Source organism: Phoenix dactylifera, chromosome 5 (assembly GCF_051530095.1).
Source record: "Phoenix dactylifera cultivar Ajwa chromosome 5, Ajwa_hap1_PhDact_Kaust_v1.1, whole genome shotgun sequence".
Taxonomy (NCBI): domain Eukaryota; kingdom Viridiplantae; phylum Streptophyta; class Magnoliopsida; order Arecales; family Arecaceae; genus Phoenix; species Phoenix dactylifera.
The window spans coordinates 29076282-29137229 of NC_143194.1; the positions used below are offsets into that span (position 1 = coordinate 29076282).

The following is a 60948-nucleotide window of genomic DNA, read 5'->3' on the forward strand; positions in this document are numbered from 1 at the left end:
ACACTTTCATATTGTTTTCCCAGAAAATTCTAAAGTATAGCATGCACAAACAAGTTACAGTTTATACAAGTTAATAGACAGAAGAGATACTTATTACTCAACAACCAGACCTGAAAATATAGCTCGATGTTCAAACGTGTCTTAAAGAGATGCCTGATAAATTTTTGTCATGCACAGTTGCAAGTTTTGAACAGAAGATGATGTCTAAAACAGTCAAAACACATCCTAGTGCCAAAAAAATGAAATGTTAAAACCAACAAAACATAACTCTAACATAACATCCAAAAATTTCCTTTACTAAGTTCCTGGAATTAGTCCTTTAGGCATCCTAAATCCTATAGTTCAATCAGTCAAGGGTTTCCCATGCTATCCAGCATTAGCTAAGCAGGAAAAATGTAAGACCATCTCCAAGAGTCTATCTGGTTTCTCCTGAATGAAATGTGTGACTATGACCTTTTACAAAGTGGCATATCAATAAATAAAAAAAAGGATTCAAAACCTTTTCTGTGTTCTGTGAGTGGTTACATTACTAGTAGCATCAGAAAAATAAGCTGAAAACAAACAATAGCAGCAACAATCTCAAAATGTAAATTTAACATTTCATCAAATCCAACCATCCAAATCTAAGATAAATCAGTTTTTCTTAACCTTGTCTTATACATAAAGCAAGCTATAGAGAAGCTGGCAGAAAGTTAATAGCCTCGTACATATATTCACACGAGCACACAAGCATATACATACATAGTATATGTGAATACATGTGTCCAATCATAGCATATTCAGTGACAAAAAGATAAAGTTTTATATCAGCCATGCTTCACAGCAATGGGGCATATAGGTTGACACCTTATTCTTCAATCAAGGAACAATGAGCAACAACATCAACATCAATAGTTTTATTTCTATTTATAACCAAAACAGTCACACTAATACTAAGGATCACGTCAGCAATATTAGCTCATGTTATCGCTGAGTCAAAAGCCTGGACACTAAAAAAATGGCACAATTCTCATGATAAACAATGTATCTCATCCACAAAAGAAAATTATATCAAAACACCAAATCGTTTGGTCCTCAATTAACATATATATAATCATCTATGATCGGTTCAGCAAAGCTTGGCAATCTTACAGAAGCAAGGGGAAAAAATGACACTCCAAGCAGCCTCTAACTCAGAAGACAATCCATAACCCAATTTATATATTTTTTTAAGAGCGGTTATCAAGTACAACAGCACCTTTTAAGCATGCAGGCATCCTTTACAGCTTCCCAACTACACAATGGTCATACAACATGAAATAGGGCATCTTTTGTCTAGTAACAGAAGGCACCATGACAAATACAAAACAGAGAGATGAAATAAGCTTAACATCACATTGGTTAAGTGGATTCCTTATCCTCGGCAAAAATAATAACAGCAGAAACAAATAGGAGAGTTGCCTATCATATTGCTAATATGATTAGTATTATTTCTTAAAAGATGGTTTATTGCCCCGAGGATAGATGCTTAAGAGCAAATGTTAAATGCATATACAAATATAGAGCAAAACTTTATACTGCTCCAACATGTACTTATAAAAACTGTAATAGTAAAACAGTTTTCAACTTTTCATCGTATGAAAAGTAATCTACAGAAAGACCAGATTTTCATAATGCAAAAATAAACTTTCTTATAAATCTGAATATTACACAAAGAGAAATGTATATACAAATTCAAAGCAAAGCTTTATATTGCTCCAATATGTAGTTATAAAATATATAATAGTAAAAAAGTTTTCATTGCGGGGAAGTAAGTAATCAATACAAAGACCAGATTTTTAATATGAAAATATACATTCTTATAATGCTGAATATTGTGCAAACTTCAAATATTACCTGTATATTAACATGGAAATCTATACACCAATCACAAATAGGTGGAGATTGGGTACATGACTCTTTGGCTGAAGAGTCACTCACAAAGAGCCAAAGACATTCCCAATTTTGAAATACCACACAGACCAATAGGAGAAAACAGACAATATAAAGAGAATAAATGAGATTGGTGAAGCAGATCCACTGGAATACAAAATTACCAAAAATGAAATGAAATACTGCATGAAGCAACAGGGAAACTGGAGCAACATGAAAAAAGAACCATGTCACACGTAATTTACCTCAAACAAAGACCGCAATTCTGAATCTTCAACATTACTATTAATGTTCCGCACAAATAAAGTTCTAGAAGGATGCTCTCCATATGGATGTTCCCCAGCAATAGTTCCAACACCATTTGGAAGGCTGTACTGATTAACCCCATTACCAGTATAGCCATCAGCAATACTTGCCTTTGCCATCCCAATTGTGAGACTCTCTGTAGGATCAGAATCCAATTCTATACCCCCTCCACTGCCGAAAAGATCGTACTCTTCTAACTCATCCATATGACTAGGCAACCCCCTAAGGTCAAAATCATCCATAATTCCAGCTAAAAGCTCCTCTTCATCATCAGGTAACAGACTCCCAATCCCTTGGAGGTCAATATCATCGACAGAATCCTTACCATCAATCTTTTTACTCAGATTATTTATTTCAGAAGGAACCTCATCTATCACTGAATAGCAACACAAAGCATGCAAAAAATTAATCAATATAAAGTGGTCGGTACTCAACAATGTCACAAATAAACAGCTGCATACATTTCTCGTGTGGAAGAACAGGTAAGGAGCTTGAGAAAAGGCTTGCATCACTTGATCCATGATATGCATTAGATCCAGATGGAATTCCCCAGGCACTGCTTCTGACCTTCTGCATAGTCTTCACTGGAGGGATATTTGAAGGTCCTGTGGGATGTAATCGAACATAAAATTTCAATTTAGATTAAATGAATTTCTCTTTCCATGACTGAGAAACACGATAACTTTTGTACTAATCTACCTGATGGTTTTAAACCACCCCACGACTGATCCATGGCATCTACTCTGTATGTTGGCAAAAGAAGATAGATAGTTGAGGTAGAGCTGGAGAGAGATGTAAGTTTCAAGTTGCTACTATTTTACCAATATTACCATATCACAACAACTATGTAATCATTCAAGGTACTTTTTTTAAATTCTATTGTAAGTTTATTGGATCCTTTCTTAAGAATAAAAACAGCACATAAAAAATATACATCTACACAGTATATATTGGAGTAAAAATCGAATAATCTGATTGGAAAACAACTTATCGATTCAAACATGCCAGATTCCGCACGTTAAACGCACAGAATAGCTTTCCCCCGATTCCAAAGATCAGATGACCCAAATTGAACTCTAATATTACGAAAGCAGACAGCCAGAAATAACAGCAAGAGCACTAACTCTGTTACTAATAATATCCATCAGGTATGAGAGTGCTGGCTGACAATACCTTCAATCCGTCCAAGAAGCCACTAATTTATCATACAACAAAGAGAAAAACAACGGAATTTTATCAAAACCTCCGATTTTTCTCCGATTAAATATAAAAAATCTCAGAAAGAGCAATGTAAGTCACAACAGCTCTCCCAAAACCGCGAATTTATCAAATACAAGTCCACACAAAACCACTAAAGACCAAGTAATTTTGAGCATCTAACAACAAAAACTGCTCCTTGGTATGACTGATCAGAAAAATATAAGCACCAACGAAGGAATTTAAAGCAAAATCAAATCACACACTCCAAGTCCAAAACTTTTTAACAAATCACATCAAACACATACGATCAAGTCCAAAAAAAACCTCCTTTCCTACAAACGTATCGCATGTCAAATCCCAAATAAACACCAAAAAAAATCAAAACCAAGAAGCAATAGTCCCTTACCGAGCACAACAACTCAGAACTGAGCCAAAGAACCCCGAACTCACCGAAACCAAAACCCTAGAGTGCGACTCTTCAATTCAAACCCTAGATTTCCCGAAAATCAAACTCCGAGACTACGCCCCCGCCTCAAAGCCGCCGCACGAACTCCAATTCCCAAAGACGATCCCTATTCCCCCAATTCGCGAGAGAAATCAGAGACAGAGAGCCCTCTTTCTCCAATCTTTCCTCTATTATTCGACTCGACTCCCTCCCCCCAATGCCCCAGAAAAAGAGAGCAAAAAGAGGGCGATGATTGGAGGCGAGCGAGGTAAATAGAAGAAAGCGACGGGCAGAGAGAAAGAAAAAAGAGAGCGAGCGGGTTGGGAGAGAGAAGGGAGAGATGGGCATTGCATGCGCCGGGATTTTGCTGTATTTGAATCGCTTTTGGCGTCCGTTGACACAGCGTTGTTTCGGTGCTCCGTTCTCCGCTCGCTGCAGGCTATTCCCTGTTCGGCCGCGGACGGGATTAAATAGGGAATATCCTCGGGGATAATTTGGAAAGTTGTTAGAATAACACGACAGTGACGCGGTTGAACAGGGAATCTCCGGATTACCACGCTGACTATTCCCATGACGAAGGGGACCGAATAATCTTTCCTTTTGTTTTCTAGTCCTGTTAATTGATTGACTGTTGATTGCGGTGATTAGCATTCTTTGCAACTATAGTACTATTCCCAATTATAAAATAGGCGAAGGTGGCTGGGGATAAGATAACTACGTAAGCACTGAATTATCTTTTATTATTATTGTTAGATGATGAGGATGATGTGGCTCCTTGGGGGTAGTTGGGCATTGGATGCCGGTGGGTAAAGATGGCCTAGGTAGATAAATCAATAGGGCCTATTACATGAAATTGGCTCGGTTGGCTTGATTCTCTAACGTGTCGGGTCAAATTTTTTTGAGCTGAAAGCTAAAGTTGTATGTTGATCATATTACACTTCGTCGTGTCGTGTTAAAAAAAATATTTATGTATTATTATAGATAATACAATATGGATAGATTTTATATATGTGATGTTTGAGTCAAGGTGCTTACGACGTGACTTGTATTCAGATTTTCAATTCAAATACAGTCGGTGTTTATTAGGCAGAGAGGCATAATTCATTTGCATCTGCTACGTCATGATAATTACTTGACTTGAGGTTGAATACATCAATTTTTTTAATAAAGATGGTTAGCTTATCACATGTCACACATAAAAGTGAGATGCATGACATACATAGATTTGGGTTCTCACTTGTGTTTATTGAAAGCTTAATTAAGGTTCTTTGCCCTTGAGGATAGCTAAATGTTTTATTTTGGTATGTGCAATTAATATGGGAGTTTTTTTTATTCTCTTCGGAAATATGCTGAATATATTTTGATGCAAGCTTTGCGCCCTAGTATGAATGTCCAACTTAGATGGATTTGATAGCATGGATTTGGCCACGTATCAAATTTTTCCTTAGCATTTTTGTGATGATGAGCGGCAATATTTTTCAGTTGAAATAGCTTATGATAATAATAGCTGAGTGATATAAATTTTCTCCTAACTTTTGCCATAAAGAGATCAAATATGATCGAGTTTGAACTCTAAATCCAAACTTCTATCTTCTTTCCATGTGACAATTGGTTTTACCTTGTTAAGTAAACTTTAATATGTTGAATCTACATGCTATGAAAATTTAACCATGATAAAGATTACATCAATGTTAGTTTGCTATATGGTAAAAAAACAAAAATGAATTTTAAACCGGTGTTTTTTCACTTGCTCTCACATTTGCATGGCGAGTTAGCCCACACATGCTTTTGCAAAATGTTGTTTGGATGTCTATGTCTCTTAAACGCCATTTATTAATATCCCTATTTAAGTGCAAAAAATGTATTCAGGAGGCAAGAAGAGACCAATCACCATTTAATAGTCTTCCTCATTTAAGTGGAAACTATGGAAACAAACTTATATCACCTTAATTCCAAAAAACACAAAACCCTATATTGGTAGCCGATTTTAGACCAATCTGTTCATGTAATACTATTTGTAAAATAGTATGTAAGATTCTAATAAATAGACTTAAGACCTATGATATCTTTAATACACTCTACACATAAGGCATTTGTACAAGGGCATAAAATTTCTGAAAATATACTTATAGCATAAGGAATAATGCATTCTTAAGGCAAGCCCCTAGAACAAAAAGCTTAATGGCACTTAAAATAGACATTAAAAAGGCTTTTGATAGAGTACATTGGGCATTCTTGTTCTCAGTTCTAAACCGTTTTAGTTTTCATCCAAAATTTATAAAATGGTAAAATTATACATTATCAAACCTACCTTTGCTCTACTGGTTAATGGAACACAAACATCCTGGTTGCAACCATCAATGGGCCTACGACAATGATGCCCATTATCACCTAATTTTTTTATTATATGCTCTGACATATCGCCTAATCTGTTACAGTTAGTAGTCAATAATCAAGTATTACGAGCATTTAGATGTGGAAGAAATGGACCACCCATTACTCATTTTCTTCATTGATAACTGCTTATGAGTAGCTAGAGCAACAGTCCAAATTATTTTAGAAATATACTGTGCAGTAAATGAAGCTAAATCGAACATTAGTTTCAACCCTTTAATAGACATTGCATTCAAAACAAATCAGAAGAATTATGCGGACTCCACTCAAAGAAGATACTTGGCATTATCTAGACGTTCCTCTATCAGATGCCGGATTGAAATAAGCAAACTTTGCTTATATGGTGGATAAAATAGAAACAAAAAATGAGGGTTGGCAATGGAAGGCTCTCTCCTTTGCGGAGAGAGCAATCTTGCTACAATTAGTCTTGGCATCTATATCAATATATACAATGTCATGAAAAAGATTTTCTAGCACTTTTATGGGGACGCTCAGTAGATCAAAAAGGGATACGCTTAATATCCTGAAACATTATATGTTCCCCGAAATCTAATGGTGGATTGAGTAGTCAATCTTTGCAGGAGAGACAATAGATTGTAATGTGTAAACTTGCAGCACAATTGGCTTTACGACCTCAGTCTTTATGGGCCAAAATAATAACTTCCAATTACAAATTTGAAGGTAGATGGAACAAGTATCAAGTTCCACCTAAATGTTCGTATATATGGCGCAAAATCTCTTCTTATGCATCCAAAATGCAATACCAGTTCAAATGGGCATTATCAGATGGAACTTGGGTGAATTGAATGCATGAATCATGGTTCTCTACCATTCCTCTAAATGCTTGGTCTACTTATTTAAATATGGAAGTGGATCTGCAAGCTTTGCAGGCAGCTGATTTCATCCAGTCTAATAGGACATGGAACAATAATTGCCTAGCCACAGTGTTCCCAAGTGAGATGATGACCATTATTGCTAATACCCATATAGCACAGGGTTCTTGTACTGTTCAGTTATTCTGGAGCACCACAGAGTCTGTTCATATATCTTCAAATGATATTCATCATAATTTACTTCATCCTAATCCACCAGGTGTGACATCTTCATTTAAATGGATATGGAAATTTAAAAGTTCCCATGAAAGTTAACATATTCTGTTGGAAATGGTTATGATTGAAACTGCCATGTAAGCAATATTTGTTTAGAAATGGGTGTTATCAATCATCAAGATATAAATTGCGACTAATGTTCTGATGAGGAGGAAGATGTTGAGCATATATCTGCATGGTGTCAGTTTGCAAAGATATGTTAGCAGAAATGATGCAATATAGACCAGATTTTCACTCTTTGCCAGCATTAATCAGTACATTAGATAGTGCCATGGTAGAGAGGAGGATCAAGGCTATAATGGCATACACACTATGGCTACTTTGAAGAGCCAAAAATGCTAGAACTTTTGAAGGTATTGTTACCACACCACAACAGATTATGCACCAGTTATTATGTTTCCTTGATGATAGTTTTTATATTAAAGATCAGCAAGCCTCTGCAACTCAACCAAGGTAATAGGGTAGTTCTGAAACTTTATCCTTACTACCAAATAATGTAACTCTTGTCAGGTGGCTACCCCCTCCCTTTGGAGTTGCTATAGTGAATTTTGATGGATCTATCAAAGAAGGAAAAGCTGCAACAAACTATATTATCAGAGATGCTAAGAGCAAACTGTTAAACGCAAACTACTAAAAGCAGCTGTGGTTCGCCTTAACCCCTGTTCTGTGCCATCTGCTGAATTGATAGGAGCTTGGGAAGGGATAAAATCAGCACTGATTCATTTTAAAAAGGAATAGACTTGGCTTGAAGGAGATTCAAATACCATTATGTACTGTTCCGTGCCATTTGCTGAATTGATAGGAGCTTGTGCGGGGATAAAATCAGCAGTGATTCACCTTAAAAAGGAATAGGCTTTGCTCGAAGGAGATTCAAATACCATTAGATACTGGTTTAACTCTCCTTCTTTATGGAAATATGCAGGACATCTGATGCAGGACGGGTTCCTTCCACGGAACAGGGCCGTGGAACAGGGGAACAGGGAGAAGAAATTGCAGCCGTGAAGATTTGAAGCCTCTTCTCCATGGGGTGTTTGGATCAATCCCAGTCCCACGTTCAAGGAGAGTCGAATCATATTAGTTTGCTTCTGGATTTGGGTTTAATCAAGCCGGTTTAGAGTCCTTGTTTATTGCTGAAGTTATATGTTTGGTTTCGAATTAAGTTGGGATTAGGGAGCCGTGCTCTTCTTCTTGGTTAATGTTCGTTTGCAGCCGCCATTCTTAATGAAAAACTACGTTGAAGTTCAGCGTGATTCCCCTGTTTGGTGCCCTGTTTCTGGTTCCAAAGCAGAGTGTTGCTTGTGATTCTTGCAGCGCTCACTTGGTTCTGAGTTTTCCTCAGTTCCTGTAGCGTTGGGAACCCCTTTTTCCACGCTCCCCTGCAGCAACATCCTATCTTAAATGATTTAATATAATGGGAGCTGGTTCTAATATTTTTCAAAGCAACTTATATTCCGAAAAGCTAATAAAGTTGCAGATTGGATTGCCGAGAGTGCATGGGATAAAGACTTAGATATCAATCAAATGGATCCAGCTGAGCTCCAGATTATATTAGATGCGGATTCTGCAGGTTTGTGTTACTTGAGAAGTTCATAATGGCTGGTGACGGGGGTAGCTGTAAAAACAGAGTTCTGATATTTTGTTTTCCTTGTAGGTTAGTATGACCCTCCGAATGTACCCAAAAAACAAGAGGAGGAGGAGGAGGAGGAGGAGGAGGAGGAGGTGATGGCAATTAGAGAGTGTTTCTATATGATACATATCAGCACATTTAATGATTGTGTGATGCAGTATAATAGCAGGTCATGATTTGACCATCCCTTCGTGAATCATGTCATTGTGAATTGCACCAATTCCTTCATGGCATACCACATGACGTACCAACATATGGATGGCTGAATGGAGCTCGTAGAATTCATCTAAAAGCTCTTAGCATGTTGTGATCTCCTCATATTCTTCTTGTTTAAATTCGCGAGCCTACCAAATAGGCATGAGAGCTAAGTATCATACACATAACGCTGCGTCAAATTCTGGGAAAAAGCCATACATTAATATCCGAATTTCTATTTTACAATTTTTTTATTTTATTTACCTATATAGTTAGGGAATATTATAAATGATAAGCGATTTAAATCTGTATCTAGGCCCCGCAAGAGTATTGCAGTTTTCAAAGAAAAATAAAAGCTTCACTGCATCACTTCATTCCTTGTTCGATGCACTGATCAAATATATAAGTTGATGATGGGTCACATAATATGTAGGCCTCGACCTATCATGTGCCTTTTGTACACCATATCAGTATTGAGTCATCATAGAGGATTGGTATTTGAGAAGGAAATGGAGTAGCTAAAAGTAGGGATACTCCTTTTTGTATGTAGAAAAGTAATTAGATGTGTTGGCAAAATATCAAATTTATAATTTATATTTTTTTAAAAACCAAAATGTCCAATTTTAATAACTAAGTCAAAATTTTCATCTTTGTTAAGATCTTAGCAGCAATTTTGATTTGTATCAATATAGGCCACCCCGCAATAAAATATTTAGAAAAAGGAGTCAATCATATGTGATCTCGAAAGCATTACAGATATTTTTTCTTTTTTTTCCCATGCTACCGTCAATGAAGCATATGTTACCTCTAAATATTGACCGCTAAAATTTATAAAATTATTTAATAGTTTGTAACCTATAATTTGGACGATACGTGTCAGTCATCCAAGCCATCTTATTATCTCGGCCAATATAAACTTAAAATTGCCTGATCTGATCATTCGACTTGAAATCGCTTAGGGCAGCAAGCACCAAGGATAGTTGGGTGAGGCAACGCCATGGCCTTCCTCCAATCTGATTCAGAGGAGAGCCAAACTCACTTTGCATTTTCTTCTTTATAATGCTTTCAATTATTTTGTCCCTATCTCGATGCTTTTTTTTCTTCTTGCCGAGATGGGCGTTTCACACTACTCTAGTGTGAATACATCTAAAAATATCAGACAACTTGTCCCTAAAGGCCTTTAGCATTTGTGCCTCAATGGTCAACCATAAAGGAGGCCATCCAATCCACGGCCTTGTTCGCCTTCCGATATACATACCTCGTCCCATAGGAGTCGCATCCTCTCGCCAAACTCCAGATGTCCTGAATTAGAGAATTCACGCCCACCTCCCTAGCTCACCCATGGATCTAGCCAATCACCGTGCTTGAGTCAATCTTAATGCTATTAAAAGACTTCTTATATGAAGACACTGGACGGAAAAGTTACTTCGAGTATGATTTGATATCAACCAAAGGAGGCCATAGAGGAAAAAGGCGTTAGAACTAGTGGAAGAAAATAGTATATGCTTACCAAAATGTCCTTTATTTTGACTAGTCCAAATAAAGGTCCATATATCATCACACCATCTCAACTACTCCACATCGTACATGGCATGCACCATGTGAACGTGCATGTTGCTAATCACAACTGCTCGTTTCTATAACAGTCCATCGAGATGAGCGCTTGATGAATAAGGACCATATGAATGAGCAATTATGCATGTGGTGCAGTGTGGAATATAACTTCTCCTTTCTATCTCATAAATAACAAGAAATTATAGCTTGCACCATGCGCACCATTTCAACAGTGCACCATGCTAATCGTGTTTAGATTTATGTGAATTTCTATGCTAGATTGTTACCCCTGCACATCTATGGTACACCACTTACGTGGTGCCCATGGTGCAGGATATAATTTCTCATAAAAAGACAGCAGCTAGCAACACCCAAATTGGAAATGAGGAAGGCAAAACCTTCCCAACCTATTAGTTAGGGCACATGGCAGTCCTTCAGCCATGTACAGATTATTTTCATGCGTAGCAATTATCTATTGTGAAATAAATACTACCATTGAAGACCATCAATATCTTGTAATCTCGTATCTCTATTGAAAACTTGCAATATATCGGTCATTTCCCACCTTTTTCATTTTTCCATACCGGGCAAGATCAACCAATATCTCTCCTCTCGATATCATTCGTTACCTTAAATAGCCGATTTCTTGACATAAAAATCTCGATCCAAGTCGTTAACAAATCTGCCAACCTAATCCCGATGCTCTCACAGATCCAACCTAATGTCTCTCTTGAAGCGCCGGGCGGGATATCATGGATCCGGATCCTCATACGACATCTGCATGTAATGATGGCCTAATCGCAAATTCTTTATCAAATTCCACATCGTCGTGATTGTAATTTGAGTCTTAGTTAATCTAAACCTAGGGGCAATTACATCTCCCTCTTATTTATTTATTATTTTTCCTTATTTAACGACGGATGAATATAGTTTTATGATGCATAAGATATAGGGTGCATATTGTACCAATAAAATATTTTATGGAAAATGCTTTGAAGTACTGAAAGAGGCCCGCAGGGGTGCTTTGAATTCGCATGAATGCCACAAATGGAGCAATTTGATTCGTGCAAGGCTCCAACTGTTTTTTTATTTTTCCCAGTTAACCTAGCTTTGCTCTTGTTTTTTTTTTTTTTTCAGGTTGAGACAGTGGTAGGAATACAGAGACAAGCGAACCGTATGACAGGATACAGTCTCTCATGTTGCCTAGTTAAAAAAAGAACCTGTTGGGTTTGCGTTTTTTTTCGGTAGACACTTCTCGGGTTTGTACATGCATATCTTTTTTCTTGGCCGGTCTAAACGGAGCCCGACAGAGCGATCCGATCCAACGTCTTGGTTTGCTTGGGTAGCACCAGGAGATTCTCGGTCGGTTTTAGACTCGGATTCTGGATTCACCAAAACGACATGGGCACCGACACCATGAGAAAGTAAGGTCCTTCGGCTCATTAAATTTCAGGCCCTTAAACTAGGCAAGTATTGGGAATGAACCATCGAGGAACCTAAATTGACATTTGAAGTGCTGGATATTTGTCTACCTGATCTTGGGATAGGCTGAAGTCATCTTGACCTCGGAAATGTCCCAAGAAAACTTTATCTCGGTATTCATTGAGGTGCTAGATGGATCCAACCAAGTAACAAAGAAGAGCCGAGTATTTCCCTTTAAAAAGCAGTTAATGCCCCGCTAAAAACATGGCCACGATCTCAGTGGTGGTTGCGCGGGCTCGATCGATCAGAATTAGGTGCACAACATGGAATTAATTACTCATAAATTAATGCACATCCCGTTATTTTCAGTGATGGAGACCTACCCTATTCTATATAGAAATGGACTGAAGGATCTCCATATAGGTTTTTTTATATCACTCTCTTTTGAAACTCTGTCCCTCTCCCTGTCAAACCCTCTCTGGCTAACTTAAACGTCTGAGAATCTCCAATCGGACAAATTCCGATAGAAGAGCTTCCTTTTTTGTCAACCAAGTATTGCTGTACCGGAAGCTCAAGTTCACTCGTCATCAACTTCTTCCAGCCAACTTTCCACCTAACTTTCAAATCCCGAGCTTCGCAAATCGCAACCAACCTCAATTCCTCACCTCAGTCGTCTACCCATCCCGGCTCTTTTGTTTAGATTCTGGCGACAGCGATATTGATCATGGTTGGATCTTCTGGTTGTGCTCATTTTCAGATATGCCATGTCCAATCCCAAACCATCTCTCACTAAAGCTAAAATTTAAAACCCTGAAGGGTGGGGCGGACAGAGACAAGATGCTAGGATTGAATGTAGACCAGCCCGACCCATGAAGAAATCAGACTCAAGTTGGGTCTGCACCTCGAAGGTCGTTTTGGGGTTTCCCACTGATTTCTTTTCTTTTTTTTTTTATCCAAAGTTAAACCAGATACGAGCCTCGTTGATATGTCCCCATATCCACTAAAATTGCCGACTCATTGATAAGCTCGCCTGATTGCTTGCTACCATAATTTTTACTCATAATTTTCTCGATCCGTGGCAGAGCTCCACCAGCATGGCAGCTCATCCACGTGTGAGTACATTACACCAGCACCACCTAAGCATTCGGCAGACCAGATAGCAACTCCATCAAGCAAACCATACGGAGGCATTCGGTCCCCACATTTAATCGACGCCCGCACGTTTCGAATCTGTGCCACTCTGGTAGAATCAAAGCCCAGTTCCCATCGTGCTTCCGCCTCGGTAGTTATCTCAATAATATCCAAAAATAGAACGGACACAAACAAATAGATGTTGCTTAAATCGTCGATGAAATATGTTATTTGTAATACTGTTGCTTTACCACCCGTTCATTCCCGGCCAGCATCAAATATGTTACCATAAAAATACCTGTCTTTCCTCGCGAGCCTAGTGTGCTGCCTCCCTTCATCCTAAGGCGCATGTCAACTCTGGCGGAAGCTATTCTTCCTAAAAACTCCAGAACAATTTATTTTTTAAAAATATCTATATAATTGATGATATTGTAAAATTAGCAAATCTTAAAATAATCTATACGAATATAAAATATTTATTTAGCAAATTCAAATGATTATATAATGTTAGAAATAATGCTTAATCAAATTATTATATAACCAAAATTCACTTATACACAAAATCATGAAGTTATTTGCTTCTTCAATGAGTCTAAACAAGCTTCATATCATGCGTAAGTTATTTTTATTCAAGTTATTATTTCTTTGACAAAAAAAAATCAATAAGTCAATTTTAACTTTTTTAAATAAATGAATAACTTTTGAACAATCTTGCACTTTTGGACAAAGACGAGAAATTGATTTTATTAATTCGGCTTTATGATATATTGCATCCTGTACTACAAAATTTTAACACAAACTTCAGTGGATTCAAAAATTAGCAGAACCAAACAGACCCAAATGTTTTTAATCAAATAAAATAATTTTTATTTCCAATGATCTCATTTGATTGAAAACATTTTATTCTACTAGCTCATGCCAATTTTTAAATCCACTAAAAGTTATTATAAAATTTTATGGTATGGACATGATATATTGTAAAACCGGATCAAGAAAATCAATTTCTCGTATATATTCCAAAGAACGAGATGGTTTAAACGTTCTTCAATGTTCATTTAAAAAATAAAATTTACTTATTAATATCGAACAACATAAATAAAATTAACTTACACATAATATAAACCTCACTTCATCTTATTGGCAAACAAAAAAATAAAACTTAATAATTTTGTGTACAAGTAAATCTTGATAATATAATAATTTGATTAAACATTATGCCTAACATTCTCCAATCATTTGAATTTATACTTAAAAAATTATTAAGAATATCAATAATTTAAAAGTTTAATATAATCCTAAAAATATTTAGAAATAAATACTTGATAACAATTATTCCAAAATTTGCTAACTTCGCAACACCATTAACCACATAGATATTTTCAACATCCAAAGATCCATGAGAATATTTTTTTTCATTGAGTGCAGCAATCCTATTAACTATTTCCCTGCAAAATGGAACAATGTGTTAAAATAGGAATATACAAACATATTTTACGCAAGACTCTTCATTGCCTAGAATAGTATAAGAAAACAAAGGTACAATCAAGGATACCTTATAATTTGTTTTTTGGAATCGTTGAGTAAAACAATAACAAACTTATGGCATTCGTTGAAGCATTAAAGTGACATTCCAAACTACCATTTTCGATCAAAAAAACTTCCAACATGCAATCAAATGAATGTGCCGCTAAAATCATCTCATTTCCCTTATATATATATATATATATATACATGCATGTGTTTCCACCATATTTCGTGCTGTGAAGGCTTTAGAAATAGTATAGTAATTATTCCCAAAACCCATTGCCATGGAGGCAAATTTGTCTATCATATATTAATTTATCTTGTTGTCGATGGCAAAATCTTTTAATCTTATTTAGTAAGTCGCACACCTTGAAAGAATACTTTATGATTATTGTTATTATCTGAAATGGATGTAATATATACATGCTAGATGAAAGAAATATAAGACCAATCAAGTCAAACAGTACGTGTACGGAAAACAAGATAACATATACATCTCATCTGACTTTTTAAAAAGAACAAGAAATTTCATATACTAAAATGGAATGCATGCATCATAATTCTTCACTCTAAAACATTAATCATGATATTCCATCAGAAACACATTGCTAAATTGAAACATAAAGAATGAAGTATTTGTTATGCAACTTGCAAGATAAAAGACCCCTAGAGCCCTACGTAATCATTGGCAGCAGAAGAAGGTACGACTACTACCTCCTCTGAAATGCTAACACACCTCCCATATGACATAGTTGTAAATACCAATACCAATGAGACTGCTGTAGTTAATAACAAAAACTAGATGAAACAGCCCAAAGCTAGCAATAAAGAGCTTAAAACATAAACAAGAAACCAAAAAGAAAGAAAAAAAAAGGCAAAGATCTAGACTGATTTGAAAAATTCCTTATAGAATTATCAGATCAAGAAGCATCAAGAAACCATCAACATCATGAATTGGTTCCATGAACCCACAGAATCACATCACAAGTAGCTAGAAGAAAACCTTAGAATTTGGAGCAGCAGTATGGACGAAAATACAAAATTGTTTATTCCCAATCATAACTAGATCTTCATTTTTTTTTTTTAAGAAAAAAAAGGGAGAGTTGGGGTTCAAATCCCTACCAGGAGAAATGAGAAATGATGTCAAAGAGAGGGTTATAAATTGTAATGAAATCCAATATGATTCAAATATTTCATATCCCTCCTTGTCCAAACAAAATGGGGCAATCAATTTGAGTGGAAGGTCCTTAGAAGTTAGAATTAGTCTCTTTTGTGTTACAAGAACTTTATATCAGAGTAGAAGCCACAAAAGGAGAATTATGAATTTATCTGATTGGATGTAAACTATATATATTATCATATAAATTCATTATCATATAAATAGTATGATCATACTGTTTATATGATTAATATCACCTTTAAAGACCCAAAAGGAGAATTAGGAATTTATTTACTATGTTTACAGCAGCAGCTTTTAAGCATGTAGGAATCCTTTACAGCTTCCCAACTACACAATGGTCATGCAACATGAACTAAGGCATCTTTTGCCTAGTAATAGAAGGCCCCATGACAAATACAAAACAGAGAGAAGAAGAAAGCTTAACATCATATTGGTTAAGTGGACACCTTATAATAAACAAGAATAATAATAGCAGAAACAACTTAGAAGCTGCTCATCATATTGCTGATATGATTAGCATTATTCCTTTAAAGATGGTTTTATTTTCCTGAGGCCGGATGCTGTAGAGCAAATGTTAAATGCGTATACAAATATGGATCAAAACTTTATACTGCTCCAACATGGACTTATAAAAACTATAATAGTAAAACAGTTCCCATTGCAGGAAAAGTAAGTAATCAATAGAAAGACCAGATTTTGATAATGAAAAGCATACTTTCTAATAAATGCTAAATATTATGCAAAGTGAAATGTATATATAAATTCAGGGCAAAGCTTTATATTGCTCCAACATGTACTTATAAAACTATAATAGAAAAACAGTTTTCATCGTGGGGAAAGTAAGTAATCAATACAAAGACCAGATTTCTAATATGAAAATAAACTTTTTTATAAATGCTGAATATTGTGCAAACTTCAAAAATTACACTGTATATTAACACGGAGATATATACATCAATCACAAATAGAGGGACACTGAGGATATGACTAATATCTTCTTTGGCTAAGAGTGACTCCCAAAGAGCCAAAAACATTCCTAGTTTTGAAACACCAGACCAAGATTTGCCGTCTCGGTACTAGACCCGTACCGGTGCCACACTAGCACAGTGTACGGAACAGAATTTTTTTGGCATGTCGAATGTTGATACACCGGCCATACTGAATACCGACACCAAGTCGGTACGGTATGCTACATACCGCCCGGTTCAGGCTGGCACGGCATAACACGCACTAGAAAGACCAATAGAACTAAACTTAACAACAGACAACATAAAGAGAATAAATGAGATTGGTGAGGCAGTACTACTGGAATACAAAATTACCAAAAATTAAATGAAATACTGCATAGGCAACAGTGAAACTGGAGCAATGCGAAACAAGGACCATGTCAGAAATAATTTACCTCGAACAGAGACCGCAATTCCGAATAATCCGCATGACGATTAATGTTCCGCACAAATAAAGTTCTTGAGGGATGCTCCCGATGTTCCCCAGCAGTAGTTCCAACATCATTTGAAGGCTGTACTGATTAATCCCATTACCAGTATAGCCATCAACAATACTTGCCTTTGACATCCCAATTTGTGAGGCTCTCTGTAGGATCAGAAACCAATACTACACCCCCTCCACTGCCAAAGAGATCAAACGTTTCCAATTCCTCCACATGACAAGGAAACCCACCAAGGTCAAAATCATCTATTATTCCAGCTAAATGCTCCTCTTCATCGTCAGGTAACAGGCTCCCAGTCCCTTGGAGGTCAAGATCCTCGACAGAATCCTTACCCTCAATCTTTTTACGCAACTTATTCACTTCAGAAGAAACCTCATCCATCGCTAAATAGCAACGCAAAGCACACAAAAAAACTATCAATCTAAGGTTGTTGGTCCTTAAAAATGGTAGAAATAAACAGCTGCATACATTGCTTGTGTGGAAGAACCGGTGAGGAGCTTCTTGACACCGACGGTGGTCATCGCCAAGAAAAGCAAGATTTAGGGAAGCGGATTTCCAAGGAAATCTAAAGACAAAAAAAAAAAAAAAAGATCGATTGCGTAGAGGCGATGATACCTTTGTAGTGAGCATCCGGCGGGGGCTTGCCGCCGGTGGACTTGCGAGCGGTCTGCTGCGTACGAGCCATCGGACGAGGACGAGAGTGCTAAGTCCATGGTTTCGGAAAGGGGAAATGCAACGATCTGGGGACGAGAGAAATGGGGAAGGGAGCGCGGGAAGACGTCGGAAGGGCTGATAAAAGGGGATTCTCGATCGATTGGAGAGGATCCGGTGGATGATATGTTTGAAGAATATCTGATCGTGATTGATTTAGTCTACTTTCGAGCTCCTTAAAAGCAATTGAACCTGGTGAGCCTTTAATAACTCGGGACATCAATAACTCTTGCCCATACAGCCCCCAACCCTCCAAGCTTCTTCAAAATCAACTTGGTGGCTGTGTTTGAATGGTGGCAAGAGGAGTAGCGTGAGCTTCGTAATTAGAGGCCCGAACTCTAAAATGGTGGCAGCCGAAAAATCTGATTTTTGACATCTCGGTCCCTGATGCGGGATAGAACTAAGAGCAATTTAGGGTGGTCTATGTCATGCTCAGCGTATGCTAAGACCGATGTTATCATGAAGGTAACTCAACCGCTGTGATCGGCTGAATTCAAAATTGTCCTGGCATAGCTGGAAAACAGCACCTCCTGTTTTGGAACATCTAGGGCATAGCTAGTGGTAACATTATCTTTAGCACGAAGTATGTTTTTAAGAAGGTCAACGGAACTAAGGACTGAGTGGCCTTCTTTGTAGCAAATCACTTTATGAGAGTTTTTTGGACCGGCGAGGAAGAGCTACCTCGGGCGCTTCGTGACTTATTATATGTTGACTTTTTTTTTTTAATGTATTCATATTGGATTAGCATGAGTCGTCTAGTGTAGCAAAAAAAAAAAAGCAATAGAACCATTTGGCAAATATCTCCAGAGTATATATGAATTTATCATATTCACCAAAAATTCCATGCGGTGAAGTCAAGTTAACAATATTATTAAGTAGTAGATTATATCAGCACACAACATCAATTGGAACATTATATGCAACAAATATGAAGCAGTGTTTACATACGAATTAAGCTATGTTTATATACGCAACCAAAAGGGTCCAAATGTAAATTAAAAGATGTCTGTTATATATAACTCGTGACCAAGTGACGCGCACCATCCATTGTAGCGGACAATAGGTAGGCATTGCTCAATTATAGACCATCCTATAGTACATAGATAATCCGTGATCTAGAAACGGTCCCTTTTAGTTCAACCTTGAATTTAAGAGGACTACCACTCAATGTGGTTATCTTATTATCTATAAGATTATATTTGGAAATTGCTATCTTATTATATATTATTATAATGACATGATGAAGAAATACAGCTGTTGTCCTACTCAGATACTATGTTAAATATCATAAATATGTTTAAAAGTAAAAAAAATATATATTATATTATACCTATATATAACCTACACAAATTTAATGATAAAAAATATATACATGTGTAATGCATGTGCCAGAAAGATCGTTTTAAGTCACTCCTTCGGGAGTTATGGGTAGCTGCCTCGCCGAGGACTAAAATCTCTCATTATATTATTCTCCTATCGTTGTGATTTTATGAGAAGCAGCTTCCTCTGATAAATGTCTTGGTATTGATCTCAGTCCAAACTCAATCTTACATTGAGCAAATCACACTGACTTGACAAACACCAATAGCCTTGGAGGGAGAATCAAGTAACCCGTTCAATCTTAATTCTAACATTCAAATCAAAATATCATTCTGTTATCATTGTCAGATCCGAATCACAGAATTATGACCCAAAAATAATAATTGCTGAACCAATACCAATCGGCGTATTTGTTTGATTCGTACTGATTTCTAGCCGGATCGAATTGAACGGTTCCATCCGGTATGCCTTTTGTACTAGCCGGTTCCGGCGCGATAATATTATAGTTTTTTTTTTTTTGGTCAAAACGGCATTTCATATCCAAAAAATCAAAATTGAGTACATCCTGCCAGATCAAAAGACAAAAGGCAGTGCAGCAAATGGGGAACGACTGCTAGACTGGTCCAGATGACCTCCCCGGAATGACGAGCCACATATGAGGCGACCCAGTCTGCAGCTCGGTTCACCTCACGATATACATGACCAATCTGGACAGCTGATAACTCCTGAACTAGTCTGCGTGTATCCCGAATCAAGGGGTGACCATCACCATATCTATCCACTCCCCGTATCCAGTCAATCACCGTGGCAGAGTCTCCCTCAATGCACAGTCTGTCGGCCCCCAACACACATCTCGCATATCGGATGCCCTCCCAGGCAGCTCGTAGCTCTGCCCCAACAACCGTCAAACCTGGCGTGCTCCGACCACCGGCTGCAATCAACCTACCATGCTGGTCCCTGATAACAAAGCCCACTCCTCCAGAAGCTCTATCCATGGCCATACCACCATCAAAATTCATCTTAAGATAACCAGGGGGTGGGGGTACCCAAGAAAGAGAAACATACCCAGTCGCTGCAGCAGCAAGAGAGGTACCCCAGATATCCCTAGCCAATAAAAATGAATTCGATGAGGTAATCGAAAAGACCTCCGCCGCCTGTGTCATAGCTCTGTCCACCACAAACCTCGGGGCCGACCCTCGCCCCTCAAACAAGCGTCCATTCCTATCCAGCCATATATGAAATGCCAAGTAAGCTGCCATAATCCCCTGTCGTACTGTACTAGGCCTCCTGGTGGAATCCCGCAAGAACTGTAACAAATCCTCCACTAACTCCCACCTCGGAAGTGAGAGCCCAGATAAGCTACTCCAAATCTGTACAGCCCTAGGGCACAGAAGTAAGACATGATGAATAGTCTCCTCGGTCTCCAGGCAAACCTCACAAAACTGTGTCATCCTCAAACCGCGCCTAACCAGAACACTCCTGGTCGGAAGGCAGCCCCAAGCCACCTTCCATAGGAAGAGCGCTACTCGAGGATGCAGCCTCAACCTCCATATCCAACCCACATCCCTCTGCCTATGAGGCGTCATACCAATCCGAGCATGAAGATCCCTGGCTCGGACTCCCGATCTGCCCGTCGGCTCCCAAATCAGTCTGTCCGGCTCCTCCCGCGATGGTACAGGTAATGCCATGACTCTCGCCGCTAACTGCTCTCCAAAGACCTCCCGTATCAGACCCTCGTGCCATCGTCCCTCTCCGGGATCAATCAGATCACATACCCTAAACCCCTGCAACCTCTCTACGTCCACCATCGTCGGCATCTGACTGATGGGGAGCTCCGTCACCCAGCTGTCCTCGAGTACATCAATGGATCGACCATCACCCACCGCCCATCTGATCGCCGACAGCACCATCGGACCTCTGGCACAGATCTCCCTCCAGATGGGGGACGAGTGGCGCCCAGCACGGGTGCCAATAAATAGTCTCCCATATTTGGCCCTCATCAAGGAGGACCACATACTGTCAGGCTCCAATAGAAATCTGGCTGCATGTCGCATCGCCAATGCCTCCTGTCTCAAAATCAAAGAAGTCACGCCCAAGCCCCCCTGCCTGATCGGCTGGCACACCACCTCCCACGCCATCAGATGAATGCCACCTCTGTCGCACCGCCTGCCCCATATAAAGTCTCTGATAAGCCTCTCAAGTGATCTCAATAACGCCACTGGGAGTATGGAGCTAGACATGAGGTAAATCGGAATGGAGCTCAAAACTGTCCGTGCCAAGGTAACCCTACCCATCATAGATAGAGTATGTGTCTGCCAACCCTCCAACCTGTGTCTGAAGCTAGTCTCTAGTGAAAGACAATCACCTCTGCGTAGTCGTCGACCCGTGATCGGAACTCCCAAGTATCTCAGGCCACTGTCCTGCTGCCTAACCCCCAAGATCACCAAAATAGCTGCCTTCACTTGTGGTTTGATCTTCGGGCTAAAATGTATCGTTGTCTTAGCAAAGTTGACTCGTTGTCCAGAAGCAGCACAATAATCAGAAACAATCGATCTAATCACCTGAGCAGCCTGCCTGGTCGCCTGGGCCAGGAGTAAACTATCATCTGCAAATAATAGATGGGATATCGGCCTGGTCCCCCGTGCCGGCCTATATGCCTCCAGCCGCTGAGAGTCCGAGGCACCCCGCAAGGCCCTAGAGAGAGAGTCGGCACACATAATGAAAAGTAAGGGAGATAGAGAACATCCCTGGCGAAGACCAACTGAGGACTCGAAGAAATCGGAAGGAGTCCCATTTACCAATATAGCAAAGGAAGGGCCCCTCACACATCCCATAACCCATCTAATCCATGTCTCATGAAAACCAAAGCTCTGTAGGGAATGCTAAACAAAGTCCCAACTCAATCTGTCATATGCCCGCTCCATGTCAAGTTTGATCCCCATTAAACTTCCCCGTCTAGGAGCCCTGCCAAGATCATACATAAACTCCTGGGCAATGAGCACATTATCAGTAATGCTCCGCCCGGCGACAAAAGCACCATGCTCTGGGCTGATGAGCCTGGGTAGTATATCTCTCAATCTCACAGCTAAAATCTTTGCCGTTGCCTTATACAATGTGGAGCACAAACTGATGGGGCGAAAGTGGCCCGGCTCAGTAGGGTCCTGTCTCTTGGGGATCAAAGCAACAAAGGTTCTCTGCCAATCAGATGACATCGCCGCCGTACGGAAGAACTGCTGGATAGCCTCAATCACATCCTGCCCGACTAGCATCCAATATCTACGAAAAAATACCGGAGGAAAACCATCCGGGCCGGGTGCCTTATCCCCCGCAAGGGACCATACTGCCTCCTGAATCTCTCTCCCGGAAACCGGCCTAATCAGCACCGAAGACTCCTCTGCCGAGACCCCCACCGAAGGCAAGGGTAGGTCTGTAGAAATCCCACTCCCTGTCTGCTCAGTCCACCTAGCTCTGAAGAACTGCTCCACCACCCGTATAATCCTGTCCGGCTCCTCTGTCAACTGACCATCCTCTCCCCTGATAACCCTGATCCTGTTCCTCTGCCTCCTGACTAGTGTAGATCGATGAAAGAATTTAGTATTTCGATCCCCTTCTAAAATCCATTGAACTCTTGATTTCTGCCTCCAAAATATCTCTTGTTGACGAAGAAGAGAATCATGCAAAGATAGAAGAGATCTAAGTTCTGTCATCTCCCCTGCCAATAACCCTCCCCTCAGAACCTCCTGAGACTGTAGTCTAGTGATAGCCTCCTCGATTTCCTCTATCCTTCTAAAAATGTTCCCAACCTCCTCCCTATTCCACCTCATCAATCGTCTCCTTGTCAGCTCCAACCTCCGAGAAACTCGATACATCGCATCACCCCTAACCGGCATACCCCATGCCTCACTCACTACATCCCAAGACCGGGGATAACAACACCAAAACTTCTCAAATCTGAAAGGATAACGGTGTGGAATAGGGATCTCCGTACTCACCAATATAGGGCTGTGATCCGAAGCAATCCTCGACAGATGCTTTACCCGATACTCTGGAAATTCCTGAATCCATTCAGCTGTAGCAAAAGCTCTGTCTAGTCTCTCCCAAACCCGAGCCGAGCCCTGTTGGTTGTTGCACCATGTATACCTTGGCCCCACAAAACCCAAATCAATCAATCCATTCCCAGAAATAAACTCTTGAAACTCCCTCACCTTCCTATTGTAACTGAAGTTCTTCCCCCCCATTTTTTCCTGTGGATCATCAATGCAGTTAAAATCACCTGCTATCAGCACTGGTGCTCCCTGATCAACCACCCTGGATGCCTCCTCCCACAATGTCCTCCGAACCCTGAAATCAGTGCTGGCGTAAACTGCTGCAAATATCCATGGCCGTCTACCCCCCTCAGATATCACCATAATAACTTCTTGATTACACATATTGAAGATGTCCAAATTGCCAAAATTTAATCTCCAAGTAACTATTATTCCACCCGATAGCCCAATGGAGTCCACTGCATAAAAACCCCAAGATCTCGGCACTGCTCTCCTAGCCTTCTGTAAACTACTACCGGACAAACGGGTCTCAAGCAAGACACATATCTCTGGACTATGCTGCTGAACTAATCTACGGAAAACCGGAGCAAAGGAAGGTTTCCCTGCCCCCCTGCAATTCCATAGTATGATCTTCATGAATCACTCGAGATAACGGCACAGCCCTCTTCCTTGGAGCCGTTCCCATGGCTAGCTGAAGAGCCTGCATCACAAATCACCTTCTCTGAACTTTTCTGCACAGAGGCCATTACCTGGAGCAGCAGCTGAACATGGCTGGAATCCCCCTGCACACTGTTCCTTTGTGCCATCCGGCACGCCTCATCCACAGTAACAGACCCCTTCACTATGGCCGATAGCTCCTCTGCCACCAGCTTGCCAACCTTACCTCCCATTGCCGTGGTCTGCGCCGCCACACCCTCCATCTCCGGCGACGGCGTACCTCCCCCAGCCTTATGCGTCGACGAATCTTCCGCGGAGTCGAGCCGAGAAGTCCCGCCCGGCTTAGTTTTTTCACCCTCTCGTCCTCCCCCAGCTACCAGCCCTGAACTGGATGTCCGGCCAGACTCCGGCGAAGTCGGTGGAGGGGAACTCCGACATCGCCGGCGACCCTTGCCTTCGAATCTCCGCAGCCCCTCTGCCGGGAGTTCCATGCCGTCGGATCTGTTGAGATACAGATCATCCACCACCATCAGACCAGAAGTCGGTCTCCTCACCCGTTTGAATGAGCTCAGGTCCACCCCCTTTAACCCGGGTGTAGCGGGCTGGACCCTATCGACCATAGGCGAGCTAACTCCAGCCCAATCCCGAGTCGGACTCTGGCTAACCCACTCCGGATGCTGCCCACAAGCCAGCTCACCAAATGGCTCGACCGCGTCACGATCCCCGACTTGGTTGGTTCGGCTCGACTCAGCCTGAGACAAAGATGCCCCACCGGGTCGACCCGCTCCGCCGGACGGGACCACCGAGGGAGCACCCGCATAGGATTTCCCGGATGCTTTCCGACGAGCAAATTTTGATGGTGTCTGCCAGCCGTCTCGATCCTCCGAGCTACTTGCAGCACCCTTTCCCTTCACCGCCGCTCTCATCTCCGAGCTCGGCGGCATCGCCGCTGAAGTCGACCCTCCACCAGACTCAGAAATCTTCTTCGGTCGGTTCCCTTCTTTCACCGGCCGAGGGGGACGAATTCTATGTGTGACCAGCCAAGGGCCATAAGGCATCGCCCCGGTTGTTCCCTTCCCCTTTTCCTTAACCTCCCCATTGCCTGGAGTTTCCATCGGGTTGATCCCATCCACCGTCGTTGCATCACCTAAAATCTCCACCGGTTCTGGCTCCATCGCTGCCGGTGGGCTCCGTCTACAATCCTCTTCCAAGTGACCCACCCGACCACACTTAAAGCAAAGGGATGGCAGATTTTCGTAGAGGAAATCCTGCCAAAACTTTGCTTCCACACCGTCCTTCCTACCCTTCACGAAGATACCAGGTCTCAGAGGCACCTTGAAGTCCAGTTCGATCTTCACTCGTGCAAAGCCCATCTTCTTCCTCTGGTCCGTGAACGAGTCCACCTCCAGCGGCTTCCCGGCCATCGCCGCCATCTTTAGAATGATCGGCGTCCGCCAAAACTCTAGGGGTAGCCTGGGCAGCCTCAACCATGCAACACCACTACCGATCTCATCCCTGCCAGGAACGAAATTTGGACGCCATCGTTCCATAGCATGGAGCTGTCCGGCCACCATCCATGGACCAAACCGCACCGCCGCCTCCCAGTGCTCCACACTAGCCAAGCGGAGGGTCATATAACCATCCATCATCATAAAGCTCTCGGGATCATAGTCAAGCTTCAGGGCACGGCGAACCTCCTTCGCGACCCATTCCGCTGGGATCTGTCTCCCCAAACTCCTCACCAAAACCGCCACATCCTTCCAGAAGCCCCTTGACTCCTCCAGCAATTCCTCCTCCACCTCCAGAATGTCAGGGAAGCGATTCTGTATCGAACCCAGCTCCTGCTCAGATATCTTGTGAGTGGTCCAAGCCTGGCGCCTCAACGTACCTCTAGTTACCTCCGCCCAGGTCGGGGCCCTCCCTCCTCCACCCTTTAGCACAGGCCTCGGACTCCCATCCTTCCCTGCCTGAGACGACGCCTTCCTCCCCTTCTCGAGGTTAGCCATCAATGCCGCCCACCCAGTTCGAGAGGATCACCCCCCCCCCAACAGTCACTCACCAGACGTATTATAGTTTCAGTTCCATCGGACCGGAACTATTTTGTATGGCCGAACTGGTCGGTGTCCGGACCGGTTCAGTGCGTGCTGAACCGGCCTGCCCAAAGCGCAAAGCTCGTCCGAAGGGCCTCCATCTTCTCCAATCGGAGGACCCAAACAAATCCGTCGGACGCCGCTGATGCAACCCTTCTCCCCCCATGCCCGTTTCTTTTCCTCTCTCAAACAGGTAGTGCCATACCGATACCGCAATACCATCCCCCAATCTCTCTCCCTCTCTCTTCTCTCCACACTGCAGCAACAAATCCATCTCCTTTATGTTTCTCGCAGGTGGAGGATCGATTGGCATCGGAGACGAAACGAACGAAACCTACGCCGGAGACCTGTCCATCATCAGACCCGCTCAGCTCTCCCATCTTCCTCGACTCCCCGGCCGGCCCCAGCTCCAGGCCGCCCCGCCTCCAGGAAAGCAGCAGCAGCCCTCCGCTCGACTTCTTCTCCAGTTCCAGTTCCCCATACCCACTAGATGATGCTGGCCGCGGCGGCGATGAAGACGGCGAGGCGGCGGACGACATCGAGCAGCTGATGTCTCTTCTGGGGCTGTCGGTAGGGGAATGCGCGGATGAAGGAGACGGCGGCGTGGGGAGTTGCTGTGACTGTAGCGGTGGCGGGGGGTTCTACTCCAAGGTCGCCGGGGTGAATGGCCCCAAATGCGAGAAAGAGAGGCGGAGACTGGATGGTTGGATTGACTACTACTACCGCGGAGGTGATGGCGGGGAGAGGAGAGAACCGGCGAGGTTGGCTCACCTGCTGCTGGCCAAGGCTGCCTACTTGGATTGGGGTCGGGAGGATGGTGAAGACGGCCTTGGGGCGATTGGGTTCCCGGACACCGTGAAGGAGTTTTTGGAACATGACCCACCTGAGAAGAAGTTGGGAGAACAAGGCACAGAGTTTTAGGATTCAGGATTGGTTGTTCTCATCTTCTTCTTGGCTTCCCTTTGAAGTTTAGATTGTGTCCAAGGTTACTTTGTAAGCTTGAGCTGGTTCTGGTTTTATACTTATTTTTCTACGTTTGGCAATTTGTGTTTCTGAGAAACTGTAGTTTAGGAGGGCAAATATTACCTGCAAGGTTGAGAGGACGCAGAAACGTTGAGGTTTGATAAAAGAGATTCAATATATAACCGTCTCAGAGCTTGAGATTCTCTGATACGCCTGCCTTTTGTTCTTCAAGAAACTACCGATGAGTTTAAAGGCTTCTCTCGGATGAAATGGATGCCCTTCATTCTTTCCTCGTGGTCATCATAAATTTCCAATGACCTTTTCCCAGGAAGCTAATTCATTGGCAATAGCATGGAAGCTTTATTATTCATTATCAAATAATAAAAAACCCTCCATCTAGAGGTTTTCAACCAACTTGCAAGATAGTCCAAACAATTTGTCTTTATGATGTGCTCAATTTATATAATGGACATTTCAAGAATTAGAATACTCGGAGCATCAGGAAGTGACAACAATCTCATATATATGACCTGATAGATCTGCGAGTTCTGTCAGTTGAACCCATGGGCTTACCAACATGATGGAGAATATGTATCCCACGGGGCGATGCGTTGACGTTAAATAATTTTTATCTTATTTCTGGGAAAAACAAAGCATGTATCAAGGCCATTAGCCCCTTTAATCTGTCTTTAACAAGAGATGATGAATGGTCATCCACAATAATACATAGATATGCGAACCACCAAGAGAATTTACATCCACGTCCCAAAGCACCCAACAAAAAACCACCTTTTTGGAATGAACAGCTCCATTCTTTCCCCATGAATGTGCTGAAGTTCATTGTCTGCTTAAGACTATAAAGAATTCTTTCCATGTACAGGACGACCAGTATCTTAAACCAAAAGATTCAAACTCTTCTTAAACATTCGGATCGCTACCTGTCATGACTGTTGATGCACTCGCTTGTTAGATAAAACATAAGCAGCTTAAGCTCAAATTGCTACTGAAAAATATAAATAAAATAGAGCACTGGTTTTATGGCATACCCATGGACTAGGAATGAGCAGAAGCACCGAGGATATACAGTATAAGCACATGGAAATAGTTACTCCGGCAATAAAATTTTGCAATAGTCGCTTGTTGTCTTTACTCGGGACAAAAGCTACCTTAAGTGAATTTGTGAGATCAAAGACCCTATATGATATCTGCAATATGAGCCATGTAAGAATATTTTGAATTTGAAATATCTCAACAATTATGCATATCCAGGGACGTTTACTTACAAAGAGATAAATTACAGATGTAAGCATGAAATTCAGCAGTGGGTAATTTGGAATGAAAGAAAGAAGCCATTTGGGCTGACCATTAGGCCTGCTTGACCTGCAGATTTGCAGCACAAAATCATTAGGATCCATTATTTCCTTGGACGCAACTGAAGGAAATTGTGACAGCGATTCCAAGTACTAGGCCAAAAAACATGTAAAGCAAAAGGTATGTACGTCAGCTGAAAGGTAGGTATGTCAGCTAAAATAGCTAGTAGATTTTTATCTCTTCAAGTTGTGAAGGCTAATGACTGTAATCTCAGTACAGCCAATCTTAGTTTAAGTGTTCAGAGTCTTTTAGCAATGAATTGATTGATATAATAAAGAACAAATCATAAAATGCTCATTCTAGTTTCTACATCTGTATGTGCCTAATTGAGCTGCAAGAAAAGGGGTACTTAATGCAATTCTCATGTGAGAACAAAAGATAATGAGGCCCTGGTCCTGTAACAAGTTGTAGGGCCAAGAAACTAAAGGACCTAAGTGCCAGGGCACAAGAGGATCATATATGAGATTCTACAACAAAAAAAGGAGCCCTTGAGCCTTTGTTGCCCTCCTCATTTGCTCTGCCATCTCCGACCTCATCACCTCCTCTGCTCACTTTCTTCTATCTGCCTGAACACACAAATTGCCCACTGTGGCCTCACCAAAGATTGCCGAATCAGCTGTACCATCCGGTTCGGGCCAAACCGAGCCGACCCGGTCTCTAACCGGATCAGTTTGTTTATGGAAAATGGTTCCAGCCCCTACGGGGCCAGAACTACAATAACATCGGCTGGAACGGACCGGTACTAGACATAACTGGACGAAACCGGACGGTTTCGTCCAGTTTGAACCGATACCGAACCAAACCGGTACCGGACCAAACCGGGCGCCGACTAGTACGACATCTGGTACCGGTTAGGCAATCCTTGGGCCTCACCCACCGCCCATTTTTCACCAAGTATATCGGCTGCCGCAGCAATCCTGCCTGCATCCTCCATCTGTTGCTCGCTGTCAGCCACCACAAAATCCAATATCTTCACCACTCCCCAGTGCCTCTGGATCAGAACACACCTATCTCGTCATCAAGGTCCAGCTATGATCCCAGGCATATGCCATTTCAAGAACAAGGACATGCTCGGCCTCTATGCCTCAATGTAGATGAGTGGTTGGGACTCTCCACAACCCTCCATGCTATTTCAGTCTTCCTATTTTTGCATCAGGGGCTTGAACTAGTGATCCAAAGTGCAGAAGCTAATTTTTAGTGACACAAGCTTATAAATGAACATGAACGGACAAACCCTAATTTCTTTGTTGCAAATGTATATTAGGCTTTGATTTTAGCATGCCACCTATTTGGATAAGAATCATGAATCAAGGATTTTATTTTAAAGCGATCGATATATATATATATATATATATATATATATATATATATATATATATATATATATATATATATTACAAACTGAGACCTATCTATCCATTCCCAAATATCATAAAAGGAATGAGTGAACTTGAAAAAGCAGAGGCATAGGTGCAGTAACATTGCCAGGTGGAGATTATCAATGAGTACATGAGTTGCAATTAAGTTAAAAATGAAGTCTTCAACTGGTCTCTCTGTCTTTCTCTCTCTAAAATATGTTGCTTGTAGTATCCACACACTCCTCCCCACCCCCCACCAACCCACAAAAGAAAAAAAAAACACCAACAAAAAAAAAAAAAAAAAACTCTCTCCACACAAGACCACTCAACTCTTTCTCTTTGTCAACCTCAAAATATCTTTAAAGGCACCAAGTCTTTCTCTTTTAATGGCATAATCCAGCGACCTGATTCAAATTGAATCATTTTCATTACAGGTCCTCTCAAATTGAGATCAAGAAGTTCAGGTTTCTTCTCATTCTGGGTCAGGTCATTATGACATGCTAACTAGTTAGGTTTGGCCTGAGACATCCCAAAAATCTGACCCGAACAACCTAAGATGCAAGACCACTTTGTGCCTCATGATCAAGAGGATTGTGAATACAGTGATAGCCTGATAGGTGCTGCCTCTATCGATATGAATATGTCAAGCATTGCATTTGTTTCATATTGCCTGGGTTCATATAGCCCTAAGAGTTTTTCACACACATACAGAGAAGAAAGAGAGGAGAGGGGGGGGGGGAAGAGACTTGGTTATACATGATATTATAAGGACAACAATATGAGATATGTATTCTGTTATATATCCAAACCAAATCAACAAGCAATAAAAAATTTCTATATCCATGCAAATCTGATTCATTTGTCCAATTATATCATGTAAGAAGACTAAACATTTTGTAAATGGCCATAACAAGTACAGAATGCAACTAGTAGAACATCAAAACATCAGCAGTTAACAGAATATAGATTATATACTTGAAAAAAAAGAATATAGATTAGGTCAAAGAACTATAATTAATTTGAAGATTATTGCTGTTATTTTATATATATGAATATATTTTTTATGCTGAATTCTGAGTAAAAACCAGAGAACGCATTAGGAAGTGCTGAACTTGAAGTATCAATACCTCAGCCATATATGAAACTGGGATATATAGGTTTCCAAGGTGATTTTGCCAAGCCACCTGAAAAAGAGGCCCATGTGATTTGTTAGGATGTTGGCTGAAACAATTTAGGCATCCTAGAATTTTACAGATGAAGAAATATTCACAGCAATTCAGGGAAGCAACTTACGCAAATAGAGTCAAAGAATAACTACGTAGCTGCTGTGTGAAATTTCGCAGACAAATGTAAATGCTGAAGTGTATAGAAACCAGATTTACAAATTAATAGACAGTTTATACATGATTTATGGCAGAAAATAGACAGAAAACTTTTGAAATGTATAAACTTCTAAATACGTACGTGATGGGGATCCATGAAGTGTAAGGATGAAACTTATTGTATGTAAGCTTGTCTAGCTTGTAGATATACTCATACCACAAATAACCAACCTACAAGAATAAAAGAAATCATCATTTTACGTGCCAGACTAACGAATAGATGCCAATACAACATCTGCCGCACAGGATCTTGTGACTCACCACCAAAGAAACAGAAACAATGATTGCTTTGATAGTCAGTCTCAGCTTGGTTTCTGATTCTTCTAATCTCTCCATCCATCTTTCAACCTATTTTGGAAGAGGATTGAAAAAGTAAGCAACTACAAGAAAAACCACTCACTAAAATATGCACATATATCTACATGTTGATCAAATACATATATACACATTCATTCAAGTAGGCACATGTGGTCATATATATGCATGAAGCATGCGAGTAAATATGTATAGACAAATGGCATATGATGCAAATATTATTGTTGATCCAGGTATAGGATAAGATCTTTAAAGAGATAAATCAATTTGTTGACAATATTATAACAGTGACTACATAACAAGCATCTAGGAAATTTACATTCGGATGGAAGTAAGCATATATCATTCCAATAATCCAGATATAGCGGTCAAGGCCAGATCTAAAGTGCCACTCATGCAAGAGAGGAAGATTTGCTTTCAAAGGATCTGCGTCTTTGTACCCTGCACCCAACAAACATTAGCAAATTTTGGATGATGAAAAATGAATTGATAGGTTAATCAATACTGACCTACTAGAAAAGTCAAAGGACTCCAAAGAAGATCAAAAACTCCTGGAACTTCCCAAATCAAAATCACCATCAAAAAACAGGAGATGATCTTCACAGCCATCACTGATCTGATCTCATTATATTTATTAAAAATGCCAAGTGTTCCATATACCATAAGGGTGAAAAGTGTGTGCATGGGACAGATATAATACAGCATGTAGTCATTGTTCAGAATAATGCAACAAAAGGCCACAAAGAAATTCAGGCGCCACATCATCTGCAAATGAATACATGATTCATTTCAAAATTAGTAAGATTAAAAACGACTATAGAAAAGGAATATCAATTTGCTAGATGAAGGCAATCTAAAGTGATGAAATAATCAGTAAGGCACCTGAGCAAACCGAGCAACGCTAAAATCCTTTCGTATGTAATAATAAGAGAAGTTCCCAAATCCAGTCATCCAAACATAAGCAGCAATAAACACGCGTATTGCATTATATAATTCTGTGGCGGCGAAGTAGTGGTACATCAAGAATAATACCTGGGAGAAGATGAGAGAGCAAATAATGAACACCTGAAATTTTTTCTTAGCAAAGAAACAGTCTGAGTGAAGTGCTATGAAGTCAGTTTTAGAGTGTATAAATTCACATCCATAATATACCTGCTGATGGGACCTTAGGGCTTTGAGGAATCGTGCAATCATCAAGAAGTTTAGATAAAACAAGAATATTCAATCTATTTGGAAGCTCACTGCTGTCAATCATTTTGTTATTTTATAAATACATCAGAATTACTACAAAACAAATTAGGCATATGAAAATATTAAATCTATTTAGCAGCTCATCTCTATCAATTAAAGACATCAGAATAACTACAAAACAAATAGTGCATAATCTAATTCTCTAACACTAGAGGTTGGGGGCTTAAAGGTCACAGTTTAAAGGGATATTTGGAGATTAGGATGCTTTAAGTAATAGAAATCCTTCCTTGAACAATTGGCAAGTGAAAAGCAGCATGAACCAATAAAGCAAAATCACATAACAAGAATTCACACTTTTCATTTTATTATTATTATTGGAGAGCAAGTATATTATAAGTGAACAAAGAATTTACTAAAATAGAACAATGTAGTGCTCAATTTGATCATTTATCATTCTAGTTGCTTTTATCATTTCTTGTAGAATCTTTTTACCCAGACACTGCTGATGATTACTATCATAAATTAGGAAGTATACATCACTTTATAATTGAACTATGCCACCATTAAGCTAAAATTTATGTAACTTAAAACATGCATTGTGCTTTGAGAAAGACAATTAAAAAGACAAAAGGCAAATCAGATAAAGAAATCACAAGGTACCAACCTGCATCCAACCTCTCCATTCCTCAGTTTGATGCCGATTTAAATAAAGTATGGATTTGCCAGAGAATGCTGATTTATCGTGGTGCTTCTTGAGAGAAGTCAAGGCTGAAGCTATGATAAGAAGGATGTACAGAAAAAGAAAAAGGTCACGGCTGTAACTCTGCAAAGGAAAGTGCCACATTATACCACCTGAACATATCCTATGTTTTTGAAAAACTGCTAAAATACAAGAATCGCTTATGATGCCAAAATATGAAAGAGATGAATTAAATTGACCGGAGCTCTAGATTTTCATTAGTAACAGTAGGATGTCCATGACTTTGTATTCTCTAAGCTAATTTTGTGAACTACAAGATAGAATATTACTGTTATCAGCTATAGTTACACAGGCAGCGGAAAAGCAGAAATAAAAGATTAACACAGCAAATAAGAAGAAAACTGGACCAAGTCAAGTTGCAGAAACCCTGTAAAAGTTAGCTTATGATGGTAAAGCTTACAATATTCTCATTGCTACAGCTGGTTAATCTAATGTTAGAATTACATGATAAACATAAAACTGATACAATAAGGGCCTGTTTAGCTATTCCTACAGAATTGGACTGAAAATCCTGTAGGATTCATGAATTGGGAAAGAAAAAAAAAGACTGCAATAGATCTTTTTTCTTTCTGCAGCCCAAAGGCTAGGACTGGGCTGGGTTTGGACAAACTCTTAGAAAATGCAAGCTAGATGGGCCAACAAGCTCAATTCCTGCAGGATTTTCAGCCCAATACTATAGGAATATCCTAACAGGCCCTAAATAGAGACTTCTACAAGATCCAAGCATCCACTCTCCTAAAGCTAAATAAAAGCAAGTTATGAGTGAGTGCAACTAAATTGCTTCTTTTAGTTTGTTTTCCCATATCAGCATATAGACCTTTCCTCCTCTCCAATTATGAATGCTTGACTACTATAAAAATGAAATAAAGAAGGCACATTATTTATATGAAGTTTCAGTCAAAAAAAAACTATATTCATGATCTTCAATGTCTCTCCAAGCTTGTATTGATACTCTATGTGTATGTTTTGCCAGAGTAATGAATATAAGTACTTGTCATATTTGCCCAAAAATGCATACAGGAGTTCACTATATAATAAAGCATGAAATTTCTGCAGATATATTCTAAACAAGTTCTAGAAATTGATAAATAAGTGGAACAGCAAGGGCTTGTCTGCCAAGGTTAGAAAAGATGGATCTGGGTCAAAAACCGTTCAATGCTTCTACTGTTCCCTGGTATCCACGTTGTGAACTCCTCTACAATAGCATGGAAGGAAGTTGCAAAAAAGGATTTGCAATATAAGGATTCGCAAGGAACGTGGCATTATTTGGATATATATGATGGGTTTTGGCAAGACTTCCACAAAATTTAAGTAACTATCGAACTCAGAAAACCCAAAACATAAACTGACACAAGATGCCACCTTTAACAGTCCCAACAAGGATTTGTCCTTCTTCTGCTCCACTATCTACCTAATGACTTCCACAAGATCCATTTCTTTTTTTCTTCACCTTGGGCTCAAAGATTCAAATATTCAACTAAATGGTATTGGTAGCAGGTACATCCTGAAAGGTATAATTGCCTGATCTCCCTGATCAACCTACTTAAGATGTAAGAACTATGATTGATCATGGTTTCCCCTTGAACATTTGTTGGATACACTCTTTTATTATTATTTCACTTAGCCCCTATCTCTACAAAACTTGACACTTCCTTACTGTATGACTAGACCTTACTTGCGTAGCATGCCACTTAAGGTTATCTCAGAGGAGTGGTATGTTTAATTGTAACAGTGGGCTTTCTTCACAAGGTCCACACCAAAGCATTAAAAAAGATGCAGTTTTCAGGCTATGAAATACCAAAATGTGAAGTTGTTAGCGGACCAAGCTGGTAAAGTCTCTTCGTGGTTGTACCAAGAGACTGAGTACGAATCCAGCCTTCACCAGGGTTTTAGGGCATTCAGGGAGGGCTACCCCCATTATATAGCCCATTGCCTGCTTGCCTCTTCTAACAAGAAAAAAAAGAGAGGCCAAAATGTGGATAAGTGCAAGTGGAGTTGACATAGATATCTACTGTAATGACTGTCACATGTACGCGCAGAAAAGGAAGAAAAATTATGTATACAGCCAAATCAAACAAGGGCATATTTAGGATCAATTCCCTGTCACCGTTTAGAATCACTGGCAAAAGTACAACACTAGATCATTGAGAAATATTACTTTCAAAATAGAATTTCTCTTCAACAAAATTACATTGCCATGATAGATATGGCTATCAGACAAGAGTTCAATATCATTGAATCTGTATCAGGAAGCATTAGAAGAACAAATTGTGGCTTTATCATTTGATTTCTTATGGGTGATGGTAAGCTTTATCATCTGTAATCCAGCCATCACAAGCAAAATGTTATTTATCATACTAAAATCACTGACTAAAGAACACACCTTTCTTGATTCTGAGAACATATTAGTCCGATCGCATAAGTAGAAGTAAACTAGAATTGCACCGAATTCCAACCTGCATGGTTGTATAGTTTAGACCAGGAAGCCAGGGAAATGAATTGTTTAGTATTTTTCCTGCGATGCTAAATAATCTTACATGGCTTTCAATAATGCTCGATTCTCAAGGAAAAATGATTCGTCCCTTCTTATGAACCTTCAATACATATCACCAGAAATTATAAGCCACAAATGTTTGATAGATCATTTATATTAGAAGCTGATACTCTTCTATATATTATGAAGTAACCTGATTAAATTTGCTCGGACAGATGAATTCTGAAATTTTGCAGATGCTGATTTTGAAAGGCCTCCTTCAAGCAAGACAGCCCGATCATCTTCCTTGACTGTTTCATTTCCTAACTCTTCCAGATTGACATCTGAGTGTCTGCAAACCGGAAAGAAATGAATTACTGAGAGGCATAGAATCATCACAGCCATCTGGTGGTATAACTAGAGCATGACATTTGCATGACAATGTAAACCACATCGGCACTGATTTGCTTGATCCTGTATGATTCATGTCATACATGAGCAAAAGAAATAGAAACCCATCACCCTGGTACAATTTGCCTGCAGTATTTCTTTTTCTTTTTGCAATATATGCTCTAAGCTCTGATTCAACTGGTTAGATATCTAATCTTCTTACATTATTGTTGGTGAGCTATGTAGCAACACTATTGCTGACTAATTTATACAGACCAAAAGAGACAGTACTCATGATTAGCAAAGGTTGTAGAAGGTCTTTTAAAATTAATAGACTGATCTTGGCTACAAAGTTGGACTCACAAAAAATATATACATGTTGCTAACTGTAAAAAACACAAATGAAAAGGTACATGAAACTTTCCACCATCATGCAGAAGAGCAATGCAGATATGTACATCAAATTTATAAAAAAACTATTTGCTTGTCCCTTGTACATTATGAATGCATTTCAAAAGATTTAAGAACATAATCATGATCAATAATCTCAATTTTGTAATAAACATCTTACACTTTTGAAGGAGAAGATGATTTCTTGTACTCAAGTATCTCTGCATATACCCATGAAACAAACACAAGAGTGAAGCCAAGGAAAAAAGAAACCTGCACAATAACAAAATGTCACTGCTAATGACTCAAATGACAGCATATTCATACAGAAGATAAAAATAAGCATAGCAAAGGCATCTCTTACATCTATCAAGATTTTTGCAGTGGAAAGCTAATAGTTACAGCATATGCAAGATCGGAAACTTCAAAAATGTCCGGTGCAGTGACAGCCTGACCATTTAGGAGATATTTGGATGACCAACTACCTTTGCGAATTAATATACCATGCTGTGGTGGGAAAGCAATAAAGTCAAGCCTTCCATTCAGACAAGGAGATGAGGTGGAGGAAGAGAGAAATTGGGGAAGTGGGAGAGTTCACTTACACACTACAGCTCATCTTATAGTTGAATTGCAATATCACATATACGACATAGTTGGAGGCTCTAAGTTAAATTTAGATAGTAAACCAGCAAGCCCTACAGCACAGAATAACTGCTTCTCCAGTCCCCAATTGCTGAAATACTGATGAAACATTTTGGTCCGCTGAAAAACTGATGAAACATTTTGGTCCAGGCCTGAGCTGTACTCAATTTTTAAAATCTTGCCTAAAGGAGATTCTTAGTTTGTGGTGAACCACACCAACCACCTCTTTCTTTCAAGTCTTTGACGTATTCTATAAGGCTCCTTCTCCATTTTCCAACTTTAATTGCTCCTTTTTATTTAGCAAAAACTTTAGTTGCTCTTTTTCCTCCCTGTAGCCAATGGTCGTTGAAATAATAAGTACATGTGAAGGTCCCTGTATGCAAGACTTACTTTGTAGCTAGCCAATCCACCAGATTGGCTTCTCTTGGTATATATGATACATGAAGATAATGAAATTGCTGGAGTAGACCACAAGCCTCTTGGATGTTGATCTACATTTGGGCGGCCAAGGGAACTCTAATGAATATACAAACAATATTAAGAGGGTCTACTGTATTCTATATCTTCTCCAACAGTAGTGTTTTTAGCCACATCTTTTCAAACTTATAAAGTTTGGGGTCCCCATCATCCCCACATACGTCCAAAACAATAAGAAAATGGTCAGATACAAGTCTTGCTGAGCCTAACAGTACAAAGGCAATGACCTGAATCAAGGAAAAACTTTATTTAAAAATTACTTCAGTTAAAACTTTTTAATGGATATGTCATATGTGCAGGTCCAACAGATCTTTTCATCTAGCAAAGATGACTCTTTTTAATCTAAAATATATATTCATGGAGCAGAATTGTGATATATAATTGGTACCCTATATGCTGTTTTTTAATCATTGATTTTTGTTTAAAAAAATCCAAATTTACTGAATTTAGCTAAATTTTGGACGAAACATCTTAGCCAAAGGCTGGGTGAAGCACTGATGATGAAATCCTAAACCCTTGGAGAAGCATGCTAATGTTCTGCATGGATCACAATTCATTCTAAATGCAGGATTGGAAGAGCCCACCATGGCCAAAATACAGAGCAAATCACATAATCGGTCTGAATTTAAATTTGAATCTGTTATGCTATGTCTTTAGTATTTTCACCCTAAAGACATATGTAACGATACACATTGTAATGGCCACTGCAAGAGATAGATTCCATAGTTCATATAAATGAACAATGTCAGAGTAACAAGAAAGAAGGAATACCATTCTAAACAAAACAGTTTGCAATATTGTGTATATCTGACAATATCATCGCTAAGTTATCCGTAACTTATGTATTTGAACTGAAATAGACGAGCAATCCACATATGACAGTGCTCACAAATCCTATTTATTTTATTCAGATTGTTAACTCAAAGGTAGAGGTTCTTGGCCTTTAAGCGTGACTATGAATGAAATGGAATACTTGCAATGAAACCCTTGTTTTCTTCTTTTTATACTTGTGAAATAACTGCAAATGAATGAAATTTTGTGCATAAAAAAATCTATCTTTTTCTATTATGCCAATTATTTTAGTAAAAAATAAAAAATAGTAATTATTATGCCAGTTATTTTAATCTAGTACACACAAATTTGGATTTTTCCATTTTTATTTTAATTGTCTAAATCAAAAATCACGAAGATATATTGCCTTTTACATAATTGATCATCAAATGGTTCCAACTCGAAAATCATGAATGAGAAGAAGGCAAGGAGATAATTTGTGCAGATTTTGCAATCTCTGTTTGGGGACTACAATTACCTGTTTATTTACTGTTCTCACACCAGAGAAATTTATCAGCATTATATCACTGTTTTTCAAGATTAAAGACTAGTCAAAATGAGTCCTTTCAAGATTAAGGGTTCCCCCCGATTTTATATTAGACAGGAGCTTTCGGAAGTCATTTCATTGGTTACACAGAAAGATAAAATGAATCCTGTAATCCCGTTATCAAATGGCAGGAAGAACACCTACCTCCTCTTTTTGTGGTCCTAAACAGGTGGCATCTCTAGGCATGGACCTTTCAAGATCATGTTACTATTATATCACATTTAAAGAGAACATCATAGGTCAATCTACTCAAGCCAAATCATGAGCACCTAACTCAGGTGCTGGATACTTCCTTCTTTATTTTGTCACATACCCCTCTGCTATAGAGTTTCCTCCCACCTGCTGAATGGAAGATAGATTCTTTCTGATTCTTTTTTTTTTTCGCGCCGCGGGGTGGGGGGGGGGTCTCCCGACTCTTTCTTTTGATCAAATTGTTACCACAATCCGACCTTGATTCAACAAAGACGATTTTGTTTTTCTGGGTAGTTTTCCGATTCTTTGTTCAGGTGGAGCTTCCAAGTCTTTCTTTTGATGAAATTGTTAGTTCGATCCATCATCGATTCAAAGAAAGAAAGAAAGAAAATCCAACACAATGTTTTCCCCGTGAAAGTCCAAGAAAAACAATCATAGCGAGCACTAGGGCTAAAACTCAACACAGTGGCATAAAAAACCAACCAAAACCTGTCCCAAATTCAACAAAAATCAATATATTGAGACAAAATATGAAGAAACGTAGCGAAGAATGAAACGCACACCTGCCCAGGACTCCAAGGCCCAGATTCCCCCATCTTCCTTCCTCTGATAGAGAGAAAAAAACCAAGAACCAGACGAAAGAGAAACAAGAGCTTCTCAGACGAACACCATAAAGCGGGAGACAATTAAAATCCCAGAAACGCGATACCAGGGCAGAGACTGACCGACCCACCCAGGATTACCTCAAACCAAGCAAAGATCCGATCTCCTCTCTCTCTCTCTCTCTATTCTGCCATCTTTCTTGTCCTTTTCTTGGAGAAATATTAGCCTCGGGTGGGGGAGAGAGGATTTAAGCCACGATAAGGGAGGAGGAGGAGATCTGAAGCCAAGGTCAAGCGGGTGGGAGAGACGTCGGAAGGGCGGTCGCTGTCGCGGAGGGAAGGGGGAGGAGGAGCGGGTGGGGGGGTGGTTGTGCTTGCCGCTTCCTGGTTCGCCGGTCCTCGTCCTGGCGAGCAATGGAAACGTTCCGGTAGGTAGTTAAATCCTTCATTCCTACTCAATCCTTTGTCCGATTTGGTTTTTCTAAATATCCTTTTTATCATGATTACACTGATTGGGTACTCATTTAAGGCTCGGACACCTCTCAACTTGGTACCCGAACCGGAAACGATTGGTTCTCCAACCACAGCCGTTCATGATTGACACCACGGCTACGATTAAACGGACAACCACCAAAACGTACAGTATCGCGCGGACGGGACTCATCTGATCGTAGCCGTAGAACTCATCATGGACGGTTGTAATCGGATAAACCGGCCAAGTTTCAAACTTGGGAGAATCACCACTCATTAGTTATCTTTGCAAACAAAAATCTCGATTCTCAGCAAATATTTTATATTTTACAAACTTATAAAAAGCAAACAATTAAATCATGAAAAATTGGATATTCTTTGTTATCTTGAAAGTTAATTATATATATTGTTGGCAGAAAAAGAAATTTTTGGAAGGTGAATGGAACAGTTACAACATCTTTTTATAGCTTGTCTTAATAATAAATTATATTATATCTTGGTCTCTAATTATCATAAAATTTTTAAATAAAAATTTAAAAATAGACCATAGAAAATTTTTAAGCATCAAATAAGTTATGTCAAAAAATCGTAGTTTAGGTAAATACGAACCAATACTGCCATAATGCTAGGATCCTAACTTTTTTTCTCTAACAAAGTTGGTTTTGTGATGGAAAGTATAATCTTATATGCATACTTAGTGGAGCTAGCAGATTAATGTCTGTATCGCGTGATACAAATAAAAGTCTTCTAATTTTATTTTTCAAATATGATACCAAACATTTTGAAATAGCATGCACCATATGAGGCACCTAAAAGAAATGACACCAAGCTTGTTGGACTAAGAATTTAGCTACAAACGATAATACCACTAACATTCCAATTCATTTAAAAATTAATGTGTGGCAGAGGGCGCCCATTTTCCTGCCGCAGGGTGCAGAGTTGGCAGGGGATTTGCTAGACCACTTGAGGATGATGGCAGGAAGACTGGAGACTTTGGATAGAGGCATCATCCATGCTTATATAGCGTATCACATCTAACTAGACAGGAATACCCGCATCTTTGATGGTAGGAGAGCATCTCCGAAAGCTGTGGTGGATAGAGCCATCCGTCATACGACAGAGATTATCGCCGCTACCCGAGCACAGTCGCCAGAGTGGGCTAGAAACATCTGGGGCTCTCATTTTCGCTGCTACAGCGCCCCGAGTTACTCTTGTTTCTTGGGAGCCCCCACCCTCTGACCATCTCAAGGTGAACTTTGATGGTAGCGCATTAGCGAGAGGAGATAAAGGAGGGATGGAGTTTGTGATCCGGGATCACGACTCTAGGTTGATTGTGGCAGGCAGAAGGCGCACCTATGACTTGACCGCTATTAGAGCGGAGCTTAGAGCAGCGTGAGAGGGAGTCACCTATGCGAGAAGGATCATAGGCCAGACTGCATCATCTTGGAGAGAAACTTGACTACGGTGACTGAGTGAATTCATGACGTCGGGCGACACAGCGATAGTCACCCCTTACTCAGGGACATCCAGAGCCTAGTGACTGGCTGTAGCTCGTTTCAGGTTGCTCATGTGTTTCGGTAGGCGAACAAGGTAACAGACCTGGTTGCCTCTTTTGCTGCTCACCACTTGAGAGAGGTTTTATGAACAATAATTGTTTTTGCTCTCCTATTCTTATTTTTCTTATTTTGCTTGCACGAGCTACCGTAGTGCCCAAAAAAAAAATTAATGTGCGACAGCTCGAGGATAGTCATGTTACCTCATATGAAAACTATAGTCATTGTGCCGCACAAGACAAGGCTGGCTCACATACCATTACTTTTCTAGCGAGCCAACGGTATCATTTTACCAAATGGAGACCCAAGGTGGCAGAAAATTGTTTCTTTGAAATTGAATGGCTACTTGTTTGATCCGTCATACACATTCAGACAGCTTGACAGTCCGAAGAAACGTAGAACAAGTTATTGGAATACTTCAGCTTGGTTTCTAGATGTTGTGGCCAAGCCATACAACCAGCTATTATCAATTGAACAGCTTACAAAGTATGATTTCACCAAATCCAGCGGTCGTCTGTGAGACCTAGACATTGATAAGAAATTATTCAATAGTCTCAGCTTGATCTAAAATGTACGTAGCCAAGCAAATTAGCCAAGTATATATCACCTCCAATGGCTAGATGAGACTTGGCATAGATATTAGCAAGAAATGAGTTGGTATGACCGGTTAGAAATCAGGCTGAAAATTTAGTCATTGTTAAACGTGCTCGTGTAAGGTTGGTTCCAGGGTTTGTTAAGCTTAAATCAAAGCCATCAAGGGTCCATGTCTAAATTTTGTTCCAAGCCCTGGCAATTCAAGGATCTAGTTAGGTCCACGTTTGGATGTTAAAATATCATAAGATAAGATCCATTTGATATTCGGGTTGGATTTACGTATGCGAAGACCTCATAGCCTACACAAATGCATCGTGCTAAAGTTGTATAAATTGAGCACAAGATCCAATTAGATATCAAGCGACACATCTTGAACAATTAATTAGGCTAAAGCTATCCATGCTTTAATAAATTTATCAACCGGAAATCATGAATGACGGGTACTCATAGCTTATACACTTAATTAAAAATCGTATGCAAACTGCTCAAAAAATAAGTCAACTACAAACATCTAAAGATGTTTTAACATATTGTTATGTTTATTATTTCTCCCAACATGCTTGCCGAGTAGATTCTCTAGAGATTTGTTTGGCCATGGTTGGATGACGAGGCTCCAATATCAATAATCCAAGCTATTGGATGTAATCTGCTATTTTTAAACTACTTACACGTCATAAACTATATAATTTATAGACTCCTAACCTGTATACCGAGTAGTCAAAACTATATATTATTTTATATTATTTAAATAATTTAATTTTCAACTACTTCATACATAAGCTAGGAATCTTTGAATCATAAAATTTTTAATGTGCAAACGGTTTACAGGAAGTATAACATATGAAGTGGCTCGGATCATCAATGTTGAACTCCCATTATCCAACTATAACCTAATCAGATTTAAATAGAAATCTACTTGACTCGATCATAATCTACCTAAGTAACTAGTTGGAACCGGGTCAAGTCTTAAAACCTTAAATCCATATCTTGTATTCTATAAGCAGTTTTGGCCTGGGTCAACTCTATCTTGGCCAGACCTGTGACCAACCTGCAATTTTCAATGCGTTTGATGTTGGTCCAATACCTAACCCACTCATCAGCAGGTCCAGTCAGGTTTAGGTAGGTTTATTTCAGCTACCAGCCAAGTCGGTTGGAATGCCAGCCCGGTCATTCCCAGTATGACGATAATGATCGTGTTTGCTTCACCGTAACAACCGGCAAGCAAAGAAAAATGGCGTGGAATGCAATCCAACTTTTATGGGACACACTCCAAGGCTTCTCAAAAACGCTATTCGCCCGTCTCTCTCAAGCAGCTGTTTCCAAGCAACGGTCGTGCAGCGACGAAGTTGCCGTTTGAAAAAAAAGAAAATGAGTGCTTTTTGACAGCCGAAGCAGCTAAAATAGAGGAAATAGTAACGTACTGATAAAACATGATATCAGCACAGAAAACAAAGGAATCTTTCGGATGATGAGCGAAAGAATAATTGGTCAAGACACTTCACCCAATTGCAACAGAAACGTGCAGGTAGGCTGTCTAATTCAGAGTCTTATATAATTCTTTTTTTTTTTTCTTTTCTTCTTGAGATAACAATTCAAACCTCTAATAAACAAATAAGTTTGGTTACAAGGCATTGTTACTCCACGTTAAGTAAAGCAACAAACACATTGATGATGCGATAGTTAATTGACCAAAGATGTACATTTGACCGGGGGAAGAAATTATACCCTACACCGCATGCACCACAAGGCCGTGCATGCTAATAATCACAACCACTCATTTTTGTAGCAGTGCACTACTTGATAAAGAAAACCTACAAAAACAAGCAGCTATGATTGGCAGCGTACACGGCCACATGGTGCATACAGTGTAGGATATAATTTTTAAATAAAAATCATATGGGGCGAGGCTTATTTTTGCCACATTTTCTCTTTCACCCATCTTAAAGAAAAAACCCAAAAGTCAAATAAAAAAAGAACTTCTCCTACCAATAGAGCCGTCAATTCCATAACTTAAAATAATAAGAATAATTCACATGTCAAGAGAGACCATGCACGAAGAAAGACTGTCTCATCCTCTTTTTGCCTCTTCAAGTGATACCATAAGCTTCTTTGATATACATCTAGTAGCAACCCAATACATACCTCTAGATAAATTGATATATAGCTTTCAGAATATGATGTTCACTGATACATACTATATGGCTAATCAATATACACCTAGCAATATAATCATTCAATATCCCAATATACACCTCCAGATAAATCAATACACAGTTCAAAAAATGATGCTCATCGATACACACTATATGGCATATACATACTTGTCGGCTTTCTGATACATATTATAAGCTTTTCTGATACACATCTAGCAGCAACCCAATACACAACACCTTTAGGTAAATTAGCACATAGTTTCAGAATATGAAATTCATGAATACACACTGCATGAATAGGTGATACATACCTAGTAAAATAGTTATCCGGCATTCTAATACACACATTTAGGTAAACTGATACACAGTTTCCAAAAAAAAGAAGAAAGAAACTCGGGAGGAGAAGAAGACCCTCGTCGATGGGAAAGACGATTTGATGAGAAAGAGGATGAAATGAGAGGGTTGAAGAGGAAAAAAGAGAATGCGGTGATTTTTTCTTTGCGAATGGTCTCTCTTGACGTGTGCAATTTTCTTTCCTTTTGTATTTTTTTTCTTTAATTAGGAACAAACAGACTCTGTTAGTAGAAATTCTCTTATCCCTTTTAGATTTTTGCTTTAATATAGGTGCAAGAGAAAATGTATCAAAAAAAGAGCCCCACCTCATTTCTTTCTATGGTGCCCGTTCCATATAACTTTTGTTCATAATTTCTCGTAGGAAGCGGGGAGTGAGAGAGAGTCATAATAAAGAATAGTAAAAAATAAGTATAGTAGAATCTCATAAAAGATTCATTTAAACTAATCTCAATAAATGTGACTCCCTGGAGTTGCTGCCCATATCTTTCACTCAGGTGATCCTCGTTTCACCCACAGAAGCAGCTGGTGCAGGATCTTTTTTTGAGGCAAACAGCTGGTGCAGGATCAAACTATTAAGTAATGGTATGTTTCTCGGGTGACATCAACCAACCAGGAACTATTCAAGACCTGAACCAAGTCAAGATGAGTAAGATGAGAGAATAGGGGGGGAATAAATAGAATAATAGGGGGTTGTAGCGTCCGCATGTTAGCATAAATGGAAGAATAGTGGGGTAGGTAACTCGTATCTCACCATCAAGTCCAACACCTTGCCCGCTTTCTCTATGAAAATAAAGCCAATCATGGGGCCACCTCTTTATAATGTTGTGACAGTCTGCAGTAATATAAGAAGTATGATGGGAAAGAATTAGCATCCATATATCCAAGTGACTGTAAGAAACTACACACACAGCGAGAGAGAGAGAGTAAAGAAGTGGGATATTCATTTTCAATTCATTGACATGATGAAATAGAGTATATATATATATGAAAAAAATCATCATATTTATGCCCCTTTTGCAGTATGTGGAAAGTCAATATATCATGCCACTGTGTAGGAAAGGAAGCATCAAGTGCCAAGGCTGAAGTTCTAAAATGCTAATGCAGTAAAAGAAGTCATAGCTCATAAGAAACATTTTCTAGTCAGAGAATGCATTTTTTGTTCATAGAACCATATCTTTCATAAAATGGGGAAAAGATGCTTGAAAAGTCAAACTACATAACACATAATTGTGATTGCTGACAAAATATAGATTCCATAGAACATTTATCCTAACAAAAGATTAATTGGAACAATTTCCTTGTCATTATGGAAGAACCTTTACAATCACAAATCTAGACCAAAGATTTTGTCTAATTTTTCTCACTTAAAGTCTACAACACATGATCTTGTATAGTCCATTTATGCTTGTGGAAAGGACATTTTAATTTTTAACATACATGAAACGTTAGTAATCCAGCCCAAAAGCTCAAGCAGATTGGAGGATGGACTCATGCACTTAAGGCCACATAAAGTCTGTTGTCTATCCGACATGGGATTATCTGACTCTTTAAGACCTCCTTGCATGCGGAGAACCCACAAGAGGAAACTCGAAAAAGGGTGACATGTGGAAAGCAAGGGAGGAGAACAAAGCAAAGATGGCTAAGGCTAAGCTAGCTCTGATACCATGTTGAATAACCAATTGACTCCAAAAGCTTAAGCTGATAGAGAAAGGGTAAACAATACATATAAAACCTTAGTACCACGAACATGAAAGCATAAACGAGTCAAGAATGACTCAAGGAAAGACTCAAGAAAGTAAACAGAGAAAATTGGCCTGAATGGGTCATGACTCCAGCCATGTTACCTTGTTAATGAACCACTAAACCTCAAAAAGCTTTATGGGCCCATGTGTATTTAAGGCCACCTAAAGTCCTCTGCCTATCCGATTGGGGACTATCTCGCTCTCCAACACCCCCTTGCATGTGGAGAGCCTGCAAGATGAAACTTCAATACCATGTTAACTTAATACTAGACCCTAAACTTGAGGTCTAGTAGTTAGTTAACAAGGAAATCATATGATTTTTAAGAACAGATGTTTTTTTGTTTAAAAAAAAAATAAGAGTAGATAGAGTATAGGTTGCAAAAAGGAACACAAAATTAGCTCATGACAATTTTAGTTAGGAGTAACTGCAAAAGTCAAGAAAATGGCATATAATTTTTTATCAAGCAGATAGTTTGACCACAATTTCCACCTTTGGTCAATATTGAATGTTAGTTTTCTTAACCACCTAAGACAAACTTGTCATCCTCATTCTCTATCCATTCGATTCTGTAAAATCTTGCAGTTAGCGAGGAAAAAAATAAAGTTGGGACCTAGGGGAGGATATCAAGTGTACAACTAAATTACACTGCAAAATGATGAATTTCACCAAAACACTAGTTAACCATATCTTCTCTACCCATGTAAAATAGTGCAGCAGAATTTCACTAGATTATTCTCCATACGTTCATTATCTGCTAATCCTCATACCTTCATGAATATTTCTTACAAACAAACCAATATATATATATATATATATATATATATATATATATATATATATATATATATATATATATGTCATGAAATGTTGATTAGCTTTAGCATTATCTCTTTGTTAATCAGTATGGATTCATTTTCATCTAAGTACTTAAAGTATAATTATCAACTCAGATACGAGGAGCTGCATGATTTGGCTTGCCAAATCTAAGAGCAAGGTTTTCTTGCAACTTCACAATAGAAAAAAACAGTCAAGGAATCGAATAGGAATAAGGCAATAATTAGGTGTTAAACCCGAAAAAATATTGATTAAGATTGCATAGTCTGCGGAATAGAAATCCAGGAAAAATCATGGTCCATAGCCACCCTTTCTTCAAAAAAAGAAGGCTGAATTGTTAGATGAATATTCCACTGAAACAAGTCAAGAAAAGAATTAAAGAATGTATTAAGTGAGCATCATGAGCTTTGTTGTGTATGGAAAATGATATCATCTTAAAAATTGTAAAAAAAAAAAACTCTGTTATTCTGCAGATTATCACAATTGGCAACTGGGAACAGTAATATTCAACAACTCCAGCAATTGCTATCTTTTCTTCTTATTACAGACTTGCCATCAGAGCCAGACCATCAAGAAGAGTTATACTCTCACAGAAGGTAAGCATATAGGTATTCCTACCACTAGAGTGATACCTGGACCATAAACAATTTCCTCATATAAGTTTCTTATGTATAGGTTCAGCCATAACTAATGTCCTTGACTTCAACTTATCAAGTGCCATCCCAACAGTCTGGTACATTATATTTGATCCTTGCTAGTCCATGCATGTCTACCCATCAAACTTGGACTGCATGTTTTGAAACAAGAACTTGGTCAAGCCCTTGTACGAATTCAACAACAGGGAAAATTATTTCTTACATTCACCAGAAAGACTATAAGACTTAGTTTCTGTTATCAAATATTGAAACAAGAACCCAGTTAGTAAAGTGTACGGATTCGGTATGACAATACCTAGAGTTATGGCATAATCACATGGACAGATATAAAACTAAGTCTCACCTCTGATCTATATTGTAAAATTGCATATAACAGAATATATGGGTCAACTGTTGCATGCATCAGGAATTTGTACTTCATTATCTTTTTAGCCTTTCCTTTTTGGGATTGAGGGGAGGGTGCAGAACAGAGGGAAAGAAATACCTCTTTCGCATAGAATGACTACTTGCAAACCACTTTGTTTTGGAAGTTTCTTCCAATCAATTGACTTCCCAAGTAATTTATAATAGCCCGCAGTTTGAAATATTGCTAGTTGCTGCTCATTTCTATTCTTTCCATGTCACACAGATTCCAAGTTCAGCAGTCTTGGACCTTTTTCCAATTCTTTTTGCTCCTGGTACCTAGTTCAAATCATGCACATCTTTGCTTCTTGCCAAGATCATTTTGATGGGATATCTCTTGTTATCGCTGTTCTATTTGTCCTTGCTATTTTCATTGTGCATCTTCACACCACTCATATGATTTAGGACCTTTGCCATTAACCACAAGCCACAAACAATCACCAGCAATCTCCACATGAACAAAAACCTTCCCTGAAGTGGTGAAAGCGACTTGAATCCCTCAAGACAATCTCACGTCCCACAATCTTTGATATGACTTTTATGGCAGAGTGACAATCACCACAAACCCGGAGGTTCTTCATAATGCGAATCGTGCTGCCTTCTACAGTACTAAGCAGCGCAAAGGCAATAGCAAGCTTCTCGCTGTGGTATGTCAACACGGCCTCCTTCTGTTCATCATCCACGTCATGTAATGCAAAACTCCTATCATAAACATATCCATGCTCCTTTAGTTTCCCTCCCAGCCAATCCAGTTTTTTGTATATCTCTTTGGTCATTGGGTGAGACCTATCTCCACAAACAAATTCATGCCTCGAGTCCTTTAGTGTAATCCAGCTATAACCTGGTATCTTCATGATTCCTCGAATCCTCATCATCACTCTAGTTTGGGAGACATCATTCCACTTACCAGCAGAAGCATATATGTTGGACAGTAAAACATAAGCTGCACTATTATATGGGTCCAGATCAAAGATCTTCTGCGAAGCTCTTCGAGCAACTTCTAAGTTAGTATGCACTCTACAGGCGCTAAGCAAAACCAGCCAAACTGCAACATTTGGTTTCATAGGCATGCTACTTATGAAATCTTCAGCTTCCTCCAAGTTTCCGCATCGACCCAAAACATCAACCATGGAAGCATAGTGCTCAAGCTTCACATCAACCAAAAGGTCCTCTTTTAATTGTTGGAAAATTTGTCTTCCCCTCTCAATCATCCTAGAATGGCTACAAGCAGTCAGCAGCCCAACATATGTAATCTCATCAGGTTGTTCAAGGCTCGATTTCATGTCACCAAAAAGCTTTAGGGCCCACAATGCATAGCCATTTTGTGCACAACCAACTATGATAGAGTTCCATGACACAAGGTTCCTCCTCCTCATGTTGTTAAATACCATTAAGCTGTTATCTATGTCCCCGCATTTTGAGTATAATACAATGAGAGAATTCCCCACGAACACATCAATATCTAATCCTAGCTTAATTGCATTCCCATGAATCTTCCTACCTTGATCAAGGGATTCTAGTCCACTGCATGAGTTCAATGCACTGGTGAATGTGGATTGGTTCGGCCTGATCCCAGAAAGAACCATTCTGTTGAACTCATCCAATGCATCCTCATGCCTACCATTCAAACCATAAGCGGTTATGAGAGCTGTCCATGAGACCAAATTCCTGTCCCCATTTTCATGAAATAATTTGGTAGAGTTCTCAATCTGCTTGCAGTTGGCATACAGGGTAAGAAGAGAAGTGGAAACAAACGTATCTGAAAGATAGCCCACTTTTGAAATATAAGCATGAAGCTGAGTACCCAGCCCTAAATCTAGCCCATTGGCACATGCTGTCAGTGCACAGGCATACGTGCTTGATGTGGGCTTTATCCCTGAAGCCCACATTTGTTCAAAAAGGTGCAGTGCTTCGTTGCTCTCCCCATTCTGATCATATCCCCCAATCATCGCAGTCCAAGAGATCACATTGGGGCACGGCATTTTCTCAAATAACAAGCGAGCATCCATAACTCTACCGTTGCTGCAGTACCCCGATATCATAGAATTCCATGCAGCGGTGTCCCTCTGAGGCATCCTCCAGAACAATCCCTCCGCAGCATCAATTCGACCAACCTGTGCGAGCCCATTTATGATAGTAGTCCAAGAGATCACATTTCGCTCGGGCATTTCATCAAAGAGCTTTTCAGCAAGATGCAGATCTCCACAGTCCAGGCAGGCCTTGATCATAGAATTCCAGGAGGCTGCATCTCGGGCCGGCATCTCATTGAAAAGTTGAAAAGCCTGGTCAATGCGTTTGATTCGTGCGTAGCCAGTGATCATCATGGTGTAGAGATGGACGTCGGGAGACGAGATTCTCGAGAAAACATGACGGGCTCCATCGATGTCATTGTTTCCAAGGAGATGGGAGAGTATTGCCTTCCAATGGGAGCTGCCTTCTTTGAAGTCACGCTTCGAAGCCGCGGAGGGAGGGAAAGTTTTGTGGCGGGTAGTGGAGGATCCATGAAGAGTGAGGTGTTTGTGATGGCACACGGAGGGGTTGCGATTCGAAATTGGCGCGGGAAGCCTCCTCATGGCTGTTTATTGGGCCGCTCTGACGAAGCTCCGCAGATATTTCAATAGGAGGCTCCCAGCCCAACTTTCCCAAGTCCTAACCCAATCAAATAGTATTATGATCACGTCGCCTAAGGAGTTAGAATCAAAAAGGAGAACTTAATGACCGGCCTTTTAGTGGGACTGGACTCTTACACTAAAAAAAAAAAGAAAAAAAAGCCTCTTTTCACTAATCTTTTAACATCCGGTCTGGTAAAGTACACACATGACACACCATAGTGTGGCAACATATGGAAAAAAGACTAGAAATTAAACAGCGGGCCAACCACCCTTTTTTTTCTTGCAAGCAGGCCTACGGAGGAACCGTATATTAAATTATGCAATCAAAATATTAATGAAATTATGATGGAGACAGGATGGAAAACTTGCAATAAAAAGATCCTATAACTTCAAGCCCGATGAAAAATCAAAGGCTTACTGTGGAGTGACTTCGTTAAGGGATCTTAAATAATCTTCCTTGTTTTTTATTTTTTTGTTAGATTATGATGACCGAACATTCATACTCTCTATATACGGCTCAAACTTAAGAATTTATAAGTAATTAAAGATCCAATTATAGACATAGCAACACTTTTTTTCTGGACATAAAAATGGTCATGTACTTTTTTTTTTGTGGGCCAAACTTATGTCTTTAAAGTATATTTAGAACCTATAACTAATTCAAGATGCAACTAAAGGTAATTTTCTAATGATATGTCCCATAAGAAGTTTATATAGCGCTTTTTCAGTAGTCGTGCATATCTCGAGCCTTTTAATAATTAAAATCCCCCTTAGTTACCGGTCCACCATTTTATTTTTCTTTCAATTTATTTGGTGGAGCCACCCTCAAATGATTGCAACAGTCAATATATCCATCTCCGATGAATGATAATCACAACAACAGGTCGTTTTGAGCAGTTCCGGCGCTTCAAGTGCCGGCCGGATCTCGTTCAAATCTAAGACGGGCATTCTTACATATACCCCCCTGCCAAAGTAATATTGACGATCAGTGTCCCACCGACTGCTATGAGATCGTCAAATTGAGACCTATGGCTATCTGGTCGTAGAATCCCTAGATCGATCCTACTCCCAGTTCTCCTCTCCCTCCCTCGGGTCCTCCTCGGCGACACCGAGCTGCCGAAGGTCTCCCGCCGGCCACCCTCCCTCCTCCGCTTCCGCCCCCCCCCCCCCCTCAGATCCGTCAGCCCACCGCCACCCGCTGGTACACGCTGTCCCCTCCTCCCTCTCCATCTTTTCCTCTCTCTCTCTTTTTCTTTCAGGATTCTTGAGAGATTTATCTGTTCTTCCTCAATTGTTATCTCTTCTTACCTTGGATCCGGCAACCCACTCGCCATTGAGGAATTTCCTTTACCCTTGACCACTATTTGGTCGTTGGTTATCCAACTATCTCCTAAACCAACATCTGGAGGCTTGGACGGATAATGACGTTATGATATCTAGGTTTAGAGCGTCTGTGTTATTACTCTGGGCCCAATTTCGTAAGTTTGTATAATGTGAGTGATTGTTTAGTGCATCTTATTGGTGATGTTTGATGGAAGTCACTATAGGACTCATTTTCTCTTGCTCTTGTCTCATACAAGCTTTTTTTTTTTTTTTTAAATGGATGATACATACATTTCTAATATGGATACATCCAATAAAGTTAGAAAATAACACGTTCCATAGCGCTCGAGGAAACTCCCCTATTCCAACCCACGGGGTGCCTCCGGAGTGACTGGCCACATACGAAGTCATCCAATCTCCGGCCCGTTTGCCTCTCTAAAAACACGCTTGGCTTGGATGACCACACCACCACTTATCATAGCCCGAATGTCCTGAAGCAAGAGGTGGCCCCCTTCACCGTCACTGGTGCCATCTTGAATCCATCCAATCATAGTAGTCGAGTCACCTTTAAGTATGACTGAGATAGTCTGCAACACTCGCCGAGCATGACCTAGGCCAGCCCATGTCGCCCTCAGTTCTACTTCAGGAACTGAGGTGTCAAAAAATCTAGCAGCCTCCAGCAACCACTACCTTAGAGTCTGGGCCTCTGATGATGAAGCCAACACCTCCTCTCCTACTACCATCAAGCACGCAATCGTCGAAGTTGACCTTGAAGAAACTCGGAGGTGAGGGCTCCGTAAGTGAAATACACCGTCCGAGGCGCTACACGAGCAAAAAAAGAGCCCCAGATGTTCCGAGCTATCAGAGGTTTATGCGACAGGTTTGCATAAGTAATCTCAACCGTCTGTATCCGGGCACGCTTCACAATGAACCTCAGAGATGGGCTACTCTCGCCAAAGGTCTAGGCGCTCCTGTCGTACAAGCTTTTCAACACCTTCAATAACACCATATGGAAAACCTCCTTCAATCAGAAGCCTATACTTCTTTTTAATCAATTGGGTATTCCTTTTTATATAATATATTGGGTCCTATCATACTAGCACTAGACCACCGGAGCCCTTCATAACTCTGCAGTTTGGTGTGATTGGTTATTTTTTCTTATAAAATTCTCCATCATTATCATCTTATTCTCTACCCTCTTTGTTTGATAATAAGTTGGAAGGAGGAAGATGGAGATGACTATGATAGAGGAATTTTACGAGTAGCTTAAAATGAGTCAGCATGTCCTCGGGAAGGGATGTTGTTTTGAACGTAATCTGAAGAGCTTAGAAAGAGGAGGGGGAGATCAAATAATGCTTTGATCAAATTACTGGAAAGAGATATAATAAGCTTTCCATTTTGAGGGTTTTGCCTTAAATAGATAGAGATACCATACTGAAAAATGAATACTGAGCCATGCAACATTGCTTCATTTCTTTATCTCTCTGTAGCAGTATTCTTCATCTCTATGTTTTGGTGTTCTAGGAATGTTCGCAAACTTGGTTTTGCTTGATCAAAAATGTTATGATTTTGGTAGTCTAGCTCTTGTTTATGCTGCTTTGCTTGAAAAAGTATTAAGAATTACCAATTAATTAAAACCAAGGAAATTTAGGAAAACATCATAAAAATAAATTAGACATTCATATTTTTATAGCTCTGGACTTTTGGCAAACTCTTGCATGATAATTGAAATATTTATGATATTTGAGTTTCAGGATAGCCAAACCTCCACTAAATCTGTTTGAATCATTACATTGTGGATCTTTCTGATGCCCACAAAGTCAAAATCTAATTTCGAGAAGGTGCTTCCAACATTGAAAGAATGATGAAATGATAAAGTAGTGGCACAGGTAGCTTATATATACAGTGAATTTGGCCCATAACTTTCTTTCAGGCCTAACTAGGAAACTGTCTTGAGTTTCCGCTCTAGGGTTCAAGTGAAATGTCAAACTTTATGTTCTAGCGAGTTCTTATTTACCTTTTTATTTTTTGGTTAGAGAACATATACCTGTGTTTAGTAGTTTTCCTATTTTCATGTATATGTGCGTATATACATAGAAATGCATGTACGTATGCAGCTGCAAATACTTGTTTAGTGTTCAACAGTCATGTTTGCTTCTCTTCTGTAAGTTTGAAGAGGATTGCATGTCCTGTATAAACACATTCTTGATGCATGCAGTCCTAGCATGTTCTTTCTTGCCTAAGAATTATATGTTTTGGCCTTATGTCATAATGAGAGTGCTTTCATTATTCAATCAGCTCCTACAGATGCACCACAAGACTTGAGTATTGCTTTGTAGAAATTCTTTTTCTTGCCCTGGATTTTTGATACATTCTGTTTCAAGTGGGTGGCAGATATAGTTTATACTTACATACATACGCATGTCTATCAGTATATGCGAACAGAGAAAAGCTAGAAATACTTCAGGAGTTATTGGTCTGTACTTCCTCCAACCAAAATTCAATGGCAGCCCTTTGAAAGTGAAAAGTCTGACCTTTGATCATGATCTATGATGTTTGTATTGCCTGGAAATGAAAAAATATCAAGTGTTTCAAAGGTCTCTTATCTATGCATTAAACAAGCACAAAATGGAGGGTAACAACAGTTAGTGTGCTAAATTGTTTTGCAGGCTATGCAATTCAAAATTGTCACTTATCTATCTACTTCCATAGGTAAGAATTTTAAGAGACCTCTAGAGCATGTGGTTTTTGGTTTCATAAATCATATTCTTTCTTGCCTAAGATGTGTGTTCTGCATAAAATTATATGTTTTGGCCTTATGTCATAATGAGAGTGCTTTCATTATTCAATCAGCTCCTACAGATGCACCACAAGACTTGAGTATTGCTTTGTAGAAATTCTTTTTCTTGCCCTGGATTTTTGATACATTCTGTTTCAAGTGGGTGGCAGATATAGTTTATACTTACATACATGCGCATGTCTATCAGTGTATGCGAACAGAGAAAAGCTAGAAATACTTCGGGAGTTATTGGTCTGTACTTCCTCCAACCAAAATTCAATGGCAGCCCTTTGAAAGTGAAAATTTAGACCTTTGATCATGATCTATGATGTTTGTATTGCCTGGAAATGAAAAAATATCAAGTGTTTCAAAGGTCTCTTATCTATGCATTAAACAAGCACAAAATGGAGGGTAACAACAGTTAGTGTGCTAAATTGTTTTGCAGGCTATGCAATTCAAAATTGTCACTTATCTATCCACTTCCATAGGTAAGAATTTTAAGAGACCTCTAGAGCATGTGGTTTTTGGTTTCATAAATCATGATCAATGTTGTGATTTTCATTTCAAAAGGGTTGTTATCAATTTACTGTTTTTGCATAAAGTAGTAGGGATGAGCTACTCCAAAAGTATTTTAGCGTTACTTGTTCTATATATGTATTGTGTAGGATTTCTAGATTTTTATGAGGTTTCAAGTGTCTCTCATAATCACCCTTCTGTGACTGATCTTGTCGTTTGCTTAATGTTGGATCTGACAGCACCCTTTAGCTCTCTGTTTCACTTTTTTGGAGAGGTCAAGGTTCTCTTTTCTGGTAGTATTCAATACCTACTTCACCAGTGTTGTAGAAATGTTTCATGTTAAAAGGACTCTTTGGTGATGCTACTTTACTGTTCCATTGAATCCTTCTAGGATCTTGAAATTAGTTTGTTGTAAGATTGTTCGACTGTCTGCAACTAAGATCCACTTTGTTGCATCGAGCCATTGGTGCTTCCTGTTTGTCCCTGTGAGTCTAGGGAACTGCACATGTTTGCTTACGCGATTTATCTGGTAGACTCCAGGATGCAATGCTAAGCATTTTAGAATCTTTTTCGTCGATCATGTGACTTTTGTGGTTCCACAAGTTTATGTTTGTTTCATTCTTGTGTGCAATACAAATACGTTGTGCACACCAAAGCTATGTTTTGTCCTCTATCAACAATTTTTTCTCCTGGAAAGTTTTATATTCTTCCTCCTACAATTCGACCCTCTAATTTAACCCTTAAAGCATGCATATTATTTCTTGTCTAAAAACACTATACATAGTTTCATTCATATTGGGAAAAAATCATAATTGAAGTTCTTTCATAATGAATTTCTCAGGTTTGGACAGATCAGGATTGATCTGAATTCTATATGAAGTTTTGAGTGCTCAACCCATGCAATCCAATTACTTGACATAACAGCTTAGGAGTGATTTGAACCTGATGGGGCCAAAGATTGGATACTGAATCTGAAAGCCGAATTGGTTTGAAAACAAAAAAGGAAAGAAAGGACAAAGGAGTTTAGGATTTGGCGTTAAACGATGCCAGCAGTTCTTTTTTCTATTTTGTGTGAGTTCATGCACACGTGCATTGGAGAGGGTGGAAGATTTTGAGGGTGGGGTGAGGGGAAAATGACAGAGGATAAGACACGCACATAAGAGAGAGAGAGAGAGTCACCTGGGTTCCTGGATCCGCGGTTGCCAGTCCCTCCTCACTACACTGGATAGGGATATAAGTGGAGAGTGATGGTGACTAGAGCTATGGTGCATAGTGTATGTTCCATCCACCTCGAGGATAGTGGGAGGAGGGGAGGGTGAGTGGGTGCTCTCTCCTCTCTCTTTAATGCTCTGATTAAAATAGATACACGAGCTTCCACACTTAGACCTTGATCTAACTGTGAACCTATAACATAAGTGTATTATCTATGTAGTTATATAATGTCTAATTATAAATAAGTCAAATTGGGTTATAATCAGGTTGTATTGATCCAGGCACAAGCCTAGTCCAATTTCTTAGTTGGTTTGTCTTATCAGGTTATCCAGTCAAAATTGCCTGCCAAACTGTCTGAATTGTGGGTCAGGATCTGATCTGTTGATAGGCCTAACTTGAAGGACCCAATTTCTAGATTTTTTTTATCTCATTATGTTTTCCATTAATTATGTTGCTAATATTTGTAACTTGTTAGCTAGTTTCCTTTCTTTTTTTTTTCTTTGTCTTTTTTTCTTTCTTTTTTCTTTTTTCTTTTTCCTGTTGCATTATCTACATTTCTGGACCTGAGCATATAATGACCTCCTCCCTTTGTATTTATAATTCTGTAAGTTAATTGTATAATCATTAAGTTGTTTCTAGTAGTAGTAAGCCAACTTGGATACAATATGTGGCCCAAGAGTTCAATTGGCATGTTTACAAATTGAATCGAGCTTTCTTGTTCCCTATGGATGATGGGATCATGAAAACACTTGCTTTCAGTTGCAGGTTGATCTCACCATGTCATACACCAAGGCCACTGATGCCAGTGGTCATGCTTCTGAGGAGGGTCCTGAACTCATGGACCTAATTGAAGAGAACGCAATGCCATCATCCCAAGCAGAGGTGATAATTCTGCTTTCCTTTCCTTGCTTTCCTTTTTTTAAAATAAATCTTCAAATAATTCTTGATGTATTGCATTTATTAATTATTGAAATTTCTTTATATAGGTAAAACACCTGATGAACTGGTTTGCAGCTTTGATCCATTCTAGTATACTGTATGTGGTTCCAAATCATTTTAATAAGACTGGTATTTGTCTCTTTACAGGAGGAAGCAATCAGGAAAAAATATGGAGGAATATTACCCAAAAAACCACCACTCATATCTAAGGTGTTTGCTCTTTTACTTATTCTGTTCGAGAACTGGCAATAATGCTGTTTTGCAGTGAGCTGAAAAGTGGTTTATATTGCTTGTTTTGAGTATCATGCTTTCAAAGAAATAACTTTTACTTGTTATGTTCAGGATAATGAACGTGCTTACTTCGATTCTGCTGACTGGGCTTTAGGAAAGGTACTATGAATATGAATCTATATAAATCAGAGTGCTAGAGCAGATGTGGTTTTCATCTAACATAACCAGCCAGGTTTATGATATTCATCTAACCTATTCTTGATATCCAACAGCAAGGTGCACCCGTTGAGAAGCCCAAAGGGCCACTCGAGGCACTTCGCCCAATATTGCAGGTGATATATATTTCCCTCTTTCCCACCGTGCTCACAGACATTACATCAAAGGTGTAAAATGGGAAAGTTCCTTTTACATCCTTTTATCCTAATAACTTGTTCTTCAGGTATGCACATAGGTAGATGTATGGTATTTTTCTCATCATCCTTCCTAGAGGGAAATGGAACTGTGCGCTGATTTGCGCTTCCATTTATACTTGCATTTTATGAATCGACCTTTGTGCTCTCTGCACCATATGTTTTCAATATGCTTATGCTGCGTTACTTTAACTTGTTCTTGTGTTCAGCCGACTCTGCACCAGCAAGTGCGTTTGCGGAGGTCTATTTACACGTCCTCTGACACTGACGGTATCTCTGATGATTGAATTGCCATTTATATTTCTTCATTGTTTTCCATTATAAAAATAACAATTATTCTAACTTTCATTTGGTTACCCCATAGATGGAGGCAATGCTGCTTCTGAGGTGAACCAGCAATGAGTGACTTCGAGTCGTGCCCACTGGAGAGCCTTTCCATGGCACCACCTTTTGTTGTATGCATTGCAACAGAATGGAGTCCATTTGGTAGGCTTCCATGAATAAGTAATCACAGTTTTTAGTTATATTTGCTGCTGTTAGTAGGAATCTTTGTGGCCTCTCCGCAGCTGAGACCGGTGGCACTGGAACTGCCAGTGACAAAAGTTTATGAATTCATAATGGATCAGCTCGTAGAATGACATCTAGCTCATAGGCACCATGCTTCCTGTTATTTCAGTGAAATGTCCTAGATTACCGATTTTCATGATTATAATGTGACAAGTTACAGCATAGTAATTGCTAATTAAGTTTGAGACGCTTGGAGGATGCGGTTAAGATAATCTACATGAATGTTGGTCAAAGTTCTTTGAACCGCGCGAAGGTCAAAAAGAAGTAACTTTGTATCTCTATGAACGGCATATAACAATCCAAGAAGCGTTCTTCCTGCTGTTTCAATTCCAGTTACAAAGAAGAGTATCCTCGAAAGTTCTGTCAGACAAGGTGATCCAAGGCTTTTTGACTTTCCCAGGAAAATGTCGAAAAATTTCTTAATTGATGATTTAAGAGGGCTTATAACTTGGACATCAATTAGAAGACTCATTTTCTCGAATTACAGCATACCTTGTACCATAATCAGTTTCAGGTGTTGCCAATCATGTGATAAATTGCTGTTTTTCATCACGCTGGTGTAATGGAAATCGCTCAGCATCTGGATTTGGTTGTTAACATCATCTTTGTTCTGATCTGAAGTTCAGCTGTCTGGACCACAATATTACCTTTTCCTGTCGTGCCACTTTTGGTCTTTCAATGCGCATGGGTGTATGATGTCCTTTTGCTTCGAGTGGATCATAAAAATAGTATGTAAAACTAAGCAGATGCAATATGTTGACGCCTTTATGCCATTGTTCTTTTCTCCACCTTTTGCTTTCTCAAGCAAGGGGTTTTTTAAATCCATCATGTTTATTTATATAGCAAATGTTCATAAATTCACACATAAGCCATAACATATCATGGGAACAGTTGATATGATCATAATTAAAATTTGCATCATCTAAACTAGGTAAGCATCCTTTGTCCATAATTATCATGGAGCTACAGCATTACTCAGATGGATTTATTAATAATAGTTATTACATAATTGGATGCACCTTGGAATACTTTGGGCGCTCATATTAGTTTGTGTACATAATTCTTCAAAAGAACGAGAGGTTGAAGGGATGGCAAGCAGGTGTTCTATCTATAATGGGTAGAGTCACGCTGGTGCGATCAGTTCTAACCTCTATCCCCATTTACCTATTATCCAATACCATGGTGCCCTTTGCAACGATACGGTGTATGGAGAGGCTTTTCAGAAGCTTCATCTGGGGGTGGCATGGGGACCAAGGTGGAGTTCACCTACTGGCTTGGGAGATTATATGCCAACTGATGTCTAGAGGGCTGGGAATCCACTAATTGACCGACTGTCGGGAGATCCTTGTGATTAGATTGGCAACCAGGTTTTTTTTAGAGCCGGAGAACCTTTGGGGTTCCCTTTTGAGGGCAAAGTGCAGAGATCTAGCCGACCCGTTTGTC

The 60948-nt window shown here is 39.6% G+C and overlaps 6 protein-coding genes across 15 annotated transcripts in view; 2 read left to right on the forward strand and 4 right to left on the reverse strand.

Moving 5' to 3' along the window:
- LOC103703348 (protein MEI2-like 2) overlaps window positions 1-4298 on the reverse strand; it is a 10816-nt gene extending 6518 nt beyond the window's left edge. The window contains exons 1-4 of one of the 2 annotated variants that reach the window (XM_008786174.6): window positions 3824-4298; window positions 2917-2960; window positions 2679-2822; window positions 2157-2593 (exon numbers count right to left, since the gene is read on the reverse strand). In XM_008786174.6, the coding sequence (XP_008784396.4) occupies window positions 2157-2593; window positions 2679-2822; window positions 2917-2950 (615 nt within the window). In that variant the 5' untranslated portion in view covers window positions 2951-2960; window positions 3824-4298. The remainder of the gene's footprint in view (window positions 1-2156; window positions 2594-2678; window positions 2823-2916; window positions 2961-3823) is intronic. The other variant, XM_088722182.2, reaches the window with a different exon arrangement.
- Window positions 4299-14623: 10325 nt separating this feature from the next.
- LOC120111787 (protein MEI2-like 2) lies at window positions 14624-18424 on the reverse strand. Its single transcript, XM_088722183.2, has 3 exons — window positions 18064-18424; window positions 17401-17831; window positions 14624-14739 (listed from the first exon to the last, which is right to left on the reverse strand). The coding sequence occupies exons 1-2, from the start codon at window positions 18131-18133 to the stop codon at window positions 17551-17553; spliced, it is 351 nt and encodes a 116-aa protein (XP_088578309.2). The 5' UTR covers window positions 18134-18424; the 3' UTR covers window positions 14624-14739; window positions 17401-17550.
- A 7866-nt stretch (window positions 18425-26290) lies between these two features.
- On the forward strand, window positions 26291-27330 carry LOC103703355 (uncharacterized). Its single transcript, XM_008786181.6, has 2 exons — window positions 26291-26465; window positions 26567-27330. The coding sequence occupies exons 1-2, from the start codon at window positions 26418-26420 to the stop codon at window positions 27191-27193; spliced, it is 675 nt and encodes a 224-aa protein (XP_008784403.4). The 5' UTR covers window positions 26291-26417; the 3' UTR covers window positions 27194-27330.
- Window positions 27331-27846: 516 nt separating this feature from the next.
- Window positions 27847-40655, reverse strand: LOC103703356 (protein REDUCED WALL ACETYLATION 1-like). 3 transcript variants are annotated; one of them, XM_088722186.2, is made up of 19 exons: window positions 40298-40630; window positions 40118-40160; window positions 37468-37836; window positions 37230-37372; window positions 37047-37138; window positions 36300-36437; window positions 36150-36206; window positions 35996-36068; window positions 33517-33675; window positions 32544-32693; window positions 32171-32426; window positions 31981-32102; window positions 31608-31694; window positions 31429-31517; window positions 31258-31320; window positions 31092-31148; window positions 28519-28615; window positions 28282-28440; window positions 27847-28182 (listed from the first exon to the last, which is right to left on the reverse strand). In XM_088722186.2, coding segments are annotated over exons 7-19 (1320 nt in total). In that variant the 5' UTR covers window positions 36152-36206; window positions 36300-36437; window positions 37047-37138; window positions 37230-37372; window positions 37468-37836; window positions 40118-40160; window positions 40298-40630; the 3' UTR covers window positions 27847-28176. The 3 variants fall into 3 exon arrangements, with proteins under 3 accessions (XP_088578312.1, XP_088578310.1, XP_089786967.1); XM_088722184.2 differs by lacking the exons at window positions 37230-37372; window positions 37468-37836 and having other exon boundaries at window positions 40298-40655; XM_089930841.1 differs by having other exon boundaries at window positions 37230-39182; window positions 39702-40565.
- Window positions 40656-45564: 4909 nt separating this feature from the next.
- Window positions 45565-51696, reverse strand: LOC103703422 (Pentatricopeptide repeat (PPR) superfamily protein). Its single transcript, XM_008786262.6, has 3 exons — window positions 48999-51696; window positions 46033-46113; window positions 45565-45908 (listed from the first exon to the last, which is right to left on the reverse strand). The coding sequence occupies exon 1, from the start codon at window positions 51487-51489 to the stop codon at window positions 49354-49356; it is 2136 nt and encodes a 711-aa protein (XP_008784484.4). The 5' UTR covers window positions 51490-51696; the 3' UTR covers window positions 45565-45908; window positions 46033-46113; window positions 48999-49353.
- A 694-nt stretch (window positions 51697-52390) lies between these two features.
- LOC103703357 (uncharacterized) lies at window positions 52391-60278 on the forward strand. 7 transcript variants are annotated; one of them, XM_039129017.3, is made up of 8 exons: window positions 52391-52729; window positions 55521-55563; window positions 58124-58240; window positions 58445-58507; window positions 58640-58687; window positions 58801-58860; window positions 59148-59208; window positions 59303-60278. In XM_039129017.3, the coding sequence occupies exons 3-8, from the start codon at window positions 58136-58138 to the stop codon at window positions 59338-59340; spliced, it is 375 nt and encodes a 124-aa protein (XP_038984945.3). In that variant the 5' UTR covers window positions 52391-52729; window positions 55521-55563; window positions 58124-58135; the 3' UTR covers window positions 59341-60278. The 7 variants fall into 7 exon arrangements, with proteins under 7 accessions (XP_038984945.3, XP_008784409.4, XP_008784408.4 ...); XM_008786186.6 differs by having other exon boundaries at window positions 52393-52729; window positions 58118-58240; XM_026803091.4 differs by lacking the exon at window positions 55521-55563 and adding an exon at window positions 56076-56118 and having other exon boundaries at window positions 52393-52729; window positions 58118-58240.
- Window positions 60279-60948: the final 670 nt, after the last annotated feature.

Excerpts from the sequence above, each read along its gene's own strand:
- LOC103703357 (XM_039129017.3), top strand. The coding sequence starts at position 58,136 with ATGTCATACACCAAGGCCACTGATGCCAGTGGTCATGCTTCTGAGGAG. Across the intron at positions 58,861-59,147 it reads CACTTCGCCCAATATTGCAG|CCGACTCTGCACCAGCAAGT; the intron begins GTGATATATATT and ends TCTTGTGTTCAG. Across the intron at positions 59,209-59,302 it reads CACGTCCTCTGACACTGACG|ATGGAGGCAATGCTGCTTCT; the intron begins GTATCTCTGATG and ends GTTACCCCATAG.
- LOC103703355 (XM_008786181.6), top strand. The coding sequence starts at position 26,418 with ATGCAACCCTTCTCCCCCCATGCCCGTTTCTTTTCCTCTCTCAAACAG. Across the intron at positions 26,466-26,566 it reads TCTTTTCCTCTCTCAAACAG|GTGGAGGATCGATTGGCATC; the intron begins GTAGTGCCATAC and ends TGTTTCTCGCAG.
- LOC120111787 (XM_088722183.2), bottom strand. The coding sequence starts at position 18,133 with ATGGCTCGTACGCAGCAGACCGCTCGCAAGTCCACCGGCGGCAAGCCC. Across the intron at positions 17,832-18,063 it reads GCCGGATGCTCACTACAAAG|CGATGGATGAGGTTTCTTCT; the intron begins GTATCATCGCCT and ends GTTGCTATTTAG.
- LOC103703356 (XM_088722184.2), bottom strand. The coding sequence starts at position 40,150 with ATGGGGGAATCTGGGCCTTGGAGTCCTGGGCAG. Across the intron at positions 33,676-35,995 it reads TGTTCTCAGAATCAAGAAAG|AGTTACAGCCGTGACCTTTT; the intron begins GTGTGTTCTTTA and ends TTTCCTTTGCAG. Across the intron at positions 31,518-31,607 it reads TTGTTTCTGTTTCTTTGGTG|GTTGGTTATTTGTGGTATGA; the intron begins GTGAGTCACAAG and ends TTATTCTTGTAG.
- LOC103703422 (XM_008786262.6), bottom strand. The coding sequence starts at position 51,489 with ATGAGGAGGCTTCCCGCGCCAATTTCGAATCGCAACCCCTCCGTGTGC.